We start from the raw sequence: 69,151 nt of genomic DNA, 5'->3' as shown, positions 1-69,151 counted from the left end.
GACAAATTGAAACAAGTCCTGAAACCTTTGATGGATGAATTAGAAGATTTAAAAATTAATTGAATTGAATTTGAAGGTGAAGTATTGCCAGTCTGTTTAATGTTTCTTATAGGAGATAGTCTTGGGCAACACCAAGTTGGTGGTTTTGTGCAAACTTTCAATACTGAATATAGTTATAGACTTTGCCCTAAACAAGAACAGAGTTTCGAGCAACTCCTTGGAAAGTCAAACCACATAGAACTCCAGAACAGTACGATCACTATTGTGAGACTGTGAAGAAAACATGGGTTGTTAAACGGAATGCACTTCTGAAGAAGATGAGAAAGGTAGTCAAAAGACTTGATACAACAAGTAATGAAGTTTCTTTGGCAAGGTGCTCTGCTCCTGGCATGCGAGCTATTCTTAAGAAGAATGTCCCTAAAACTGAATACAAGAAGCTCCGTGCTCTCCACTTCAAAGGGGTTAAATATCGTCCCTCCCCCTTCAATTCAGAGAAACTGAAGTTCCATGTATGTGACCCAGCCATGCCCTTCTGCCTTGCCCATGACTTTTTTGAAGGCATTGTGAAACTTGTACTTGCCAAAATATTAGCTTACTTCATAGATAAGAAGAAATGGTTCTCTCTCAAGACTCTTAACCGGCGTATCATATCTTTCAAGTGCAAAGGGTCCGATGCCAAGGATGCCCCCACAAGACTCAAATCGACAAAGAAGTTAAGTGGCAATGCATGTGAAAACTGGAATTTCCTGAGACTTTTGCCTTTAATAATAGGTGATTTGATCCAAGATACAGAAGACCCAATGTGGCAGTTGTTCCTGTCTTTAAAAGAAGTTTGTGAATACGTTTGTGCTCCGAGTATTGCTGTGGAACAAACAGCATATCTGAAGGTTTTATATCAGGCATTCTTAGTTCAGTTGCAGAAGTTGTTGCCAGAGTGCCTCATCCCAAAAGCACATTTTGGAGCGCATTATGCAGACCTCATCTTGCGCTTTGGGCCTTTAATCCGCCTTTTCACGCTACGCTTTGAATCAAAACATGTTTTCTTTAAGAGAGTAGCTGATGCCTGCAATAACTTCATAAATATTACAAAAACTCTTGCCCACAAGTATATGTATCGTTTTGCATATGACAATACCTCTGAAATTCTGCCAGACGATCTGGAGTATGATACATCTAAGTCTCTCAACTTGAATTTGGAAACATTGCCAGAAGAAATGATTGCAAGTCTGCCAGAAGACTTAAACTATGAAGACTTTGAAACAATTCCCAAAGTCATTTTCCATAGTGTTGCATATCAAATTGGTGACATCATGATTTTAGACAAGGCTGACAATGCACTTGATCTTAAAATTGGAAAGATTGCAGTAATTTGCGTTGATCAGAGTAGAGTACACTTCATTCTGCAAGAGATAATAGCTGTAAACAGTCTCAATGGTTTCTATACTCTTGACCAAAAGGTCTCTGGTTACTCCATCAAAGAACTGGAAATGTTGCCAGATTACTACCCTCTTCCAGTTTACATTCATGAGAATCGTGAATGCATAGTGTTAAAGCACTCAAACCCAACTATGAATTAGTTCGGGACACAACTAGATATTAAGTATGCTGATATCAAACTTGTAAGTATTCTCTTTTTTAAAACAGTTAAAGAAAGACAAACATCCAGTGCATCTGCCTCTTCTCTAATTTTAATGTGTGTTTGTATTTTGTTGCAGTTAGTGCCAGTTGACTCATGATCATCCAGTTTACGTTCATGAAAATCGTGGATGCATAGTGTTAAAGCACTCAAACTCATCTACAATTTAGTTCGGAACACGACAAAATATTAAGTATGCTCATCAGCTGGTATTAATCTTTAATATCAAACTTGTAAGTATTCTCTTGTTTAAAACAGTAAAAGAAAAACCAACATCCAGTGCATCCGACTTTTCTCTACTTTTAATATGTGTTTGTATTTTGTTGCAGTTAGTGCCAGTTGACTCATGATCATCCAGTTTACATTCATGAGAATCGTGAATGCGCAGTGTTGAAGCACTCAAACCCAGCTATGATTTAGTTCGGTATACAACAAGATATCAAGTATGCTAATCAGCTGGTATTAATTTCTAATATTAATTTTGTAAGTATTCTCTTTTTTAAAACAGTGAAAGAAAAACCAACATCCAGGGCATCTGACTTTTCTCTACTTTTAATATGTGTTTGTATTTTGTTGCAGGTAGTGCAAGTTGACTCATGATCATCGACGCTCTCTTCAGTTGATCCATGCTAAAATCATATCACACTTCAGTTCCTAATTGATTTCTCTCCCTTGTAACATGAAGCTATTTCTCAAAAGTGATACAGCTTTCAAAAAGATTCTCAAACATAGCCCAGAAAATATTTGTAAGTGTGTTGTCAATATATTTGGATTTCAGCAGCTGAAACAACCACTAAAAAAAGGTAACATCTTTTTGAATGCAATGTTTGCTGGCCCATTATTGAAATCTACTTTTGTTTGATTGCCTTTGTTTTATTTGTACTTCAAGGTCTCAAAGTCAGTCTATAAGGACCCACATTAGCAAGGGATAAATTGAAGCGAGTTTACTTTCCTCTGCGGATGATTGCTGCCTTCGGAAAGAGATGGAGTCATATCTGTGGTTTTCATAAGCTGAGACAACTAGACACATATAGGTAATACTTTTTTTAATGCTAAGTGTGCTTGCTCATTTTGAAGAGTACTTTTGTTTCATTGTCATTGTTTCATCATGTGTTATGTTATAGATGTTTGTTTAATGTTATGATATGAAACAATGGAGAACATAACCTAGGCACGGCTTACTTGCAGTCATTCCCTTGTTTTTTAACCACTGCCCTAGTGATCCTGGCCAGGACCTCCAACCCTTTCTTCCTTTTGTTCTTCCCCTTAATACCCTGGCCGCTGAATACCATTGGCCATGCACCCCCACTCTCCACTACTGTTCTTCCTTGTGTTCTTCTGCATCTGTAATATAAGAGCGCGTCGCCAGACGTCCGCTACCATTCTGTACACGGTCACCTACTGATAATACAGAGCCTTCCGTCTCGACGAGACCCCTGACTTCCCTTTTCCCTCCAAGTCCCTTACACTGCTACACTATAACACTGGTGACAGCGGTTAATCGGGCTTTGAGGTTAAGGTCGGTCTATGCCTTCCCTGTTAGGGGGGAGGAGAGTGACTGAATAGCGCGAGAGTTTGAACTTAGCAGTTTTTGAGTCTGTGAGTGTTAGTGTGTGAACTTGAAACTAGTAGAGGCCCACCATAACCAATACTAGTGTGTGAATTGTGATCGAAAAAGCTGCTAACTCAGACTAACGAAAGTGGATACTTGCGAGTGTAATTGAAATCGGACTTGGCTTTTGAGGTTAGGTCCCAACCTGACTTTTGAGGTTAGGTTCCGAGTGTGACTCTGAGAGAGAAAGAGTGTTGGAAACTCGCCGCGAGGTTTGAGTGTGTCCAACAGGAGTTCAAGGGAGTGATTGAAATAGATTAAGGCACCTGCTACCTGAGTGGATAGTCATCGCCTGCATTAATTTGCTGAGCGAAATTACTCACTTACGGAACGGAAACAACCTGTAAATACACAAGTAGTGTGAGGTTCGCCTGCATTAAATTGCTGAGCGAAATTGCCTACGCGAGTACTACAGCTAGAATTAAGTTGATTGTTACGTGACCAAGTGACGTCCACCTGCACTCATTTGCTGCGTGAAATTGCCTGCTCACCTATCAACATACTCAGCCCACACGATCCCTCAGTGAGGTTCGCCTGCATTCATTTGCTGAGCGAAATTGTTGAGAGAACGTGCTTGACTGATAGGAACAAGCAGCCTACTGCCCCTAACGCATGATCGCCTGCATTCATTTGCTGAGCGAATTGCCGCATGATCAGTAAAGCTGCAAGTTCGGTTCTCTCCGCGCATCGATGATCGCCTGCACACGCCTGCTGAGCGAATTCGTGCTGTGGTGAGGCTAGTTAGAGGCCTACTCTGCCACTGTGTCAAGGTGACCAGCTGGCATCGAGCTGTGCTAGTTTTAAGGAGTGAGTGAGCTAGTCTTAATTTAGAAATTAGAGGCTTGAAATCAAGTCAAAACTTTATTAAAACCAAGTGCACTGTGTCCCATTCCCATTTGACATCTGAACACCACGCGAAATTCCACACGAAGCAAAGCGCGACGGGAACCTGCAACACAACAAACAGCGATTATTAGCTAACTGTCCTCCACGACAAACGAACGCGAGTGTATATCTAACTACAAAGAAACACAAAGCAACTGTCGCAAAGGGCCTGCCACGCCGCCGCTTCAAGCTACACAGTTTTTGCCACACCACATAACAACATGATACTACGGGGCGGTCGGGGACCCCCATGAACCTGTCCCGACAAGACCAGCCCAACGAAACCGGACTACGTCTAAACGATAGAATTTCGTTAGTTGCACTTAGTTTTGGTTAGTTTTAAGTTTCGCTGCACTCTACAAAAAAATGTCCTTTCAACGCCGTTAATTTATTACCAATGTTTGCTGTTATGCAATTCACGGCGTTTGCTGTGAACTAGTTCACGGCGTTCACTGTGATCTCGGTTACAGTGTTCACTGTGATCTGGCCACAGTACAGTCAGACCAGCCTAAGGTCCCACTTTTTGTGGCCGTTAATACTGCCCCCTCCACAGGGCCGGGGGGAGCGCGGGGGCTGGTGCGGGAGGACTTTGGCGGTGGAGGGGGCAGTTTTAACGGTCACAAAAAGTGGGACCTTAGGCTGGTCTGACTGTAAACGCCGTGAATTGGAGCCTGATTTGCAGTACTTCGGTGCTCAGCGGCGTCAAACTCACAGTGTTTACTGGGGACCAGATCACAGTGAACACCGTGAACAAGATCACAGTGAATCCCGTGAGCAGATCACAGTAAACGCTGTGAATTGACCTACAGTGAAAACTGGTAATAAATTAACAGCATTTACAGGACATTTTTGGTAGAGTGTGAAAGTGTTCACCGAATTCTAGCGCGCGTGTGCAAGTGAGAAGAAGATAGCCGGACTCAAACTCGGTTCTTCCTCAGAAGACCCTGTAGACATGTAACCCTTCACAATTTTGTGAGTTTCGAATAGTTTTATCATCAAAATAACATTTCGACAAAACAGAACCTTAATTTTTTTTTAAAATGATGCAACTGTTCGTACAAATTTTCAGACTGCCCCACGCAGCGCAGCCTGTGCTCTTAACGCCGTATCGAGGTGAAAAATGTGTTAGTTGAGAATTGTTTTGCATTGAAACACTCTTTTCCAGCAATAATAGTTTAGTTCTATTTTAAAACTTAATTTCAGGTCTGTACAGATTCTGACGATTCGCCAGGCAGAGCAAACGGCTACCTCGGGCGCATCTTGGTTTTAAACCACGTTAGTTCTGAATAGTTTTGATATAATAAACGCAATTTTTACGAAGTCTGGGTTTATATATTAATGGACTTTCCTTTATGCCCGTACACTTTCTGACATTTATCCGGGCAGTGCCAGCGGCTGTCTTCAGTCCATTTTCAGATAAAGACTTGTTGGTTTTGAATTGTTTTGATGCGCAAAAGGTTATTTAAACAAAAGCTGGGTTCGTATATCATCGGAAATTCCTTTATGTCCGGACACATTCTGACCTTCCTCCAGGCACTGCAAACTGCTGCCTTTATGCTATTTTGCGATTTAAAAAACGTTAGTTTTAGATAGTTTTGGTAAAGAGAACGCAATTTAATCGAAGGCTGAGATAGTTAATTCATTGACCTCCCTTTATGTCAGTACAGTTTCTGACTTTTACCAAGGCAGGGCAAACGGCTGCCCTAATGTTACTTTGCGATGAAAAAAACGTTAGTTTTAGATAGTTTTGGTAAAGAGAACGAAGTTTAATCAAAGATTGGGTTAGTTTATTTATTAACCCTTCCTTTATGTCCGTACAGTTTCTGACTTTTCTTAAGGCAGGGCAAACGGCTGCCCTAATGTAACTTTGCGATGAAAAAACGTTAGTTTTAGAAAGCTTTCATAAAGAGAACGAAGTTTAATCAAAGATTGGGTTAGTTTATTTATTAACCCTTCCTTTATGTCCGTACAGTTTCTGACTTTTCCTAAGGCAGGGCAAACGGCTGCTTTAGTGTCATTTAGTGATAAAATGACGTAAGTTTTAGAAAGTTTTTGTAAAGAGAACGAAATTTAATCAAATATTGGGGTGGTTTATTTATTAACCACCCATTCTGTCCATACAGATTCTGACTTTTGTTCAGGCAGGGCTAACGGTTACCTTAACGGTCATTTTATCACTAAATGACACTAAAGCAGCCGTTTGCCCTGCCTGTGGAAAAGTCCCCGTACGAAAATGTTGGAGTCCGAAAAGCAGCCAAAAACAACCGTTTACGGACCGTCCGAAACGGCTCCAAAAGTCGGACCGGGACAGTTCCTAAATCCGCCCTCGGACAGTTCCCAAAAACATTGAAAAAGACCAAAGTCAGAAAGATTCCGGACTTGTCCTGAGTACCAACGCTAGTCGAAAAACGGACAGTCCGAACAAATGCACCAGCCTGCTGCCCCTCGCCCCTCTCTTTCCCCCTTCCCCTTTCCCTTCGGACGCAGGTTGCTTCGGCCGGCCGGCCGGGGATTTTCCGCGGGAGCGCGCCCTAGCGCCGGTTGGGCTCACCCTACCTGGCTCGGCTGGGCGGCCACCACTGCCGTGGCGGCTCGGCTCGACTCGGCTCGGGGCACGGTGGCCGGTCAGACACGGCAAGGGACGTGATTTACAGCCTCCAGTGGAATATTACACACAAATTTAGATCATGCACTAACTGTAGCATACCTGCAAGTACATGCCTGCACAAGCGAACTCGTTGAAGCTGTTTGCAAATGATGGGAGCACTTGGGGACGAGGGTGAAAGAGGAGAGGCGAAAAAAATAATACACTCCCACCCTCTCACCGCCCGTCCTTCAAGTTTGAGAGACACACACACTTGCGGTAGCCAGCAGCCAGCGGATAGTTGTTTGTTTGGGACACTTAGTACAGCAACGCACTCAAATTCGATCAATGTTTAGGAAAACGCCGTACACGACACCTCACCAAAAATTACTTCTAGAACAGTCGCGAATCGCCTGAACATCGCTCCGAGAAAGTAACGAGTGGAAAGTAGATGTGACTTGTGCGCGTTCCTCTATGTTCACTGATCACAGATGCGCTGCTGTGCGATGTGACTCGCTCAACAGCGCGCCGAAAACTGGCGAAAACTGCATCTCTGGCCGCGTCCGCCAGGGCGCCAGGTAACCTCGGCGACCCTTCGGGCCTTCGGCTTGCTTCGGCACGCCGGCGAGCGGCGTTTTCCGCGTACCCAGTTGCCGGGACGTCCGGGCGCCCCGGCTCGGCCCGGGCCCGGGCCCGGGCCAGCTGCACCTAGGCAGGACTCTTTCGGACAGTCCTTTACTTTGAGTGGTTCAGAAACCAAGAAACGGAACTGTCCGGTCCGGACTCCGATTCGGCCCGGACTCTATTCGGGCCTAACCAGAGGGAAAGCGGAACTGTCCGGGGCTGGTGGACAAGTTTGGAATAGTCCTTGGCTAGGTTTCGGAACTCTTCGCTATTGTAAGGGTCAGAAACTGTACGGACATAAAGGAAGGGTTAATAAATAAACAAACCCAACCTTTGATTCGACACGCGAGCGGAAGAACCGCCCATCTTCAGCGCGACGAAACAAACCCGCGTACCGTGCGGCCGCCGTTTCAAACCCGCTTACCTCCCGCCGGCCGATTCAAAACCGCTTACCTCCGCCGGCCCGTTTCAAACCCGCGTACGCGCCGCCTCGGCCTGGGAGAGGTAAGCGGGGTTTTGGGAAAGGGCCGGCGGAGGTAAGCGGTTTGAATCGGCCGGCGGGAGGTAAGCGGGTTTGAAACGGCGGCCGCGCGGTACGCGGGTTTGTTTCGTCGCGCTGAAGATGGGCGGTTCTTCCGCTCGCGTGTCGGATTAAACTTCGTTCTCTTTTTGAAAGCTTTCTAAAACTAACGTTTTTTCATCGCAAAGTAACATTAGGGCAGCCGTTTGCCCTGCCTTGAGAAAAGTCAGAAACTGTACGGACATAAAGGAAGGGTTAATAAATAAACTAACCCAATCTTTGATTAAACTTCGTTCTCTTTTTGAAAGCTTTCTAAAACTAACGTTTTTTCATCGCAAAGTAACATTAGGGCAGCCGTTTGCCCTGCCTTGAGAAAAGTCAGAAACTGTACGGACATAAAGGAAGGGTTAATAAATAAACTAACCCAATCTTTGATTAAACTTCGTTCTCTTTACCAAAACTATCTAAAACTAACGTTTTTTTAATCGCAAAATAGCATAAAGGCAGCCGTTTGCAGTGCCTGGAGGAAGGTCAGAATGTGCCCGGACATAAAGGAATTTCCGATGATTTACGAACCCAGCTTTTGTTTAAATAACCTTTTGCGCATCAAAACAATTCAAAACCAACAAGTCTTTATCTGAAAATGGACTGAAGACAGCCGCTGGCACTGCCCGGATAAATGTCAGAAAGTGTACGGGCATAAAGGAAAGTCCATTAATATACAAACCCAGCCTTCGTAAAAATTGCGTTTATCATTTCAAAACTATTGAAAACTAACGTCTCCTTAAACAAAAATGGCCGTGAGGTAACCGTTAGCCCTGCCTGAACAAAAGTCAGAATCTGTATGGACAGAATGGGTGGTTAATAAATAAACCACCCCAATATTTGATTAAATTTCGTTCTCTTTACAAAAACTTTCTAAAACTTACGTCATTTTATCACTAAATGACACTAAAGCAGCCGTTTGCCCTGCCTTAGGAAAAGTCAGAAACTGTACGGACATAAAGGAAGGGTTAATAAACTAGGGGTACGCGCCGTTTTGTGTGGGCGCGTAGTGTGGCTGAGCGATGCGAATTTGTGCACTTCGGACTGCAGCTTGTGGGCTCATATTGAGTGAAATGTAGGTCTGGGGTATAAATGGGAGTGATTTTTGTTATCAGCACACAAAAAACTGTTGGGATCAACGTCAAACTCGATTCCAAAATTTTGGTCCAAAATTGGTCCAAATTCGGTAATGCGTGAGTCTGGGAAAAATTTGGAAGTCATTTTTGAGTTCAGCGCACCAAAAATTACAGGAAACAATAAAAAACTTTATTTGAAAATTTTGGTCCAAAATGACCTAATTTGGGATGAAAATATAAGTCTGGAGTCGAAATGGAGGTGATTTTCGTTATCAGCACACAAAAAACTGTTGGGATCAACATCAAACTCAATTCAAAAATTTTGGTCCAAATTTGGTCAAAATTAGGTAAAGCGTGAGTCTGGGAAAAATTTGGAAGTTATTTTTGAGTTCAGCTCATCAAACACTGCAGGAAACAATATAAAACTCGACCTGAAAATTTCGGTCCGAAATGACCTAATTTGAGATGAAAATATAAGTCTGGAGTAGAAATGGAAGGGGTTTTCATAATCAGCACTCGAAAAACTCCAAGAATCAATATGAGATTCGATTGAAAAATATCGATATCAAATTGATCAATAATCGGTAAAGAATGGGTCTTGGTTGGTCTTCATGGATCACCCTTTGTCGTCACCAATACCCTAATGCCACACCAATGCGATTCCTTCAGTCGAGTAACATTCCATTGCCAGCATTGAATCGCTTAATTGGCTACTCGCCTGCTTGACTCACTATTCGATACATCTTTTTCTTCAAACTAATGAATTCACAAATTTATTAGTTATATTTGAGAAGCCTTTTGTCATTCTTTCATTTAAAACCAGTGAAATAAACAATACAGAATGGAATATGTAATCATAGTTTTCATTAAGTGACTCAGTTTAGGCAGGCTGATCTGAAGCATTTGACGGAGAACAAGTTGTGTCAAATTCAGTGAATCGTCTCATGAAGTCAAATGCAGAGGCCACTTGTTGCTCAATACGCCAACTTAATTTACCTTATTCATGCCTCGTGATATTTTATCTTTAGAGTAAAAGAATACAGTGTAGCATTAACATTGGGCTTACATTAAGAAAGCCAGCTTTTAAATCATTACCAATACTTGGTTCCAGCTGTTGGACACAAGCTTTGGTGAAGTTAAAGGAATCGTCCCATTAAAAGCAATTACCAAGTCACCCACCGCTCAAAACCTGAATCGTCTCATTGAACCCAATATCAGTTCAAAATCTGTTAGCACTAAATATATGGATTATTTATTGCACAAAATACATCTATTTATGGATTCTTTTAATCAATAGATGTAAGTACTAGAATATTTATGTTAGCTTGCAGCATTGCAATAGAGTGTCATTTCCCCGAGACAAACCAAGACAATTAACATGTCTTCTAATTTCAACAGAAGTTATTCATGCATTTACCTGATTTTATTTACTATGAAATTTAAAAATTAGGATAGTATCAGAGAGAATAAAATCAGTAGATGCACACAAGGCAAAGAAAACATTCTATTTACAATCCACAACTACACTGCACTGACCTGTTCTCCTGTGACGGGGGAGGGGGAAGAGGGGAACGAAACACGTAAACCATTCTCACATTTAGTTTCTATATTTTCCTCTGTTGACACCCCGGAAGGGTTTCAATCATTCTAGAATGTTAAAAAACTATCTCAGTACCTATTTGAGAACCCCTTTGCTCTTTAGTTTGTTTATTTGCATAAGTGCCGTCCCGTCTTGCAGACGGCTTGCAAGCGCGGCAGCCGGTATGAGAAATTGGTCTGCCACACGCTGCTACCAACCTAAACACGCCAATTACCTAGTTCAAAATGATGTTTTGAATATTTCAAACGATGATAATTGTTAATCTAAGATAAACTCCCCCTGTAGGATGTTTAGGAGACATCAGGTGTGAAATTTGGATACTATTCGTTCAGTAGTTGCTGAGAAACGTGAGTGATTACATACAGACAGACAGACGGACAGACAGACGCACGACCAGTCACTTTTCGGAGCGCCCAAACACGGCAAGGGCTTCGCTATCGCTCAGCCAATAAACTAACCCAATCTTTGATTAAACTTCGTTCTCTTTATGAAAGCTTTCTAAAACTAACGTTTTTTCATCGCAAAGTTACATTAGGGCAGCCGTTTGCCCTGCCTTGAGAAAAGTCAGAAACTGTACGGACATAAAGAAAGGGTTACCCAGTCAACAAAACATAGTCCCGGTCCGGGACGGACCATGTTCGGACTATCCCTGTAGTGGTCCCTGCATGGTCCCCTGGGGATGTCCCTCATGTACCTCCCAGGGACGTCCGCTCGGACCACCCGGCCGGTGCAACCGACGGGTCCAGCCGACAGCAGACGTCCTCCATAGGTCCGGCGGACGTCCCATCGGGACCCGTGAAAGGTTGCGAAGGGCTAGATCCGGCCGACGTCCCTGGGTCGTCCCAAGGACGTCCTTGTGGGACATGGCCCCGCGTTGCTTGGGCAAAACGCCGATGTACCAGTGGTCCGAGGCCTGTCCCGCCGGGCTAATCCCGGCGGATATCCTTTGCGGACGTCCCAGGGACGTCCTATTGGGACATGGCCCCTGGCGCATAGGCAACACGCCCGACTGCCAGTGGTCCCAAGCTGGTCCTAGCGGGCTTGTCCCGGAGGATGTTCCTTGAGGACGTCCCAGGTACATACTGTTCGGACATGGCCCTTCGATGAGATGACAACACTTTGAAGGAAAGGTCCAAAGTCATGTCTCAATGTGTGAAACGAGACCTATGCATATGGTCCCGGGCATGGTCCGCGCGGGACCTCCCTGGGACCTCCCCAGGACGTCCGACGGGGACATCGCTACGGTGGACGCGACGTATTGTGAGGGTGCGGGTTTGGGGAGGTTTACCGAAGAGAGAGTAGGAGGTATAGCTTAGTAAACTCAAGGTTTATTCAGGTACAGACAACACAGACTGGTACAATCACAAGTACGGAGCGTCGGTCGGAACGACGCGACGCGGGACGAGAGAGCAGAGAGGACAACCTGTCGCTGCTACCGCTGGACTCAGAGTGACCGGACCGCTCGGAGTCACGGAGGTCTCGGGGTCGCGGGCCGAGGGCCCGGCGGAGGACTTCGGGCCCGCTTCGGGTTCAGCTTCGGGGTCAGCCCGGCGGACCGCTTCGGCTCCCGATCGGTCTCGATCGCACACGATCGGGTCGCGCGATCGCCCGCGGCGCGCTACAGTGGAGGCGCGGCGCGCTGCTGGCGCGGGGTATCGCTGCCGCGCGTCTGGGCTGGCGGCTGGATCTACACGCGGGGTATCGCCACGGTGGATAATTGGAGCTCCTGACTTAGTGCACAGAAAGGGTGGTGGAAGGCTCAAAAGCCGTATCACCACATTACCCCTTCCTTCTCCGGGAAAACAGGCGGGTGGGCCTGGGCCTTCCAGCTGTCCTTCGGACACGCTGGAGCCATCTGGCTGTCTGCTAGACGCGCCAAGATGTAACGCCTCAGTCGAGACCTGTCAGTGCTGACACGGTTTCAACGAGTGTTGTGAGCCTAGCGTTTGCAGTTGATTGCAGAACGCAGTCGTGCTGAGCTTGTAGCAAGTAAGCTAGCAGACAGGTGCAGAGATCAAGCACCGCTCCCCATTCGGGCTAGCCTTAGCTAGGTCGAGAGAAAACCACCCAAAACTCTCAGACGAGCCTCGGAGGCACTAATCAGATGGGAAGTTGACTGGTCGAAGTTCACAGGATGCAGCTGGTAGGATGACAGTTGGTCGTTGCGTAGAGCTTGAAGTGGCAGCTGGCTGCATGGTGAGCGGGCGAGGGAAGGCTTGAGTAACCGCAGAACTTCTGGCGTAGAGTCTCGGAGAGCCAGGGACCATGGTCGGATTGAAGCAGCTGACCTAGAACAGTTCGTACTGGTGAAAGGCTTTTGTCGTTACAAGATGGTTCACTTTGGGTGGGAACGACTGGAATTTAGACGGTAAAGCTTTTGTTTTAGCAGTTTGAACTGGTGAATCGGAATTGAGCAAGTCTTTACAAGACTGGTTACTGGAGGCTTTCCAAATTAGTGGGAGTGTTAAACGTTAGAGAAGTTTAGGTTAAAATTGAAAGACTGAGTGATTTACTGACACAAGTTTGGGTCTAATTTAAAAAGGGGACAGTCGGGTATGTTGACAGGCTGGGCTGGTGATTAACCAGGCTGTAATTAGGAGGTTAGTGGAAGGCAAGGCAACACTGAATTAAAATTTAAATTCAAAATTGAGTTTCACTGCAAGGCAGCAAAAGATTAGACAGAAAACTTAGCTTTTGTTTGGAATCTGATGTCCGCGTTGTGGGTTTGAGGAGTCAGGCAACGGTGTCCATTCTCGCAGAGTTCGACGTGCAGTCCGTGGAGCCTCGGCCTTCTTGGTGGCGTCGCGGGTCGTCCGGGGGCGTGGGATCGAATCTGGAGTGAAGCGCGTTGATTTCCTGATGCATCCGTCATCCACGGGGCTGGAGCTGCTGGGGCGCCGTCCGGAGGCGCAGGTTCGAGACCGCGGCGAGACTCAGTCGGCTGCTGTCTCAAAGACTCGCAATACCGGCTTGTCGTCTGGCGCTGGTTCGAATCCTGGCAAGGCGCGCTGGTCCAGTGATGAAATCGCTGTCCAAAGACTCGCGATGTAGTTTCTCCTTTCGCTTTCGGCTCGTCGTCTGCTTGTTTGTTGACAGCACGGCCGTTCTGCGGATAGGGAGGCCGCTTCGAATCGTGCGCTTTGCGCGGCGGGGTTGGCAGTCTTGGAGACCTGGCCTGTCATTGGCTGACGCGGCTCGGGTGCGGATAGCGCTCCTGGAGGGCCGATAGTCATAGGCCGTCTGCAGGACGTTGGGTTCGGAGGTTAGGGTTTTCTTTGTGTTTTGTTTTGAATTAGAGTGTCGCGTGACCTGGCCGTGCGCCGCGGTGCAAGCGTTCATCTCGTAATTTTCAAAAACATTTCTGAGCAGTGTGTGCACTGCTATCTTCTCCTCCCTTCGTCTGGCAAAAATACCAGGCCTGGGGTGGCCTGTGGGCTCACTTGTTGAGTTGAGTTTCAAAATAAAATTTGTTCTTGTAGTTCTTGTTTAGCAATTTGGAGCGAGCTGTGTGGCAAGTGGTTCTTGAAAAGTAAGGACTGTTCTGTGTCAGTGTGACGCCAGGTTCAGTTTGTTTGAATTCCGTGTCATGTCAGCTTGACTCCGGAAAAGTTTTTAACTGTGTTGACTCCACCATGGTGTGTCATAATCAGTCATCAGCTTCAATGGAAGTTTATGATGAACAAGAACCAGGAACTGAAATTCTTGCCAAAGCTCAAATGATAAAGTGCCGATCAATCAAAGTGTTAGAGTTGTTTGGATTAGAATCGTTCAAGCCAAGCAACAAACTATTAAGTGTAGGTGCAGGCACAATCAAAATCAATGCAGTTCCATTCAAGCAGCTATCTAAGCTGTGCAAGTGAGGTTCAGAAGCTGTCAGGTTTTCAAAGCAACAACCATCGAGCAAGGATTACACGAGCGAAAAGCAAGGTAAGATTAATACATGTATTGACATGGAAAAAAAAATTTTACACAAATGTGCATGACTATGTACAACAACATAAAAAAATAAAACGATTGAACAGGTTTGGCACCAAAATAGAATAAAATGTACAGATTTGGCAGTAAAAAATAAAACACAGGTTTGGCCCGCCCTGAGGCGGAGCCCGATCTAGTATTTGGCCCGCCCTGAGGCGAAGCCCGATCAAGTACTTGGCCCGCCCTGAGGCAAAGGCCCGACAGTTCCGAAAGTCCTAGCGTTGGGACAGAGGCACAGGTGCGCACACAATGCGCATCGGACCCTGGGCCTGCCGTGCGCTTGTGGGGATGATGCGGGTTTGTATTTAAACCCAACGTTCACCTGGTGCAGCACTGGAGTTTTGCTGTGCCTGCGTTGCTTTTGTGCTGTGGAAGGGGGGGCGCCCCCGGGTGCTGCCCCTTGGTTTTTGGTTTTGGGCAGGCAGGGGGCCCCTGGACCCGCGGGGGGGGGTGGTGCGGCGCGGTGGTCGCTTTTTTGGTTTCCCCGGCACACCAGGGGCAGGGGCCCCTTCGCAGTGGCATCTGGGTCGGGGATCCCACTGCTACAGTAATGTGGGGGGATTACCTTCGTTTCTGGGGGGGGGGGTGGCATGGGGCCCACTGCCCCAAGGCGGTCCTGCTCGTCCAGTGTGGGGGCCGCGGGCATCTCGGGCTCCGCGGTCGGCAGGTCGGAGCCGGTTGGGCGGGGCTGGCGCTGGAGTTGGGGTGGGATGGGGCCCATTGCCCCAAGGTAGGCGGCGTCGGCCCAGTCGACCACCTCAATCTCATAGAGAGACTCACTGTCGGTGTCGGATTCTTCCAGTGCCATGGCCAACTGCAGGTCGGCGTCTTGACTGCTTGAGGGCGTCGTCGCTGGCAGCGCGGGCAGTGTTGACGCCGCGGGCAACGTGGGCGCCGCGGGGTCGGTGTTTGTTTCCGCAGCTTGCGGCATGGTCGAGGTGTGGAGTGCCCAGGCCCCGTGTACGTCCATGAACGGTAATTCCGGACGGTGGCGGAGTTGTGGGCCTCGCCCGCTTTTCTTCACCTGTCGTTGAGATGACATTGCACGGGGTTTAGCTGGGCGCGTGTGGTCTGTCCGCAGTCCGCAACGGTAATGGCGTCTCTCGTGGGCGCTTGAGGGCGGAAGCGGTGGCTTGGCGTAGCTGGTTGTAACGCGGGCTGTGATTGGCTGCCGCGTGCGAAATCCAGGCGGCCGTGACTCGCTTCTCGCAATGGCCGTTAGGGGCGTCAGTGGAGCGGGGAGGCGTCGAGACGTAAACAATCCCCAAAGTCGTCTGCTAGGCAGTTGTTTATGTCCCGCAGCACACTATCTGCTGACGGCGGGGTTTCGGTTACAGCGTCCTGGACGGCCGCTTGCCCGTCTGTTTCAAAGACGTCGAGGAGTATGCCGTCTACTCCCTCCCAGCCGGGACACTGGCTCGTCTGGTGGCCGCGCTTTCGGCACAAATTGCAGCGAGTTTTGCCCGTCTGTCGCCGCTTTTTGCGCTGCGTGCCCGTGCTCGTCGCTGTTGCTGGCTTGGCGGTTAGCCTGTGCCGGAGGTCGTTGGGCTTGAGGCCAGGCTGGTCCACGTCCAGGTTGACGTGCACCTGGACGGCGGCTTGGCATGGCGGCTCGGTTGGGCAGGCGGGGCTTGGGCTGGGAGAGGCGGGGCATGGGGGCTCCGTCGGTGTGGGGCTTGGCGATGTGCTGTCCGCCCGGGCTGGCGTAGCCACGCCCGTGTCCCCGCGGACTGTCTCCGCCGAGTCTCGGCTGCGTGGCGGAGTTCTAGACCTGCTGCGGCTTGCTGCCTGGTCTCTCGTTGTTCTCCTGTAGCACGCGTAGCAGAGAAGCGTCGTCTGCTTGTTGCTGTAGCCGGCTACCTGGCCGCAGCGCCGGCACATTACAGCTGGCGGTGTATCGGCGGGCTGAATTTTAGCAGTGTGGCGGTCATCGCTGCGCTGTCCGTTGGACTCGCGCTGCTGCTGTGGTCGGAGGCCGCGTGCAGGGCCTTGGGGGCGTTCGCGAGGGCGCTGGCGGTAGCCACGCGCGCGTCGGTCACGCTGAACCTGGGGCCTTGTGTTTTCATTGCGGGGGCCGCGGAGAGGGGAGCGGCTGCGCCGCCTGGAGTGCGGGGGGCCGGGGGCTCTCTGGACGGGTGCGTGGCGTTGGGGCCCGCGAGCGGAGGGGTGGGGTCGTGCACCGCGGGCGTGCACTGTGCGTGCATCGCGTCCTGGACGGCGTGTGTGGCGGGGTGGAGAGGGGGCCCTTCTGCTGGGGCTGGGGCTTCGCCGCTGGTTGCTGCCTCGCGGGGGCGAATTTCTGGTGTGCCTGTCTCGCTGCTGGCTTGTGCCTCGCAGCGGGACGCGCGGTGCCGAGACTATCACGCTGCTCAGGGTTTTGGTGCGGGTCATGTTAAGGCTTGCAGAGGCGTGTTGTTGTCACTGGAGACGGCACAACAACACTGGCGGCGGGCGGCAGTGCACGTGCGGTAGGCCGGCGGCGGCCGGGCGGCGCGGCGCGGCGGCGAGGAGGTGGGGTAGAGGGGAGGCGGCCCGGCGGCGCGGTGCTTGGCGCGCTCGGCCGCTCGATGGAGTGCCGTGCCGTGCCCCGCGGCTTGCCGCGCGTGGCGTGGCGTGGCGGCTACCTTTGCCGCGCCGTGTCGCTGCGGTCTAAGGTGGGAGGCACGATTGGTTGCCTAGTCGCCGGGCGCGTCCTGACTCTCGCCCTTCCGGGACCGCGAAGTAAAGTGACAGGAGTGGCGCGCAGTCTGGATCAGGGCGTGCTGTGTCGGCCGCAATACGGTCAATGTGCACAATGCGCGTCTTGTCGTCCCGGTTTCTCCTTATCCGCACGACCACGTCATTGATGACGGTCATGATGGTCCAGCCGCGTTCCCAGGGGTACTGGAGTGCGGGCGTGACTCCGACTCGCCTTCTGGGGTTGTACAGCCAGACTTTCTGGTTCGGCCGGAAGCTAGTGAGCTTGGTGTTCAGGTCGTAGCGCTGCTTCATGGCCTTGGACACGTCGTTGCGGTGCTGGGCTGCCTCGCGGTGGATTTCCCGCAGTGTGTTTCTCAGTTTCAAAGGGTAGCCGGCGAGTTTGTCGCTCTTGCGCGCCAGTGGAGGGCACGTCCGTAAGTCGGCTGGTAGGCAGAGGTCCCTGCCATACAGGACTTGGGCGGGGCTGTACCCGGTGGCTGGCGACTCTGTGGCCCGCAGGGAGAGCAGCACGGGATCCAGGGCTCTGGACCAGTGTGTCTGCTCCTGTTCGACGACCTTGGCCAGGGCGCGCTTGACTGTCTGAATGGCTCTCTCCGCGCGGCCGTTTCCGGACGGGTGCATTGCTGTGACGGGGAGGTGCTTGACCTGGAATGTGTGCAGCACTCGCTTCAACAGCTTGGAGACGAACGCCTTTTGTTGGTCAGTTCGGAGGACCGCGCTTGCGCCGTAACGGCACCACACACTGACCAGGGCGCGCGCGATCTCGTCCGCCTTGACGGTCTTGAGGGGGATGGCCTCTGGGAATCCGGATAGGTTCTCAATCACGACGAGGCAGTAGCGGAAGCCGTCGACACTGGCAGGGAGGGGGCCAAAAATGTCGGCGCTGAGCCGCCCGAACAGCGAGGCGTCGTTCCAGAGGCGCAGTGGCGCCTTGGCGTGGCGCGCAGGGCCGTGCTTGGCGCGGCAGGTGGGGCACTCCGTGACGTAGTCCTTGACGTCCTGGGAGTACCCGGGCCAGTAGAACCGCTGCCTGATCTTGCCCAGCGTCTTGCTGACGGCGAAGTGGGAACCGCTGCCCGGGTCGCCGTGGTAGTGCTCGATGACTTCCTCGACTTTGGAGCGGGGAAGCACCACCTGGAGCTGGCACTTGGACTCCTTGCCCGAGTTGTGCTCGAAGCGGCGGCAGAGGGTGCCGTCGGCGAAGACAAGCGAGTCGTACTGCAGGAATAATTTTCTGGTCTCAGTACTGAATGCTGCCGCGGCTTCAAGGGTGGGCTTCTGGTTCGCCGCGACGGCCTCGAAGATGGGGCGGATGTCTGGGTCTGCTTGCTGCAAGCGCGCCATTTCGTCCGGTTCAAAACCTGGGTCTGGGCCGATGGCGGTCACCCGCGCCACTGTAGGGTCAGCCTTGGCGTCGTTGAGTTCAATGCGGATGCATTTGGTGCAGTCCGGGGGGCACAGCCTGCTGAGTGCGTCGGCGTGGGCCAGCTGGGACGGCCGTGTGTACTCGATGCGGTACTGGTAGGCCTCTAGTTTCTCAATCCAGCGGGCAAGCCTGCCCTGCGGATTTTTGAGAGTTTTGAGCCAGCTGAGGGGCTTGTGGTCGCACTTGATGATAAATGCCGCGCCGGCCAGGTAGTGATGCCAATTGCGCAGGCACGCAATGATTGCGTACAGCTCTCTGTGCGTAATGCACCAATTTTTCTGCGCCGACGCGAGGACCTTGGAGTAGTAGGCCAGCGTGACTTCGCGGCCTTTCTGGTTCTGGGCGAGCACGCCGCCGATGGCGATGTTGGACGCATCGGTGTACAGCACGATCATGCCGGCGTTGACGTCGAATAGGGCCAGGATGGGGCTGTCGGTGAGTAGGCGCTTCAGTGTGTTGAAGGCGAGCTCGGCTTCGGGTCCCCACGCAAACAGGATGCACTTCCTGGTTAGGTTGTGGAGGGGCGCCGCGATTCTCGCGTAGTCGGGAATGTACTTGGCGTAGAAGCCGGTGAGCCCAAGGAACTTCTTGATGTGCGCCGCGTCTCGCGGCGTGGGCCACTCCACGACCGCCTGGACCTTGGCGGGGTCGGTGGTGATGCCGCCAGGGACCCACACGTGTCCCAGGATGTTCAGGCGCTGCGTCACCAAGTGCGATTTTTCTGGCTTGATTTTGACGTTGGCTTGTCGGAATCGCATCAGAATGTGTCGCAGTGTAGTGATTAGCTCGGCGAAGTCAGCTCCGCCGTACGACACGTCGTCAAGGTACGGGGTGATCTTGACGGGCTGCAGGATTAGCTGGAGTAGGGCCTGGAAGGCGCCGGGGGCACCGCTGAGTCCGAACGGCAGGTACTTGAACTCGTAATGAGTCCCGCCTATGGTGTGCGCTGTCTTGGCGCAGTCACTCGGGTTCAACTTCATGCAATGGAAGCCCCAAATTAGGTCAAGTAGGCCGACAAAGTTCTTCCCTTGGAGAGCTTCAATTATTGTTTCTGTCCTTGGGAATGGGGAAAAATGGCACGGTCGTGACTTTATTGAGTTCACGGAAGTCGTGGCACACTCTAATTTCTCCAGTTTTCTTGGTCGTGATCACAATGGGGGTGTTCCAGGAACTGTTTGAGGGAACGACTATGCCTCGCTGCAAGTAGCCGCGGTAAAGTTCCTCAACTTTTTGCCGCAGGTGAATGGGGATCGGCCTGACGGGGCGTCGAATCGGGGCTGTGTCGCCTGTTTGGATCTCAAACGGCGCCCAGTCGCACGCTCCGAGAGAGCCGTCGACAGAGAAAGTGTCAGAAAATTCTCTGACGAGACGCTCTAGCTGGGCTTTCTGCTGCGTAGTTATGCCCTCACACCTGTCGAGCATTTGTTGCATGTTCTCTGGGAGCGGGACGACGTCAGGGAGAGGCGGGCTGCGCGGTGGGCACTCGACCAGGTGAATTGTGTACCCGTAGCTCTTTGTCTTATCTCTGCACATCTGTGGGTCAATTTCTGGCAGTGTAGGGAAGCTGAAGCCGGTGTCCGCTGTCGAGTGTGACTCGCGGGCCGGGCTGGCTGTCGCCTCGTCGTCAATGGCAGCTTGCAGTGCAGTGGGCGGCGCGGCGGGGCGTGGCGGCGTGTGGCGCCGTGCCCGAGGGGTTGCCTGCGCGCCAGGGGCTGTCAAGAGGGTTGCCTGCCTGGCGGGCGCGTAGCGGCACGTGTCGTAGTAGGCGGGCAGCACGGCTTCCGCGATTATCACTCGCGGCTGGATAATTCGCCGGTGGTGCGCTGTGTTCCAAAGGGACACGGCCAACTCGTCCGAGAGTTGTGCGTCTGCACGGACAAGTACTTCCTCGTGGAGGGTGGACTGCAGGGGCGGTCCCAGGTGTAACTCGGGGATTATCTCAGGGTCCTGGAGCAGTCCGTTAAAGCGAGCTCTTTGCCACGCTAAAAGCGGAAGCCAGGCTCCACGCCTTGCAGTGCGTGTTCGTGGTGGCGGCGCCGCGTCAGGGGCGGGCCTAGGGTTGTAGCGGGGGGTGGCCGTGCACAGGCGGAGTCTGCTTAATGACTCACACAGGCCGTCGACAGCCTCAGTGAAATTGTCACCGGGCGCGGCAGGCCGTGTCGAACCGGGTGCCTCAGTGGGGCTTACAGCGGTTGCTCTCTGTTCATCGCACGCCGCTGGGGGTCTTATAGCGGGGCGTTGGCTCGTGTGCACGGCCGGGGAATGACCAGCCGAATCGTTACCCTGGCCAAGGTTCGATTCGCCGTCGTGCTTGCGTGCCGGGGCTTGCGGCGGGGCGGCTTCGTTGGACGTTTCTTGTTCATTCCGCGTTGCCAGTTGCTTCGGCCCTGCGCGTTCTGATGCTGAGCCGAGGCCGGCTGGCGGCGTCTCCGGGGCCCTCGGAGTGGCGCCCTCCGTCACCGCGGGGGTGGCGGGGCGGTCGCAATGGACGTCCTGAACGCTGGCCCGCGGCATGGCCGCCGGGCACACGGTGGAGAGGAAGGGTTGGAAGGCTGCTTTGGGTAATTGCAGCGGAGGGTAGCGCAGTTCAGAGCCAGACAGGAAAAGGGTTTCTCCTGGTTTGAGCTCGAGGCGGTTTGTTGTTCTGAGCGGCAGGTAAATGTGGTATGCGCTCATACCGCGCGCTTCGGTCAAGTCGTAGGGCAACACGACCGGCTGGGCGAGCTGGCGGCCCGCCGAGTCGCGGTGAATTGACACTCTGTTGAGCCCTGGACTTGTTCTCAGGTCATGTGGCACAATAAAGTTTTGGCCAAGTAGGATTTGCTCATCAATGTCCGCTTGGAACGCGTACACTGTGAATTCTTGCGTCTTGATTCGGAATGTGACTCTTTCGGGGCCTAGCATGGGCGAGGAGTCCTTGGTGGCGGAGCGGAGGCGAAGCGGCGAGAGGCGCCATTCCTCGCCTGGAAGCATTCCTCGGCGGAAAATGGTTATTTGCGCTCCGCTGTCTACCAGTGCTGACAGCTCCACGCCATGGACTACCATGCTGATAAGCGGTGACCCTTCCGCGATAGTCAATGCGCTAAACGCTGCGAGATCGCTCGCGGTTAGTTCGCATTGCTGGGAAGGGTTGTTGCGGGCCGCACATCCGCTTCCGCTGTCTGATCGACGCGCGGAATTCACTGGGACTGCGGCCCCGAGCCGTTTCCCGAGTCGTCGTCGTCTTGGGGCTCACGCTTTTGCCTCTTGTTGTTCCCGGAGGATTGACCGCCGTTACTTTCGTCTCGGGTCCTCTTCCGGCAGGCTGTTAGCGTGTGGCCTCTCTTTTTGCAGTATTGGCACCTCTGCACCGGTGCGTCGTTTGGCGATGTCGAGCGCTCTCGGTCTTGGGCCGCCTCGTCTCTCAGGCGTTTCCTGCACTCACTGGCGGTGTGATTCCGTTTCTTGCAGTACTCGCAGGTCTTGCCACTGCGGCAGTCGGCTGCAAAATGGCCCATTTTGTGGCACTTGTAGCACTCGTCGTCAGGGCCTGCCTTGCGAGGCTGCTGGCGATCGTCGCGCTTGGAGCCGCGGCTGGAGTCGCGGCTGGAGCTGGAGTGAGAGTCCTTGCCCTTCTTGTCGTTTTGGCTCCCTTTGTTTTTACCGCCGCCGTGGCCCTTGTTGTGCGGGCCATGTGCTGGGGCTGCCCATTGGACGGGTACCTGTGGGGGCGCCAGCAGCTGCACCGTTGGGGCCTGTGCCGGTGCCTGCACCGTAACTACTTGGGGCTTCCTGGTCAACTGTTCGTTGAACGCGTTGACCAGGGCGTCGATCTTGGCGTCTCGCTGCTTCTCACGCTCGCGAGAGTCATCCACTTCCACTGCGCGGACTTTCTTGGTGTGGGCTGGCTGGTTGTTTCGGTACCGCTTGGCGGCGTCAAGGGCCTGATCCAGGGTAGGGAAGGACCCATACCCCACCAAGCTGGCCGCCATGCCGTCTAGCAGGCCGTCGACAAAGGCCTCGACCTTGTAATGCTCTTGCTGCGCTGCATCAAGGAGCGGGTGCCCGCGTCGGACCAAGTTGTCGACGCGGAGGGCGAAGGAGTGCAGGGATTCGTCGTGTTGTTGACGGCACTCGCGAAGCAAGCGGCGGTATTCGCTGGGTTCCAGCGGGGCCTCTGCGAAGTGACGCATGAGTGCAGCATCAAGCGTGTCGAAATCACAGCGCAGGTGGGCCGGAATGTTTTCCAAGACCTTGATGGCGTCATCGCCGAGGTGGCCATTCAACATGGTACCCCTTGTGGCATAGTCCCATCCCTTCGCGTTGGCAATGCTTTCAAACTGGAGGCGGTACAGGCGGTAGTCGCCCCTGCCGACGTAGCGCTCTGGGTTTGGCATGCGTGGGGGCTGCCGTTCCCGTGGCAAGGCTGCCATGGCAAATGCTCTGGCGACTGCAGCTGCAATTTCTGCTGTGGATGAGGCGTCATGGCGCGCGCCAGGGCGTGAGTGAGAGCGTGAGCGCGAGCGTGATGCCCTGCGCTCGTTTCTGCCCCGCGTCTGGCTTTGGCCGCGACGCTGGCGTGGCTGTGAGCGTGAACGGGAGCGTGAAGCTCTGCGTTCGGTCCTGCCCGCTTTGGGCCCTTGGCCGCGACGCTGGCGTGGCTGGGAGTGTGAACGTGAGCGTGAGCGTGAACCTCGGGCTTGCCCTGCGCCTTGCGTCTGGCCTTGGCCTCGGCGCTGGCGTGAGCGAGAGCGTGAACGTGAAGCGAAACGCCCTGCATGATCTCGTGCTTGATGACGGCCTCGAGGCCCTGGAGTGAGCGAGCGTGGCCGGCCTGCACGCCGTTGGCCGCCTCGTGCTTGGCTGGAGCTGCGGGCTCGCGCCCTGCGTTGCACAAACGGGATGGGGTGAGGTTCAGCCAGGTCAGAGTCATGTTGTTCAGCTCGCGGACGCGCCGCGTTGACGTGGACCTGGGCCCGGACGCGCCGTGGGGGCGACGGGGACCTCTCAGGGGTGCTCTGGGCCCTGGCCCGTCCACGGCGCTGGCCGTGGGCCTCGCGCCGTGCGGGGCTAGGCGACGCAGAGCTAGAGGAAGTTGAGGACAGCGAGATGGTGTCCGAAGTGTCTGAGGACGACGGGGAGCTGCCTCCGTCATCGCCGTGCTCGCGGCGGCGCTGCGCGGCGCGCGAGCTTCCCTGTGCGCGGCTCCTAGAAGCACGCCCTGGAGACAGTGTTGTCTCAGATAATGCAACTTGCACGCCAGAGGGTCCAAATTCAACTCGGCGGTGGCTTTGGGGTGCCGATTCTAGGGACTGGGTCGGTGAATAGGGCGCGTCCCTGCCGCGCACCTGGCTGGGGTGCCGCCCTTTCTGGCCTCTGGGAGCGTTATCACAGAACGTACGGCCTGGGGCCGCACTGGCTGGGCGTGGACGGCAGCTTGCCGAGCCTAGCAGGGTAATTGATGTAGTAGGTGCCGCACTTGCAGTGCGCGGGCGCTGGGACTGAGCTGGCACTGGGCCGCGCTCAGCCCGCGAGCCGTCGGCTCGGATGCCTTCGCGCCGGAACACGTCCGCGCTTGTCTCCCTCCTGGCCATGAAGTCAAAGGGCACAGAGGTTGTGGTGGCGTGCTCTCGGGACAGCGGCGGAGGCCGTGTGCTTCCCGTCGGCGGGTACCGCCCTACGGCCTTCTGCGCCTGCCGGAGCGTCTCGGACTCTGGGGCAGGGGTCGGCATGGTTGTTTGGATCATTTCCATGACGGCTTGGTCAATGGCGTCGGCTGCGTGAGAGGTGCAGGGAGCGCTCTCTCCTCTCAGTCTGGCGCTGCGGAGGCGCTCCGCGGTCTCGGCCAGGTTCACGAGGTCGTCGAAGGCCTCGGGGGACATTTCCTCCTTGTTAGATTCGTCGCTGGGCGAAAACCGGACGGGCTGGCGCCGGAGCCGTTCGGAAGTGCGCGGCGGAATGGCCGACGCTGGCAAAGTTGGGAGTTCTTTGGGCACGGCGTCGGGGGTGGCGTCCGAATCGCCTGCCTCTGGGCCGGCGGGCCCGGCTGTCACAGGTTGACGCGCCGGGGCACGCCGCTTGGAAGGTGCCATCTCGGAAGAGCAAGCCGTGAGCTGGAATTATCCGCGCTCAGCGACGGGCCCTGCGAGCGCTGGGTGTGTTTTGGCGGGAACGCGACAATGGGCGTAGCGACAGGCTGGCTTGGCCGCGCCTGCCGCGTAGCGTAACGGTCGGGAAGGGGGGGGGGGCCCCGCGGAGCTGGACGTAGCCACGCTCAACGGCGGTGCCTCGCTTCGCGAAGAAACCCTAATACGCACTAGTACGCGGTTCTAACACTTTCACTACACTTGCTTCAAACACTTACCCTTAGACACAACAAGCTGGGGGGACGCGACGGGGAGACGCGAGGGACGCTACCGCTGTAGCTGGCACGCTGGCTTACGCCTCGCGTTACCGGTCAAAAGTAACGGTTTTTCTCGTCAGGGTGGGACTGCTGGCCTGAGCCGCGCAGTTCCCGGGGTGGCTGGCGACGCTGGCTTACGCCGCGCGTTGCCGGGTGGTTGGGTTACGCTGGCCTGAGCCGCGCGTTACCCTGTCTGTACTGAGGGGGCCTAAGTCCTCGCTGACCTAAGTCGCGCGTGAACGTTAGGAAGCACCGTGCCACTGTCGTAAAGACCCGCGGCTAGTGCTTGAAAGACGCGGTGGACTGGCTCTTGCCACGCCCTGCGCCCTTCCTTCTCCTCTCTCTCCCTCTTAACCGCTGCCACCAATGTGAGGGTGCGGGTTTGGGGAGGTGAACCGAAGAGAGAGTAGGAGGTATGGCTTAGTAAACTCAAGGTTTATTCAGGTACAGACAATCAGTAATCATACAGAGCAAGTACAAGTACAGTACGCGGGGCGAAGGTCCAAAAAGCACGACGCGGGACGAGTGCGCAGGAGGCGACTAGTCGCTGCTACCGCTGGACTCAGAGTGACCGGACCGCTCGGGGTCGCGGAGGTCTCGGGGGGCGCGGGCCGAGGGCCCCGGGGGAGGACTTCGGGCCCGCTTCGGGTTCAGCTTCGGGGTCAGCCCGGCGGACCGCTTCGGCTCCCGATCGGTCTCGATCGCACACGATCGGGTCGCGCGATCGCCCGCGGCGCGCTACAGTGGAGGCGCGGCGCGCTGCTGGCGCGGGGTATCGCTGCCGCGCGTCTGGGGTGGCGGCTGGATCTACGCGGGGGTATCGCCGCGGTGGATAATTGGAGCCCTGACTTAGTGCACAGAAAGGGTGGTGGAAGGCTCAAAAGCCGTATCACCACCCCAAACCGATAAAAAAATGACTGGCCCAAAAGGAGCTCACAAATCATTTCAAAGCTTCAAACTTCCTTGGACCGAGGCTCTTAAAAATAAAATCCTATTGGTGGTCATAATGAAGACAGGTCATACCAAAATAACCTCAGCCTGCTGAAATCAGAGCATTCAGCCTGACAGGAAGTAATTGTGTTATTGGTGGCCTTGCGACTAAAAGCTCTCACCAAAACCACAGTCGGCCCTGCGCATAGAGCTCACGACTGAAAAGATTTCAACTTCACACCAGCAAACATAAAAGGTAAAGTATCAGAAGCACTACAGTATAAACAAGTGCAAGTTATAGGAAATGTTAGTGACCATAAAAACAGCACACATTAATAAGAGTGTCACAGGCTGTCCCACGGACCAACTAACTGACTTGAGTGAGCTGCTTCAACTTCTTCACAAGTGTGGCCGTAGCAAATGAAGCTCACACCAAAAATTACTGGCGGCCCGAAAGAGCACACATTGCATTTAAGAAAGCCAAATGAGAACAGAGCACTCAGCTAATAACAAAAAACGCCAGTTCTTGGTGGTCTCATCATTGAAAGTCCTCACTGCGAACCACAGTCGGCCCTGAGTAGAGAGCACACGACTGACATGAAGATCGAATTTAAACCTGTGCCAGTTTTCTTCAATCAGGAGTCAAGCTATGAAACCATGCAATTACGTGAATGATGTTTTCTTATTGTTTTAATTTATTTTTTTGTGGAGGAAGCAAGGTGTTCATATTCCAAATTTAAATTGCAATGTTGTCCTGAAGTTATCCATCAATAGATAGAGAAAGGCCCCTGGCAACTTTGCAGATAATCACCATATCAATCATGTTCACAGAAACCATAAGGTAGAATCCTATCAAAATTAACGGTAACTTGAATTCTTGACAACTCAATACAAGTTGCCTTAAAATAAATGTGCCATAAATTTGAGTCAGTAAGCCCTGAAGTATAAATGTATGATGCAGCTCGGCCGGCCCAATTCAGAGCTCCCAGCCTCCCTAGTTACTGGGGTCAGTAACCTAAGTCTAGAGCACTCAGCTTGACCAAAACAAATCCAGTTCTTTGTGGCCGTATCAGTTGCAAGCTCACACCAAGAACGTAGTCGGCCCTCGACAAAGAGCACACAACTAAATTGATTCGATCTAAACGTCGACAAACAGATGTCACAGTATCAAAGACCCTTCTGTAGGAAGAAAATTGTTTTTGATGGCCGTAAAGAAAAACAGCTCGCATCAGAGTGATGTGGTCTACAGTCTTACCAAGTGACTCCACTAAGCTGGCCCAGCTTGTTGCATTTTCAACTTGCTTTTTGTAAAATCCAGGTTAGAAGATAATGTGTTTTCGGTGGCTGCCACAAATAATGGTCACACCCAAAGAAACCTCAGTCGGCCCAAAATGAAGCTCACAACTTATAGAGGAAAGCCAACCAAGACCACAGCACCAGTTCTCAGTGGCCTTGTCACTAAAAGCCCACACCAAGAATCATTCTCCTCTAAATATACAGAAATCCTCAAATTTCATCTTTACAAAATCAAACTTGGGACTGGACAACTGAATGTCATTACAAGAGCAACCCTCAGAACATCACTCAATACTAAGCTCTCAGTGAAGCTGGCCGTAATCACAGCACACAGCTTTGCCAGATCATGGTGACAAAATAGGAAGATTACTTGTAACGAAACAGCCTCCACCAAACGTGAATTGTTTGGTTTTAAAAAGGTCGGCCCAAAAGAGCTCCCAACTCATCACAGTGAGCCGGCCCAGTGTAGAGCTCTCAGCTCGACAGAGAGAAATCCAGTTCTTGGTGGGCATATCAGATGAAAGCAGACATCCAGAACTGTAGTCGGCCCTTGTATACTTTGAGCACACAACTGAAAGGACTTTAATAACCATATCATTCGATACAATACTGAAAGGCGAAATGTTTTGCATAAGATACCTATCAGCATGGATTATGCCCCTCTAAGCTGCTGTTGTCCAGCTCGCACCACCAAGGTGAATCACCGTGATTAAGTTGTCAGGAAAACTGAGCCTGACAAACTTATCACAGGGAATAACCAGTACATTCATCAACCACACACAGTGGGAGCAAATTGAAAATGCCTGTTCTGTTCGAAATGCAAAGTGATGCGATGATCTTTCACATTCATTCAATCATCGTGGAGTCAAGATAGATTCCACTACAGCTAACCAGCCAACAAGACCTTCAATGCTGACAATTGTGTACATATGTAGCACCACGTACATTCAGTCACAGACTCAACAAGGAACAGACTCACCAAAAGTTGACAAACACACTCAGCAGCCCTCCCAACTCCAAAGTCTGAAACCATTCTCGTAATCCATCACATCAGCATCTGCAAAAAAAAATAAAGAGAAAGATGAAAAGAGATTTAAATCCTGCACCATATTCAGTCACATGGAAGAACTTCTAAGAAGGAAAACGTACAGACAGGTATTCAGAAGGGATATGGTGCATTGCACTGGGAAATATTTTCTTACATTACTGCTGAAGTAGTGCTGGTCTCATGTGAAAAGTTCTTGCTGACTTCAGGAATCAATGGCCAGGCACTCTTCAGGGCCTTGCTGCACTTGCTCAAAGAAATCCTTCAGGATGACTTGAATTTGAAGACAAAGTAATGGCACCACTGTTTCATTCTCCCCTGATCTGAAAATAGTGTTACATACAAAAATTAGGCGAGCCCAGTGCGAGAGATAATAAAGCTGCCCTCAGAAAGACAATAGGGGCACAACAATAACTTACCTACATAAGGAGCTGCACCGGTCTCCTTCGGACTCCTTCACATCCAGTCAGCATGTGGCCGTCCCACTACCATAAAAAGCTGGGAGGGATTCTTCAACACACAAAAGCACTGCCTTGTCGTCCAACTTTGCTTTTCTTCAGAACCGGAGAAGCTGAAGTGAAATACAGGAAGATTCAGAGAGATGTAGGAACAGCGAAAAGGCTGAGTTGAGTTGAGACACGTATTGTGCAATCAATGCGCCACCGCTGTCTCCATCTGAAAAATAGGGAAACATTTAAATATTAAACAAGTAGGTCCAATAAATAATGGAGCTTCCCTCTGCCTCACGCTCAAAAATCTCACCATAACAGCTGTTTCCCTTTGCAAAAGCAAACCATTCTGGCAACAGAAATTTACCAGTTTGACAACAGGACACAAAAGCGTATTCTTTCATGAAGATTCATGAAGACTCTAATATATCCAAGCCTGAAACATAACAGTTTTCACTGCAACATAACAAATTTCTACTTCATAACTGAGTGAACTGAAAGAAAGAAAAGTGACACTCGAATAAGTTGTTGCCAGAATAAATATTATACCTTTAATTAGACAAGAAGATTACGAATGCATTCAGCAAGCTGCATAAGCTAAGCTTCACATTGTGATGAATCAAAAAGAGATTGTGCAGCAGAAGAGTTAAGACAGCCACAGCAGTGTTGAATTAGCTGCCTACTGAGGAATGGTTCTCAAGCTAAAACAAAGAGAGGCAACATATGAGGAACCAGCGATGCAAAGGCTGGGACAAAAAGTTACGAAAGAGATTCAACTGCAACAGGCAGGCAGCCAGGCTAGGCAGACAATATTTTCTTACTTACTGCTGGAGTAGCGCGGTGTTGTGTGTTAGTTTCTTGATGACATCTTGAATCGATAGTCAGGCTCTCTTCAAGGCTTTGCTGCACATACTCAAAGGAATTCCCCAGGCTGACTTGAATTCAGAGACAAAATTGTAGCACCACTGTTTCCTTCTTCTCTGATCTGAAAAAAATGTTACAAACTGAAATTATGAAGAGATTTAGCAGCAAAAATCTAGTCCCACTAGAGAGCTAAGACAAGCCTTCCATGTGGAGCTTGCCACTGTGGGAAATGTGACAAGATAAGGATGCAATACTCTTGGCACTTGAGCATTGAGAGGACAAGTTAGGTGGAATCATTATCACAAAGGAAGAATAAACATTAATAGAAAATAAAAACACATTGAAAAACTGGGATATAAATTGTGAACATTATTTCACCCTGACCAAACACCAGAGTCTGACCTATGATCTACTCAAATCAACTCACCTCGGCCTTGTGAAGAACCAGAGATTGCGCAGGACAAGCAAACAGAGAAGCCAGGGGTTTCAGATAGAAGTGTGATTGATCCATTCGAGTGAAAGCTTTCAAGCTGTCAAACTGGGCAACAGTCCTAAAAAAGAGAAACACAAACTTTACATGCCAGCAAAAATATCATTTCAACTATCTGATTCACTCAGAGTGAGGAATCCCAACATGAAGAAAAAAAATGTTGGTCTCAGCCTTTCCCCCAAAATTAAAACACGACAAGTTTCACCCCCAAGTGTGGAATATTTCCTCCCCAGCAAACTTTTACACACAGTTCAAAAAAGTACCAACAGAACAGCATAAGTTAAAGTACAAAACAACCACACTCCAGATAGTATTTGTTGTCAGCCTAATTTAGGTAGAGGCAAGTGCTGCTGAGAAAGAGGAAATGACATGCCTAAGCTGCGCAGCTAATTTGGCCCAGCTTATTAATTCAGCTGTGTCGCAAGGGAATCACATTTCATTCAGAAAGCGAATGTTTTTAGCTGGAGCTCATGCAGCCAATTATTTCTATCTGTGCAGTTTGCCAGGTGTCCTTTTAATGCATTCAGGCAGCATTTAAACAGCAGCAAAGCATCAAAAGGCCTGCATGAAGTTACACGGGCAACCCTCAAAACATCACTCAATGGACTGAGCTATCAGTGAAGCTGGCCGTAATCACAGCACACAGCTTTGCCAGATCATGGTGACAAAATAGGAAGATTACTTGTAACGAAACAGCCTCCACCAAACGTGAATTGTTTGGTTTTAAAAAGGTCGGCCCAAAAGAGCTCCCAACTCATCACAGTGAGCCGGCCCAGTGTAGAGCTCTCAGCTCGACAGAGAGAAATCCAGTTCTTGGTGGGCATATCAGATGAAAGCAGACATCCAGAACTGTAGTCGGCCCTTGTATACTTTGAGCACACAACTGAAAGGACTTTAATAACCATATCATTCGATACAATACTGAAAGGCGAAATGTTTTGCATAAGATACCTATCAGCATGGATTATGCCCCTCTAAGCTGCTGTTGTCCAGCTCGCACCACCAAGGTGAATCACCGTGATTAAGTTGTCAGGAAAACTGAGCCTGACAAACTTATCACAGGGAATAACCAGTACATTCATCAACCACACACAGTGGGAGCAAATTGAAAATGCCTGTTCTGTTGGAAATGCAAAGTGATGCGATGATCCTTCACATTCATTCAATCATCGTGGAGTCAAGATAGATTCCACTACAGCTAACCAGCCAACAAGACCTTCAATGCTGACAATTGTGTACATATGTAGCACCACGTACATTCAGTCACAGACTCAACAAGGAACAGACTCACCAAAAGTTGACAAACACACTCAGCAGCCCTCCCAACTCCAAAGTCTGAAACCATTCTCGTAATCCATCACATCAGCATCTGCAAAAAAAAAATAAAGAGAAAGATGAAAAGAGATTTAAATCCTGCACCATATTCAGTCACATGGAAGAACTTCTAAGAAGGAAAACGTACAGACAGGTATTCAGAAGGGATATGGTGCATTGCACTGGGAAATATTTTCTTACATTACTGCTGAAGTAGTGCTGGTCTCATGTGAAAAGTTCTTCAGGAATCAATGGCCAGGCACTCTTCAGGGCCTTGCTGCACTTGCTCAAAGAAATCCTTCAGGATGACTTGAATTTGAAGACAAAGTAATGGCACCACTGTTTCATTCTCCCCTGATCTGAAAATAGTGTTACATACAAAAATTAGGCGAGCCCAGTGCGAGAGATAATAAAGCTGCCCTCAGAAAGACAATAGGGGCACAACAATAACTTACCTACATAAGGAGCTGCACCGGTCTCCTTCGGACTCCTTCACATCCAGTCAGCATGTGGCCGTCCCACTACCATAAAAAGCTGGGAGGGATTCTTCAACACACAAAAGCACTGCCTTGTCGTCCAACTTTGCTTTTCTTCAGAACCGGAGAAGCTGAAGTGAAATACAGGAAGATTCAGAGAGATGTAGGAACAGCGAAAAGGCTGAGTTGAGTTGAGACACGTATTGTGCAATCAATGCGCCACCGCTGTCTCCATCTGAAAAATAGGGAAACATTTAAATATTAAACAAGTAGGTCCAATAAATAATGGAGCTTCCCTCTGCCTCACGCTCAAAAATCTCACCATAACAGCTGTTTCCCTTTGCAAAAGCAAACCATTCTGGCAACAGAAATTTACCAGTTTGACAACAGGACACAAAAGCGTATTCTTTCATGAAGATTCATGAAGACTCTAATATATCCAAGCCTGAAACATAACAGTTTTCACTGCAACATAACAAATTTCTACTTCATAACTGAGTGAACTGAAAGAAAGAAAAGTGACACTCGAATAAGTTGTTGCCAGAATAAATATTATACCTTTAATTAGACAAGAAGATTACGAATGCATTCAGCAAGCTGCATAAGCTAAGCTTCACATTGTGATGAATCAAAAAGAGATTGTGCAGCAGAAGAGTTAAGACAGCCACAGCAGTGTTGAATTAGCTGCCTACTGAGGAATGGTTCTCAAGCTAAAACAAAGAGAGGCAACATATGAGGAACCAGCGATGCAAAGGCTGGGACAAAAAGTTACGAAAGAGATTCAACTGCAACAGGCAGGCAGCCAGGCTAGGCAGACAGACAGGCTAGGCAGACAATATTTTCTTACTTACTGCTGGAGTAGCGCGGTGTTGTGTGTTAGTTTCTTGATGACATCTTGAATCGATAGTCAGGCTCTCTTCAAGGCTTTGCTGCACATACTCAAAGGAATCCCCCAGGCTGACTTGAATTCAGAGACAAAATTGTAGCACCACTGTTTCCTTCTTCTCTGATCTGAAAAAAATGTTACAAACTGAAATTATGAAGAGATTTAGCAGCAAAAATCTAGTCCCACTAGAGAGCTAAGACAAGCCTTCCATGTGGAGCTTGCCACTGTGGGAAATGTGACAAGATAAGGATGCAATACTCTTGGCACTTGAGCATTGAGAGGACAAGTTAGGTGGAATCATTGTCACAAAGGAAGAATAAACATTAATAGAAAATAAAAACACATTGAAAAACTGGGATATAAATTGTGAACATTATTTCACCCTGACCAAACACCAGAGTCTGACCTATGATCTACTCAAATCAACTCACCTCGGCCTTGTGAAGAACCAGAGATTGCGCAGGACAAGCAAACAGAGAAGCCAGGGGTTTCAGATAGAAGTGTGATTGATCCATTCGAGTGAAAGCTTTCAAGCTGTCAAACTGGGCAACAGTCCTAAAAAAGAGAAACACAAACTTTACATGCCAGCAAAAATATCATTTCAACTATCTGATTCACTCAGAGTGAGGAATCCCAACATGAAGAAAAAAAATGTTGGTATCAGCCTTTCCCCCAAAATTAAAACACGACAAGTTTCACCCCCAAGTGTGGAATATTTCCTCCCCAGCAAACTTTTACACACAGTTCAAAAAAGTACCAACAGAACAGCATAAGTTAAAGTACAAAACAACCACACTCCAGATAGTATTTGTTGTCAGCCTAATTTAGGTAGAGGCAAGTGCTGCTGAGAAAGAGGAAATGACATGCCTAAGCTGCGCAGCTAATTTGGCCCAGCTTATTTATTCAGCTGTGTCGCAAGGGAATCACATTTCATTCAGAAAGCGAATGTTTTTAGCTGGAGCTCATGCAGCCAATTATTCTATCTGTGCAGTTTGCCAGTGTCCTTTTAAAGCATTCAGGCAGCATTTAAACAGCAGCAAAGCATCAAAAGGCCTGCATGAAGTTACACGGGCAACCCTCAAACATCACTCAATGGACTGAGCTATCAGTGAAGCTGGCCGTAATCACAGCACACAGCTTTGCCAGATCATGGTGACAAAATAGGAAGATTACTTGTAACGAAACAGCCTCCACCAAACGTGAATTGTTTGGTTTTAAAAAGGTCGGCCCAAAAGAGCTCCCAACTCATCACAGTGAGCCGGCCCAGTGTAGAGCTCTCAGCTCGACAGAGAGAAATCCAGTTCTTGGTGGGCATATCAGATGAAAGCAGACATCCAGAACTGTAGTCGGCCCTTGTATACTTTGAGCACACAACTGAAAGGACTTTAATAACCATATCATTCGATACAATACTGAAAGGCGAAATGTTTTGCATAAGATACCTATCAGCATGGATTATGCCCCTCTAAGCTGCTGTTGTCCAGCTCGCACCACCAAGGTGAATCACCGTGATTAAGTTGTCAGGAAAACTGAGCCTGACAAACTTATCACAGGGAATAACCAGTACATTCATCAACCACACACAGTGGGAGCAAATTGAAAATGCCTGTTCTGTTGGAAATGCAAAGTGATGCGATGATCCTTCACATTCATTCAATCATCGTGGAGTCAAGATAGATTCCACTACAGCTAACCAGCCAACAAGACCTTCAATGCTGACAATTGTGTACATTTGTAGCACCACGTACATTCAGTCACAGACTCAACAGGAACAGACTCACCAAAAGTTGACAAACACACTCAGCAGCCCTCCCAACTCCAAAGTCTGAAACCATTCTCGTAATCCATCACATCAGCATCTGCAAAAAAAAAATAAAGAGAAAGATGAAAAGAGATTTAAATCCTGCACCATATTCAGTCACATGGAAGAACTTCTAAGAAGGAAAGGGTGATTCCGCGCGTAGAGGGCGTTTTCGTGTCCACACCCTCCCAGAGCGAACTTATTCGAGTGCAGTCCATTTATACACTTAAGAATCTTGTTTGGCACTAGAATAGCTTGTTCCCTTTGGATACGGACTTTCAAAGCTAACATGTGACGCGGGAGAGGGGCCAAAAGGGTCGATTTTGTAAGTTCCGTCATGTCCATTCGCACCTTACACCAACTTTGCGGCTCTATAACCCTGCGTTCCATTCAAATCTTCGAATTCCACACACACCCATCAAATCTTTAACTAATAGTGACTATCTTGCTTGAATTTGAAGATCGTATATTGATTGGAACTGTACTTTCAGAACGCGTACTAAATGTCCACCGCACTCCGACTTTTACCTTAGCGGTTTCAAAGTAAGCACCAAAAAAACTACTAGGAGTGCTTCCTGCTCAAAACCACCGCCGTATTCAGAATCAGCACGGTCTGTTTACCATATGAACGAATTTCGGTGGTGAAAAAGTGAGGGGGGTGAGTGTGCGAGTGGAAGTTGTGTGTGAAATCGGTGGGTTGTAACAATTGGTGTAATTTCCGTATGCCCCTCTCGCTCCTCGTCTATTGGGTTTTGAAAGACATTCTACACGTGAAAAGATGTGTCTTGACGTCGAACTAGTGTGCCAAACTTATGGCATATTTCTGTGGCGATATGCAGTTGCAGTGAGCCAGAAACACCTGTTTGTAATTTCCGTGAAGCGTAATTTCCGTCATATTTCAGTTAATTTCGTCATATTTTATAGGGGAGAAAAACGAAAGTCAACTTTTAGCTCGCCCACGCTCAGAGTGTCTTCCTGGGGTTCAATTGATGCCATCTAGGCCAAATTCCGGCCGAACAAGCAGGATTGATTACTTGACTTTCTTAGGTGGCTAAAACGGCCCCTACGCACGGAATCACCCGAAAACGTACAGACAGGTATTCAGAAGGGATATGGTGCATTGCACTGGGAAATATTTTCTTACATTACTGCTGAAGTAGTGCTGGTCTCATGTGAAAAGTTCTTGCTGACTTCAGGAATCAATGGCCAGGCACTCTTCAGGGCCTTGCTGCACTTGCTCAAAGAAATCCTTCAGGATGACTTGAATTTGAAGACAAAGTAATGGCACCACTGTTTCATTCTCCCCTGATCTGAAAATAGTGTTACATACAAAAATTAGGCGAGCCCAGTGCGAGAGATAATAAAGCTGCCCTCAGAAAGACAATAGGGGCACAACAATAACTTACCTACATAAGGAGCTGCACCGGTCTCCTTCGGACTCCTTCACATCCAGTCAGCAAGTGGCCGTCCCACTACCATAAAAAGCTGGGAGGGATTCTTCAACACACAAAAGCACTGCCTTGTCGTCCAACTTTGCTTTTCTTTACAACTGGAGAAGCTGATTTCACAAATTCAGCACCTGCACCCTTGCCTCATCCTTCAGTCCAAGGCCTGAAAACGAAAGTGACACACAAAATAAGAAGAAAGACACCAGAGCCAGTCTGTGGCGTAACAGGTGTGTGTTGCCCTTAGAAACCAAAGACCCACTTCAACTCGCTTCAAACTGACCTTTATTTTCTTGAAGAGTTGAATGTGTGTTGGAAATTGACACTGTCTGCATTACCATTTCAAAAGGAATGGAGACAACTTCATCCTCTGACACAGAACAGGTTTGAATTCGGTGAACTGGAATAGAGGAAGAATATAGAGAGTTTCAATCGTTTAAATCTTGTCGAAATCAGAAACCTGTCTGAAAACCTGATCAAAGTTAGCGCACCTCTGAAAGCTGAAAACTTATTCTGATGCTCTGTAGAACTTAGGCCATCAATATCAGAATACGTTTTCAGAGGTGCATGAATTTTGATCAGGATTTCAGGCATTTCACTGACATTCTGACAAAATTTTCAACGACTGTGCAGAAACTGAAGAAGGCAGAATGTGACTTACCAATTAACCTTCTGTTGCGCTGCCTGGTGGGTTTCACCGCATGAAACAGGGCTTCTTGGCTGACCCAAATGGAGGCAGTCTCCGGAACACTCTGAATCCATTTCTAGTGGTCATGGATGGAAAAAGCTGCTTGAAAGGGCACATCAAAACCTGTCAAAATATTATTGGTATTACTTCCAAAAACTTTGCAGTGCAGCAAGCACTGTAAAGATGGCCGTGTTTTGAATGCATAAGGTACACGTAGACCGAAACAAATAGGAGATGCAGAGAAGCCGAAGAGGTTAAGAGGTTAGGACGGATGCGAGGATTACGCCCAGAGGTAAGCACACTGAAGTCATACCTCGGAAATTACTCCCGCACTGTTAAAATAGATATGAAATCGTCTGGTTAAGATTCCTCACTGACAGACGGTGGCAATATTTAACATGATTTCACAAGTACTCGATCAACAACGAGTCTGTTGCCAATCAATCTGCACAGTTTCGGAACGGGACGGGACATGAAGAGAAACGCAGAGAAGCACCGAACCTTAACGCCCCGGCTCAGAAGTAATCACTTGCTCACAGACACATTATTATTCCGTAAAAAGACATTGCCCGATATCGAGTGGCCACTTCGTCCGTTGACGGTTTGAACTGCACGGAGACAGACAACAACAGACTCGGAGTGGGCGGAGAGAGGGGGGTGAGGCTACATTCGCGGTCGAAATCGGCCAACGTATCGGCGTCAAACTTACTCCTACGCCTTTCTATACCATTTATCAAAATAATTACATGTAAAGAACACGCTGCAGCGGCAGCTCTATTAAAAACACATAATCCGACAAGCATCTTGCGCAGCTGCTATCCGCACCACGCACCTGCAAATAAAGTGGAGCGAACTGCAAACTGCCTTCTCCCCCACCCTTCCCTTCTCCACCCGCTCCGACCGAGCTCGTGCCCAAAGGCACGAAGACGCGTCGCACGTCGGTCGCACGTCTGCGGCTCGTGTGGTTCCGCACGAAGACGGTCGCTCGTCAGGTCGCTCGTTTCGCTTCGCGTCCAGACTCGGGCTGGTTCGGGCGAGTATTTACATCTTACATCAAGTTTCACGAACTATTTTATGGACGTGACAGCAGGTTCGAGGGAGTGAAAATACTATGTTCCGATAAATTGAAATGGAAACTTTTTATCCGAAAGCTGCTCCCAGATCCACTAAGCAGTCTCAGAACTAGAGGTCATTGGCTATTTTAAGTTGAGGGAATTCACACTTCACAATACACAGATAGGTCCAGGGCTGAGGCTGGGAGTCTTCACAACTCACAATTCGCCGCCACACCCCTCGCCCTATCTGTGACTGGTGAAGTTTGAATTTCCTCAGCTTGATAGCCGTACAGCAAATTGGGACATTTATACTGAAAGCTTTCCAGCGGAGAAGCCTGGAAACCCTAGCTTTATAACTCTTAACATGGCCTATTGTTGCACACATTTGAAGCATTTTACGTTATAAAGGATCAGCATAGAATGAAACATTTTGACAGGTAGAAAAAATTAGAGGCATTCAAAAATCAGTCGTACATGAAACTTAAGTGCAGGATTCGTTTAAACAAATCAAAGAAATCGTTTTCTATTAAGAATTTTCAGCTGCTTTTTCAAGCACTTCTAAACTTCAATGATTTTTCTCCCAGAGGGGCAAATGATACTTGGTGTCACTTTTCTTTTCACTTCTTTTGGTTGCTACCACTCATAGAAGTCAAGTATTACAATATGTCTAAGTGTAAGTTCTTTCGCACCGAATATAATGGGTGTCAAAACAACCTGGACAGCGCACAATAGTATTTTCCAGGACATTGCGGCAAACGTCACACAGGCCAATGTGACGACATGGTGTGATGGTGTACAATGGTGGTTTTAGCATGCAAACTTTACAGGAGACCATCACCCCCGTCTCCGGTGATGGAGGTGGTTGAGGGGGTGGTGGATCATCATTGGGCACTGGTTGCTGGGGATGTTGCTCAGGAAGTGGGTCATCTGCCTCCTCTTCAGTGGATACATCCAATCGAAGTTCTTCTTCATAATCCCACGGGGCATGCTGTACCTGCCAATTATATTACTCCATTAGCAGGGAGATTTACATGCAAAACCGACCTCCTATAAAAACAGGAACTGAGATAATAATTTAATAATAATAAAAAGGAACTGTAAATTTTATTGTTTTGTGCTGAATTTTTAGGTATTGTTACAGAATTCTTACATCCCCGCAAAAAATTTAGCACGGAGGCAAGGAAAATAGCTGTTAAATAAAGCCGAAGAAGGGGATAGCTCAATTTTCATTATTTTTAAGGAGAAACATAAAACTGTTTGCAGGGGAAGGTAAACATAAATTAATGATAATGATGGATTGAAGTCAAAAAAGCATTTGTAGAACATGAAAAAAATTTCGAATGTGGAACATCACTTGGTAGACGAGGTTTGTGATTTGAATCTGTACGTTAGAATGGACTACGGAACCATGTTCACCTGCACTCTCATTCCAAGTATATGACATTACGTTGAAACTAACGTGACAAAATGTCACGTTTGTTTGATCATTGTGTCACATTCGTTTGAATGTGAACAAGCAATTTTTTGGCTGATTCACATCAAATGACTGAAACACAATGCTCAAACGAACGTGACACTTTGTCACATTCGTTTCGACGTGGTCGTCACATTCCTGAAATGAGAGTGTGGTTCTCCCAAGAAGTGGAATTTGAAGACAATTCACTGGGAGCTAAGGTCTGCGTTGAGTCTACAATCACTGCCCTTGCACATTTTATAGAGTTACCTCTATTTCTCAACTAGTGTTCTAAAAGAAAGGAGCAGTAAATTTAGTTGGTTCTTTTTACTTAAGATTAATGAGAATTCAAGCTGAGTTCTCTCCTTTTGCCATTCTGTGCAACGGAGTGCTGTGGACTTTAGTTGAGTTTTCTCCATTTTCTGAGGAACTTTAGACACAAAAAAGGACAGTTTCATCCATGTTTTTGAGTGTATTTTCTCCTGAATTGCTTGAGTCAAATAATTTGGTGTATTGATGTTATCCATTCTAATGCACAATAATGAAATGAAAACTTTACTTGGAAAGTCAAGCATTCCCTTTTTCTGATCAGCTCTATTACTTCGTGTGTGACATGAAAGACCAACACAGGATTAATTGGAAGCTGAAAGATTTGGTCCTACTTATACGATAGTAAATTAATAAGATTAAGAAAAGAATTGGTAAGATGCTAAGCCTCTCATTTCATTATGTTCCGTAGAACGGGGTAATATGAGACAAATTTCGAGGTTTTTTGTGAATTTTCCCCTTTTAGTTTCAATTTGACGTACTGAGGTGTTTATCACTTGTTCATTGACCCTTTGGCTACACTCCCACCAAATTTCAGATTTTTAGGTGCAGTAGGGACCTTTCAATAACCCTCGGAATGCCGTCCCATATTTCCCTGCAATGTGGGGTAATATGAGACAAAAGAAAGAAACGTTAAAGAAGCATAGAGAAATAACTCATTTAGGCGGGTTTGGAGCTTTCAAAGTTCTTTTCACACATTTTAAAGATGATTGGAAACTATAATGGAGACGATATAAAATCTGGAGGGGAGAAAAATGGGTGTCATTAAAGAGAGCTGAAAAATGTATAAAAAGGCATGAGTTGTGCCTGTCACATGAAAATACTAAACGAAGAGCATAGATGCCGGTCAGATAGTAAAACAAATCCGTGTTAAAACCATTGTTTCTTGAAATTATTAACAGTGGAGTATGTTTGGCCTCATGCTTCAAGCGAAAAGAGGTGTCTCTATTTTCCCTGCAAGGTAACAAAATTGTATTCCATCTGGAACAGGCAGCCCGGGAGTAGACACAACGGAACCAAATTTTGTCCTGATTATGTTGACATAATTGCCTACAGATTTAAACCTCGTTCGGACGAGAACCCGAGTTCTAACCGTGGTTTCTGGGGAGGTTTTTACTAACTTTATAAAACTTGTTAGAATTTAGAGGTTTTTCCTTTGGTTCTAAATAACCCTGGCGAGTCTCTGATAGCCCTCGTGCGCTTCCCGTGAGTTGCCATGGCCTCCTAGATCACGAAAAAAAATTCACGGTGGACTTCTGAACAACCGCTATACAGCAACACGACAAAAACCGAAAAAAGTGCGCTTTGTCTCGATTTTCCTTCATGTCTCATATTACCCCGTTCTACGGTTTACCAGGCACCAATCATAAAATATAGAATTTCATATGGTTTTGGTTATTGAAAGCCTACTACACATTTTTATACGTACACCTGCATCGCTGCTGACGTGCGAGGGAGCCGGGCTGCATGGCGGTGTGGGGTCTAAAACGAAGCCATCAATCTGAAACAATGAAAAGTGTTGCCAATGATGATAACTAAATCATGCTTGTGGGCATACAGATACAGATGTATTAACATTTAAAATTCATCGTTCACGGCTACCCCTGACGCAATTTACAACAGAGAAAAATGTGCACGCGCTTAAGAAGAAAAATGGCGCACACGACGAGAGACGACAATGTCCCAAACCAGTTAACAAGTTAAACCCCCGAAAGCCACTTACAACTATAGGGGCATGTTCCTCCGGTGCTGCGTCAGGCTGCGGCTGAGGCTCCGGTGCTGCGTCAGGCTGCGGCTGAGGCTCCGGTGCTGCCTCTGGTTGCTGATGCTGCACCGGAGCAGGTACTTCTTCATTGGGGTCCTCTTGTTCGGGGTGAGGCTCAGGTGGTGCTTCTTCCAGAAGTTCCTGAATCGGCTGAGGGGGGGGCAATAAGTAGGGTTGGGTAGGGTGGAGAAATGGACCTTGGAAGTTTGGTGGGAGCTGATAGGGATAATGCGGAACCGGAGGATGAGGTAGATATGGGGCAGGGATTGGGAGGGGGTATGGGTGCTGATAGGGGTCATAGGGAAGCTGGAGTGGGATTGGAGGTTGTGGGTAAGGTTGGTAGGGGTACGGAGGCGGATACGGCTGATAGGGTGGGGGTGGATAAGGGGGCAGGTATGGTGGATGACGGGGTGCACGTGGGCGGTACCTCGGCATCTGAAAAATTGAGATCGACAAAGTACACGGTGAAAACGGATCCTGGTTTACCCAGGAACTCCCTGGAAAAACCCTGTGCCCCTACCATAGGCTTCCTAAAAAAGACAAAACAGGTAACGTTTTTACCGTGTAAATCATATGCCAAAAGTTACAAAACTGAAGTGACAATCGGGTGGCCCAGAAACCGAAACAAAAGGAAAGGTATGCAACCCGCGTGCAGCAGACAGCGTCCCGTCAATGTCTCCGTCGCACCCCTGCGCATCGTCATGAATGCAACAGAGACAGAGCATCGGAAGCAATGTTCGGAATCGCTCTGCTTGCGAGTGCCGGTGGAGCCCCTGCGAACACGAGGTAGGCAGCCACGCAGCACTGCAGTGCGCGCTCTGCCGTTGTGGCCTACGCTGCAGGCGCTATACCCACGACACGCACAGCGGAGCGATGGCCACCGAACGGACCACGGCCCCCCCTCCTTCCCCTCTCCTCCCTGCCGCTGCTCGACGCGAACGAAGGAGCATCGTTGCCCAACCGGCGTAGTTCTGGGCAGTTCACGGAAAACCCTTGACCTGAGCCCCCAGTCACGCCGCCCCAACTCGGCCAACTCGAAGCATGCCGTCGAATCGACGACCCCGGCAGCCTCCGGCGCGTCCCCGTGATCATCCCCAACGCCGTGCAGCACGACGCGCTGCTGCGACCCGTTCGCGTCCTACGCACTCACCGAGGTGCTGCACCAGTGCCCTGGCGGTCAGCCCGGGTCAGCCCCGTACGAGTAGGCCGGTTCACCCGCTCCACGCACTCCCCGGCCGGCTTCCCCTAGGCCGAGAACATGGTGGCGTCCACCGCGTGCAGCTCCAGCGGTGAGCGCGGCGGCCTCCCGGCCCCCGCTCTAGCCGCACCGGAGGCATAAGCCCCGTGCAGCGCGAATGCACAACCTGGGTCCACGTGTGCCTGCCCTGCAAGCGCACCAACGTGACTTGACACCTGCACCCCGCTCGCCGATTTCAGCGCCCCGTAGGCTTGTTTCCAAACCAGCAGGTCCTCGTGGATATCAACGGGTCGCTTCGCACTTCGAAGATGTTCACGTCGAACCCATCGGCCTACTATTACCGGTATCTATGGACGATCGCTTCTGCCTTGACTTCGCTCGCGATTATCCTCCGGCCTTGCCGAGCGCCTGCACCGTCCGCTGCCGCCCCCACTGATAGGCCACGCTACACTGTTATTCAGCGAATGTGACATCACACTCGTTAGAATGTGAATTTTGTCACGTTCGTTTGAGTGCGATGTCACATTCGTTTGAACGTTACACGGCCATCGTGCGGCTGTCTGATGCGGGTGTCACATTCGTTTAAGCGTGGATTCAAAGGAATGTGACATCACATTCATACGAATGTGACATCACATTCATACGAATGTGACATCACATCTATACGAATGTGACATCACATCTATACGAATGTGACAAAATTCACATTCTAAGGAATGTGACGTGACATTCGTTGAATAAAAGCCGTCTGATTCCGAGCACTGCTTCCGTCGCTCTGCCTCTCTCGCACTTATGGTGCGGTCCGTAGGGGTTCGAGAGAGACAGAGTGACGAAGCAGTGTTCGGAATCTGACGGCAGTGCTGATGAGCAGTGGACTGAGGCCGACTGAGGTCCTTCCGACCGTCCTCGATCTCCGCGCCGCCTCCTAGAAGGAAGACATCCCCTAGCGCCGCTGAGCTCGTCTACGGGGAGCCGCTGCGCCAAGGGCGGATTCAGAGACGGGTTCAGGGGGGGCGACGTCGTGAAAGTTGCCTACCTACAGGGGTTATGTGCGACTTTCTGCCTACCTTTCAGGTGGCTTGGCCGCCTTCAAGTGGGGGGGGGGGACGCCCCCATCGCACCCCCCCTCTGGATCCGCGCCTGGACCACGCTGCTGGAGCGCCTCCGTCTCCATGCAGCCCGTGTCGCGGCCGGCGCCCGCGTCGCGGCACTGCCAGCCTAGCACCTTCGTGTTCAAGGACCTCGCCACGGCACCCTTTGTCTTCCTGCGGACTGACTTGGTGCGCCGCTGTCTCCAGCCGCCGTAGACTGGCGCCTACGAATTGCTGGCCCGCAACGACAAGACGCACGTTGCGGGTGCGCGGCAAGGGAGTCCGTATGTCCATTGACTGAGTGAAGCCGGCCTAGGCCGACGAAGAACGGCCCGCCGCCGGTTCGGGCCCCGCACTCTTAAAAGCCTACGACGCATTAGCTTCATAACTACAAAGAAAATGAAGGCATTATAGAATTGCTTTGTATTACGAAGGATTTTGCTTCATAATACTGTTGGGCCCTGGCTTCCTGACGGCCCCCGGCACCCTACCCCGACGAGCCGAGCCGAGCACCTGGGCAACCAAGCACGGCCAAGGCCGAGCATCGGAAAAACCGATAAATTGTGACACCCCGGCGCGCCCCGGGCCCAGAGCACTGCCGACCGCGACACGAGGAGTACTCGCGCTCATCACCGTTTGACCAATAAACCACCTGCGTTCCCAGTCGCCTTTCCCTCGATCCCTGACTCGCCCCCTCTAACCCTCACCCACCACCCAGCGACACAATAGTATTTTTTTTTGCGCGCGCACGAGTGTTTGCGTCAGTGGAAGTTTCGGAAACATGGCCAACCAAAAGAAGCAAAAACACTCAAAAAAGACATCTAAGGAGGCCAGAAGGCTTCGCCGAAAGAAAGCTGCTGCAAGACATGACAATGCAGGAAATGAAGATCCTCGCGAGCGATCCCCAAGGTAAGTCAATGCATTTGGTTGACCACACATGGACGCGATCTCAGCCTGCACGCGTTGTGCAGAAATCCTCGTGTCAAGCTTTGCGTCACGCGCACCATGGTGCCGGGTCAAATACGCCGGCCGCGCTCGCGCTGACCGAGGTGCTGGAGGGGTGCCTCGCGGACTGCTGCGCGGGCGCCCTCCCGGCGTGCTTCACAACATGATTGACAGCATGCTCGCAATGCCGCGAAGCAGGCCGCGCGCCACAAGTACGACGCCGTGGACGTGAGCGTCTTTGCGGCGCCCTCGCGGAGCGCTCGCGGCGCAGCTGCGGCGTACTTGACAGCGTACTAGCAGTGCCGCGACGCAGGCCGCTCAACGCAAGCACGGCACCGCGCCCGCCAGCTCCCCCGCAGCGCCCTCGTGGTGCCTGCCTCCACGGCGTGCTCGCAGTGCCGCCACGCCGGCCGTGAGTTCTGCACCGCGGGCTCCGACGCCAACACGGCGTGCTCGACGGCGTGCTTCCGCGGGTCATTCCGCTGCAGCAGTGCGACCAGGACATGTCGCCCACACCGCCCAAGAGGCTATTCGGCCTAAATGACTACGAAGCGATTCTTCGTAGAGCTTTTACTGTGCGCCGCCGCCCTCCCCGGTTCGACCCCGGCCGCCGCCGTCCCCGTTTCGAGCCCCGCCGCTGCAATCCCCGGTTAGGGCCCACGCCACCGCCACCGCTCCCAAGGATCCCACGGAGTAGCCCTGTTACTCTGGCGTTTCACAATTACTGGGTGGAGCGGCAGAGCCACGGGAGCGGAGCGGTCTGGGTGATTCGCTTGGACCAAAAGGGTTGCGTCTTACGGTCAGGGGAGACAACAATTACTTGCTGAAGTACTTAAGTGAAAAAGTACACTCTTGGTGACCCAAGCCAAGGACGCTCGTACGCAATCTGTGTCTGTGACCCAGTCCTTATTCAGATTATAAGTGCATTTGGTAATCTATAGTGGAAATTTGTGGTTTGATCCCCACCAGTGCGGTACCAGTCATTGAGCGTTCCGTAGAGAAGAGATAAATAAGAAGTTAAGCGAAATCAGTGCCCTGTCTTCACTGATAAATATTTTATGATTGCTTTGCAACAAATTGATGCTAATTCTTTTTTTTAGTATGAGTAATTGTTACGGACTCCAGATAGCTTGTTGGACCTTTGACATATAGCAACAAAAGAATATTTCCAGAACAAAAAAAAACTTATAATTCCAACAAACAAGTTGCTAACTGAAACAAATGTTGTTAGTCAGCGACAAACCTGACTTCACAATACCTGGATTGTCAGTCAATGTAAAAGGTAATGTCTAAGACACATACAACTGCTTGAATGCTTTTGTCACTGACTTAATTTTTGATTGTCCCACTTCCGACAGTATTACTCTCATTATGACTAATAAAAAGCTCAAATGATTGTCGTTTTAACATTATTAAAAGTTTCTTTGAATTAAACAGATAATGATGAAAGAATTAGTCATACACTAAACGCAGCATTTATAATTTTGTTCTTCTACGACAAATGGTCGCTTTCTGGATGAAACAATATTCATTAAGCTTTCGTTCATGATGACACTCCACGTTTCAGAACAAAAAAGTTTTCACCCATTAATTCGTTTCAGTGAAACAAATTTTTAACAGTAAACGTACACGCAGATACTAAACATGCCATTAGCACATCTTGTACACACCCTCTACCTCAATGGTGAAAAGAATGATGTGCGCGTTTAACCATGGCAGGAGGCATGCAAGTTGCAGTGCGAACACATTCATTTTACTGTTGGGTGTTAATAACACGATTGAATTTTAAGTTCCGCACAAATTTGAGTTAATGGTTCATGAAATTTAGTTGCCTACTTTGAGAGGTTAGGTCAGCTGTGGAGGGTGATTGCTCGGCGACTGACATTTCAAACTGTCAAAGTGAGTGCTAAGAAAAACGAAAGCTTAATTTTAATACCAGGATATCACGTACCTTGAATGATTCTGGGGCCTGCTGGGGAAATGTTCCCAATTGATTGTAGATTGATGTCGCTAGTGAAAGAGAGTGGAGTCGCCGCCTTCTTTTGATGCTTTCTCCCTTGCAGGCTTGCTAACCTGTCCCGCAGCAAACCAGTGCCTTTTTACGGACTGTGACAGCGGTCAACACGCTTCAAAACCAGTTGAAGAAGTTAAAACCACGGTACATTGTTTTCAAAATATCAATATTGAACAGAATCAGTCTACTTTAAAGAAATGTCGGACAGTCTGGTCCACGCACGGCAATTTTGAAACGTTGGTATGAAAATTCTCCTCAGTCGTCTGCTAGACACTGTGACCAGTCTGCAGTCGAAAAATTGCTTCTAAACGAATTAATGTTTATGTTTCATAAGTAAGCAATGTGATGATAGCGTGTAGAATAAAGAGAAAAATAGAACACCACCAATACCCGGTTTGAAAACTGAATCTTCTTAGACAGTGATGCTATAGCCTACCTATACGTATGCAATAGTCGAACTGTATTTACTTTCTGGCTTTGCTTTCCATGTCAGAACATAGGTTGCTGTTCTTTAGGCTTCATGTTTTATCATGTACTGGCTGGATGTAAGTATTCTGTTTATTGATGTTACCTCCAGACTGGAGTGCAAGTGACTATGAGCAATAAGTTCGATTCATAAAATAACTTTTGCGAGGTGTAATTTGAATGTAACAGCAGTAAGTGCCACAAGCTGTGCTTGACGCTATCATTGTCATTCCTTCTAATAAATTGTAGTAAAAGATTTATGAATACTTCATGCCTTGTGTTCCCTTTTTTGAATTATTGAAGTGCATTTGTCCTAGATTGGCGAATAAATTAATCACTACTTTATGCCTTGTGTTCCCTTTTTTTGAAGTTACTGAAGTGCATTTGCCTTAGATTGGCGAATAAATTAATCACAACATACAGTGTCTCAAGGGTAAACAACGAACATTTATTGAATCAAACAGGATCCATGATCCATTCAAAATAAACAATTAAAAGATAAAGCAAACTAAACCAATGCAAATGCATAGTCCAAAATTAAAAGACCGAACATAGAAAATTAGAGCATTAAGAGATTAAGAACATAGAAAAACACCATCAGCATTAATCATTACTCATAAAGCATAATCATAATCCAAAATTAAAAGACCGAACATAGAAAATTAGAGCATTAAGAGATGAAGAACATAGAAAAACACCACCAGCGTTAATCATAACTCATAAAGCATAATCATAAATTACGGATCAATAAGCTCTGCAACAGAAGGAAAGCAGTTTGTAAATTATTTAGTTCAAATAGGGTTGCACAAACATCATGCCAAATACATACCTTTTGGCTTGTATTTTCGGGGACGCCCCCTCTTCTTAGGCTTTTGTTCAAGAGTTTCCTGTAACAAAACAATGAAACCAAAGTGTCAGAAACGATAAGAATCCACTGTCTCGATATTAACATAGCCTATCCAGGCCAAGGTAAGCATTTGCTATCATGAAGCAAGTTAATGTTGTGCTCCAATGGTGTGAGCTGTCACAAACATAAGGCACTCGTAAAGACAAGTCTTGACTGGAAGCACACATTTAAACTGTGAGCAAGTGAAATGTTTGTCACAGAGAACAACCAGAGCCCAAAGGCCAAATCAAAGATAAGGGTTCCGCGTCTCTTTTAAATGAAAAAAGAAAACATGAAGTATTTCTTTTGGACATGTCATAAATTAATTGGTATGAACTTAATCAGTTGTGCATCCTGGGATCTTTCGTTAAAAAAAGACAAAAGCAAAAAATTTACATGTCAACTTTTTACATTAAAGTAGTACGCACTTGGAAATTTTAAAAAAAGGACCAAACTTAAATAGTTTAGAAATCGGCATGTTACTCCCAATTAAAAACATCAATGTTCACCCAGGAAGACTTTGTGCTTCCTACAAAATTTCATAGTGGGTCCTATTTTGATGGAAAGCTCTTTGAACAGCAATTTGGAATTAACTCACCACCATGGCTTGGAATTCGGCATTTGCCTTTGATTCCTCTTCCTTGCTTTTCTTTGTTTCTTGTTTTCCTTTTTGGGGCGGCGGAACAGATTTCTAAACAGAGCAGAAAACAGAAAATTAGTGATTGTCAAATAAAATATTATACATGGTGCTCTTAGAAAAGAAATTAAGTACTTACTTCAGATGATTCACTGGCACTACTGCTACTAGAGGAGCTGCTGCTAGTACTTGATCCACTGCTGCTCGAACTGGACGAACTTGAAGAAAGTTTTCTGCTTCTTTTCTTTGCTTTCTTTGTCTTCTTCTTTTTCTTCTTTTTCTTCTCAATTTTCTCAGTGGTGTCAGTGGTCTGAGGTGCAGGTACAGTTGGTTGGGTTGTCACAGGGGCAGCATTTTCCTTTGGTGCCCTCACTGAGGTGGGGGTGACAAGAGCAGCGGCAGCTGTAGATGCGTTTGAACTGCTTGCAAGTGTGGATGATGCCTGTGCGGTAACATTCTGAACTGCAGTAGCAGCAGAAGCAGCAATCTTCTGTGTTTCAGGCACACGGACCGGGGGAGGGATTGGAGCTGCAGGAGGGGCGTAGTAATTTTGGTATGGGAAGTAGGTGGGCTGTGGATATGGGGCGGGTGGGTGATATTGGGCATGAATTGGAACTGTCGGGTACTGGGGGAAATGGGCTACATGATGGGCGGGAAATGAAGCATGAGGGTAAGGATAGTGGGTGGGGCGCGGGGGGTATGCTGATTGGTGTGGTGGTAAATTAAATTGGCCATGCGGGCCTTGCCAGTTCTGCCTTGGCTGATCTTTCCTTTTCCTCGGCATCCCTGAAAAAAGAAGACAGAACAGTTTCAAAAATTCATCTAACTAGTACCTTGCAAGCACAAGGAACTAAAACCCTAAAATATTGTCACAGTTTCATGCTCTTTAAAATGTTTCCCTAAAACTGGCAAACTGAAAGTTTATAACATGTTTTTTTGTTTTTTTCCTTTTTTTTAAATATAAAAAGAGTATAGTCACAGTCGAAGGAAGCTTCCTTGCTTCTTAAAAATATTAGAGGTTTGGAAGTTTGCTCGAAGAGATTAGTCTTGTACTTCTAACGCAAGAGTTCCAATTTTTAAGCTCGAGCAATTATTCCGTTTGGAATTAGTGGGTGTTGTATAGGGCCTTGTTATAGTTTAGTGACACCATGCAGCCTGCACATTTAGAAACGAATTCTTGCAATAGGAATAATACCAATTTTAACAATGTACAATCTGAACTGAAGACAAAAGAATATATTTTGGTGACAAGAAGACAAAGGATTTATAAACCAAGGCATAAATATACCTTTAGTTGGAAATTTACATTTAACTTCATTCATTCATTCATTATGATAACTTCCCACAACAGGAATGTGCAACTAATTGTGCGCCATTGCAAGTAGATGTGGACAGACTGAAATGTTTTTGGCGCTGAGCAAGAAACCTAACCTATCGTACATGGTCGCAACTCTGCCAGGCGACGAAGCTTCGACTCAGAACTTACTGAACTAGGTAATCTAAAGTGATGTAGCTCTAAACAATGGTTGAGGAACTGTCAATTAGCATGGGTAGATAATCAGTAATGAAGATGATAAGTCGAGAAAGGCAAGGACACGGTAAAATGCACCACCGACACACCGAGCTGTAAGCTGGCCTTACAATGAGTGTCCGGCCATGTCCGTCCTCCGATTATTAGCACTATTTGAACCAATTATAACAGGAATTCGAAGTAAATTACTATTCTTTACCATTTCAAACCATCACATGCGAAATTTTCTCAAGGAAAACGCCAAATTAGGACGTCGGACGGGCGGACACGCATTGCAAGGCCACCTTACGCTAGCCTACACATGTGGAAAGATAATCGAAATTTCTATAAAACCATCTAGGAAGCAAATTGAATCCATAATGTTTATCAATTATGCAATAGTAACTTAATTTTTTTCGATTTTAAGCAATTTTAAGGTGAAATTACTTACTGGAGAAGTGCTTTGGTCTGAGCCGTTGCAGCGCGCGCTAAGCAAGATGGAGGCTGTGTTGCCAGCTCAGCCTCAGAGAGAGAGAGAGAGAGAGAGGAGAGAGAGAGAGAGGGCGAGAGGGAGCGCCGCACGCGCGCGCTCAGGGGACCAGCTGTCGCCTTAAGCTTCTTGCCACTCCGGGCCTTTCCCGAAATTCTTAAAAAACCGCCGAACGGGGTCGACCCATACATATTTTGAAAGATAAAACTTCGAGGATGATCGTCATGACCTTTCTATATCATTCACACTCTTGTAAATTGCAATAAAGACCACGAAACTAGTTCGTTCTGCAAATAGCGCTGGCGGCCTTCGAACCCCTATAGACGGCTGTGATATGTGGGAGGGGGGGGTGCAGAATCGGAGATGCGGGCTTTCCCTGGATTTCCCATACGAAGCCCTCCAAAGTAGTGTTCCGGAACGAGTAAGTGGTTCAAACCCGATGGGCTCCACCGGCACTCGCAAATCGCTGCCATTGCTCTGTCTCTGTTGCACTCATGACGATGCGTAGGGGTGCGAGGGAGACAGATTGCACGAGACGCTCCATGGCAACAGTCTGGAGGCCTGCGCGTATTTGGCCGGCAGCGACGCTGGTGCCATGCATGTCGGGGGCCTCGCGCCTGCAGCGAATGGACGACTTGAGTAGGCGAAAGGAGAGGAAGAAAAGACCTTCCCGAAAGTGGCTGGTCCTAGCAGCCGACGGCGGCCGTCCGCCATGTTCGGGAAGGTATTTTCTTCCTCTTCTTTCACCTCGCTCAAGTTGTCTATTCCCGACGGTTCCCGAACCTCGTCTGCAGCCCGCTGTCCAGCTCGTTGAAGTTCGACAGCTGCGCCGCCGTCAGAGCATGCCCAGTACGTGGCTCGCTGGCTCACGCAGCCCCACTGCCAGGGACTCGGCCCACTCGGACACGGGGCGGCTCGCGGCCGGGACCAGGAACTACGCCCAGTAGAGGCTGTAGTCCATCTTCCTGCCGGGGTCGTCGATTCGACGGCATGGTTTGAGTTGGCCGAGTCGGGGCGGCGTGACTGGGGGCTCGGGTCACCTTGGTGCGCTTGCAGGGCAGGCACACGTGGACCCAGGTTGTGCATTCGCGCTGCACGGGGCTTATGCCTCCGGTGCGGCTAGAGCGGGGGCCGGGAGGCCGCCGCGCTCACCGCTGGAGCTGCACGCGGTGGACGCCACCATGTTCTCGGCCTAGGGGAAGCCGGCCGGGGAGTGCGTGGAGCGGGTGAACCGGCCTACTCGTACGGGGCTGACCCGGGCTGACCGCCAGGGCACTGGTGCAGCACCTCGGTGAGTGCGTAGGACGCGAACGGGTCGCAGCAGCGCGTCGTGCTGCACGGCGTTGGGGATGATCACGGGGACGCGCCGGAGGCTGCCGGGGTCGTCGATTCGACGGCATGCTTCGAGTTGGCCGAGTTGGGGCGGCGTGACTGGGGGCTCAGGTCAAGGGTTTTCCGTGAACTGCCCAGAACTACGCCGGTTGGGCAACGATGCTCCTTCGTTCGCGTCGAGCAGCGGCAGGGAGGAGAGGGGAAGGAGGGGGGGCCGTGGTCCGTTCGGTGGCCATCGCTCCGCTGTGCGTGTCGTGGGTATAGCGCCTGCAGCGTAGGCCACAACGGCAGAGCGCGCACTGCAGTGCTGCGTGGCTGCCTACCTCGTGTTCGCAGGGGCTCCACCGGCACTCGCAAGCAGAGCGATTCCGAACATTGCTTCCGTTGCTCTGTCTGCGGGGATCCTTGCCCACTGGCCGTCGACGTGGACGGCTGAGGCTCTTGTGGGGCCGCGGCGGGTTGCACGGCGGCCGTCACCTCCGCAAAGTGAGCGATCAGCGGGCTGGCCGGCACTTTCCGGTGACGTCGCGGCAGCAGCTCCTACCTCTACTTGGCGGCCTGCAGCCTAGGCCACAAGTGACAGAGCGCGCACCGCGGCGCTGCGTGGTTGCAAGGGTTGGCAGCCAAAAACAAAATTCATTTTTATAGTTTCTGTAATATCTCCCGAACGCGCTTTTAAATCCACGTCTTGTTTTAGGCATAGATGCCAGTTCTTGTTAGGAAATCATTAGTAGGCTTTCCCACAAATTTCTTCTTCTTTACTAATCTCTTTCTTGCAATTGAATGATCTAATCTCACTAACGTGTAAAAAAACAAATTTAAAAAACGGCGAAGGAGTACGGAAGGAGGTAGTTATAAACAAATTTCTGGAAAGGGCTGTGCTATTTTTTTTTATCTTTTTACAGGACCCTGTCGTTTTACGCGTTCTGGAGATAAAGAGGAAACTGATTTTTCCCGGCTGTCAATTTTTGACATAACGTACTTAAAAGTTTTTTGTTTTTTTTAAGGGCGCCAGCATGCAGGCAGGGGCAGGGATACGGCCAGGCACCAGGTTCTGGCGTGGTCCAGACAAGTACGACTACCATGTGCACTCGCAAATGAAGGGTGGAAGAATTAGTATGCGATGTACTGAGTACTACATGCAGAAGTGCCCTGGCCGCGCATCGACCTGCCGTGACGGAAGCGGCTTTCGGCGAACGCAAAGGCATGTCCACGATCCTGACCGCTACAAATTGGAAGCAAGGGCCTTTCGTCACGCTCTGATGGAGCGCTGTCGACGGGGCGACCACACTCCGTTTCGCGTCATGTATAGCGAGGAGAGGAGACGCTTGCGGTAAGTTGATTCATTAGCACGAATTTGTCCGAGCCTCCACCTGGCTGCTGCATCATGATTAGTCGCGCATTGTCGCGGTTGAACTGAGTCCTTGTCTCAAACGTCCGGTTTTAGGGTTCGAATCGCTGAGACTTGCTCAAGGATCCTAAAGATAGGTTTCTCACTCTGTTTCCCTCCCACTTTCACGAAGTTTCCATGTGAGAGCGACAGAGACAGCGACGAAACGACTTCCCTGAATCCTGAATCGTTTGGGAATCCCAGCGTGGGGGCCGGCCGAAAGGAGGCCTGCAGCCTCTCAAGTCAAGACTATCAAGCTGGGGTGCGACGGGGCAACCAGTCGCGAAATCCTGAGTACCAGGTGATCCACCGACCCCAGGACAAATCGTTGATATGAACCCGCATGGAGCCGTGCGTGCGGGCGTGCCTACCCGTCAGTCGGCGGGCGGAGATGCGATCTAAGGTGGCCACTCGTCCAGCTGAGTGCCACGGATGGTTCAGGGCGTGAACAGTGACTCGCGGGAAGCCGTTGAGGGTTGCCGACTCTCAGGCGTTTCGGGAAGGTGAGGGGCAATCACCCCTTTGTGTCCTCCCTCCGTTCCGCTGCGGTGCGTTCTTGCTTATTTCCCCACTCTTTACGCGGCTCACCCATACTCTCCCCTCTAACCATGCCATCGTGACACGACGCGCTTTGACTGACCGACGGCGACGACACTGACAGCACGCCGCTGCCGCACACTGCCCACTTGACCTCTCACCGCCCATTGGACGCATCGTTTGCGGCGCCGCCGGTGACGTTTGGATGCCGCATACGCACGGCTCGATGCGGGTTGCATAGCAACGATTTGTCCTGGGGTCGGTGGATCACCTGGTACACTTGATTGGCCGAAATCTAACGAGAAATCGATAGAAATTTCGTGAAATCCTTTCAAAATCTTGTGAAATCTAGCGAAATCCAATCTGCGAAATCCCATCAAAATCTCGCGAAATGTGGCGTACGTTTGACGCGAAATCCTGCGTATTCTTGCGAAATGTCGGCGAAATCCCTACCTTTGAGGACCCATGTGAAGTAGGCACGCCCCACGCAAGAACGCACGAAAATATAACAACCAGTCTATTGTAGACGGTTAGTAGACGATTGTAGACATAGTAGTATAACGTAAAATAAAATAGAAAAAACAAGAGAGAAGAAAGAAGTTTGGAGCTGTAGCTTCCCTGTGAAGTTGGCGCGCCCCACTTTCATTAGAAGGTCACAACAACATTACTCTAAAAGCCATTTTGTAAGTAGAGAATTGTAGACTACAAATTAGGCGGGCCTCTGCCGTTGAAAAAACTCCAGGGTCTTGGATGACGACTGGGGCACGCCACCTTCCTATTCCCACAAAAAAGAAGTTCATCAAGGTCACTTCCACCCAAAAAAAACTCGTCATCGATGGAAGATGATTGTAGACCAAAAATAGAGGCTTTTAAATTTGCCACCTCACCTGCCCTTGGACTTAGGTTACAATTGGGGCTTGCCAACTTCCAATTTCTAAAAAAAACAAGTTAAAACAGGTAACTTTCATCTCACAATTCTTGCCTTAGTTAGTAGATGATTGTAGAGTATAAAAAAGCTGTTAAATCTGTCACCTAACAGTCCCTTATAGTTAGGTTACAACTGGGGCTTGCCAACTTCCAACTTCCAGTAAAGAAACAGCAATCAAGGTAACTTTCACCTTTCAACAGTTGTTGTGATTAGTAGATGACTGTAGAGTATAAATAATGCTGTTAAATCTGTCACCTAACAGTCCCTTATAGTTAGGTTACAACTGGGGCTTGCCAACTTCCTACTTCCAGTAAACAAGCAGATATCAAGGTAACTTTCACCTTTAAACACTTGTTGTGATTAGTAGATGATTGTAGAGTATAATTATAGTTGAGAAGTTTATCACCACCCAGTCTCTGGGACTTGGGTTACAACTGGGGCTTGCCAACTTCCAACGTCCAGTAAAGAAACAGGAATCAAAGTAACTTCCACCTTCCAACACTTGTTTTGATAAGTAGACGATAGTAGAATATAATAATAGTCAAGAAATTTATGACCACCCAGTCTCTGGGACTTGGGTTTCAATTGGGGCTTGCCAACTTCCAACTTCTATATGAAACAAGTAAAACAGGTAACTTTCATCTCACAATTCTTGCCTTAGTTAGTAGATGATTGTAGAGTATACATAAAGTTGTTAAATCTGTCACCTAACAGTCCCTTATAGTTAGGTTACAACTGGGGCTTGCCAACTTCCAACTTCCAGTAAAGAGGCAAGAATCAAGGTAACTTTCGCCTTTAAACACTTGTTGTGATTAGTAGGTGATTGTAGAGTATAATTATAGTTGAGAAGTTTATCACCACCCAGTCCCTGGGACTTGGGTTACAACTGGGGCTTGACAACTTCCAACTTCCAGTAAAGAAACAGAAATCAAAGTAACTTTCACCTTCCAACACTTGTTTTGATAAGTAGACGATAGTAGAATATAATAATAGTCAAGAAATTTATGACCACCCAGTCTCTGGGACTTGGGTTTCAACTGGGGCTTGCCAACTTCCAACTTCTATATGAAACAAGTAAAAACAGGTAACTTCCATCTCACAATTCTTGCCTTAGTTAGTAGATGATTGTAGAGTATACATAAAGTTGTTAAATCTGTCACCTAACAGTCCCTTATAGTTAGATTACAACTGGGGCTTGCTAACTTCCAACTTCCAGTAAAGAGGCAAGAATCAAGGTAACTTTCGCCTTTAAACACTTGTTGTGATTAGTAGGTGATTGTAGAGTATAATTATAGTTGAGAAGTTTATCACCACCCAGTCCCTGGGACTTGGGTTACAACTGGGGCTTGCCAACTTCCAACTTCCAGTAAAGAAACAGGAATCAAAGAAACCTTCACCTTCCAACACTTGTTTTGATAAGTAGACGATAGTAGAATATAATAATAGTCAAGAAATTATGACCACCCAGTTCTGGGACTTGGGTTTCAACTGGGGCTTGCCAACTTCCAACTTCTATATGAAACAAGTAAAAACAGGTAACTTTCATCTCACAATTCTTGCCTTAGTTAGTAGATGATTGTAGAGTTGTTAAATCTGTCACCTAACAGTCCCTTATAGTTAGGTTACAATGGGGCTTGCCAACTTCCAGTAAAGAGGCAAGAATCAAGGTAACTTTCACCTTTAAACACTTGTTGTGATTAGTAGATGATTGTAGAGTATAATTATAGTTGAGAAGTTTATCACCACCCAGTCTCTGGGACTTGGGTTACAACTGGGGCTTGGTAACTTCCAACTTCCAGTAAAGAAACAGAAACAGGGTGGTGATAAACTTCTCAACTATAATTATACTCTACAATCATCTACTAATCACAACAAGTGTTTAAAGGTAAAAATTACCTTGATTCTTGCCTCTTTACTGGAAGTTGGAAGTTGGCAAGCCCCAGTTGTAACCTAACTATAAGGGACTGTCAGGTGACAGATTTAACAGCTTTATTTATACTCTACAATCATCTACTAACTAAGGCAAGAATTACGAGATGAAAGTTACCTGTTTTTACTTGTTTCATATAGAAGTTGGAAGTTGGCAAGCCCCAGTTGAAACCCTAGTCCCAGAGACTGGGTGGTGAAAAATTTCTTGACTATTATTATATTCTACTATCGTCTACTTATCAAAACAAGTGTTGGAAGGTGAACGTTACTTTGATTCCTGTTTCTTTGCTGGAAGTTGGAAGTTACCAAGCCCCAGTTGTAACCCAAGTCCCAGAGACTGGGTGGTGATAAACTTCTCAACTATAATTATACTCTACAATCATCTACTAATCACAACAAGTGTTTAAAGGTGAAAGTTACCTTGATTCTTGCCTCTTTACTGGAAGTTGGAAGTTGGCAAGCCCCAGTTGTAACCTAACTATAAGGGACTGTTAGGTGACAGATTTAACAACTTTATGTATACTCTACAATCATCTACTAACTAAGGCAAGAATTGTGAGATGAAAGTTACCTGTTTTTACTTGTTTCATATAGAAGTTGGAAGTTGGCAAGCCCCAGTTGTAACCTAACTACAAGGTAGGTTTACGCCAGACCGCGTCTTGTCGTAACAGGCTTCGCGATGTCTCGCTGCCTGTCCCTCCAATCCACGCCTGGCGTACCTACCTTGGCCTGCGGCGCTAGCCTGCCTGCGGCAGGCAATGGCTTGTCCGTTGTCGGTTATTTTTTAACTTGTTGAATGCTGGGGGGCTCCGCCCCCCAGACCCCCCTACATTCTAAATAGAGTCGTTTTATCTACAGATAACACGATCTTGACCCTTGTGACTTTTTAACTTGTCGAGGCTGGGGGGCTCCGCCCCCCAGACCCCCCTTTCCCCAAGACAGAAGTGGTCTATCTGCAGAAATCTCTATTTTTCGCCGTTTTTTAGGTGTTTTTCGCCTATAAAAACTGAACCAGTTGAGCTAGGATGGTGAAATTTCGCGTGTGCCGAGCCAAGGACATACCCAAGAAGTGTGCAAAATCTCAGCCAGATCGGCCGAGCCGTTCAGGAGTAGTAGTGCTGACAGACAGACACACACACACACAGACAGACAGACAAAACTTTTCAACCCCACCTGAGTAACGGGCTTCGCTATCGCTCAGCCAATAAGGGACTGTCAGGTGACAGATTTAACAGCTTTATTTATACTCTACAATCATCTACTAACTAAGGCAAGAATTACGAGATGAAAGTTACCTGTTTTTACTTGTTTCATATAGAAGTTGGAAGTTGGCAAGCCCCAGTTGAAACCCTAGTCCAGAGACTGGGTGGTCATAAATTTCTTGACTATTATTATATTCTACTATCGTCTACTTATCAAAACAAGTGTTGGAAGGTGAAAGTTACTTTGATTTCTGTTTCTTTACTGGAAGTTGGAAGTTGTCAAGCCCCAGTTGTAACCCAAGTCCCAGGGACTGGGTGGTGATAAACTTCTCAACTATAATTATACTCTACAATCAACTACTAATCACAACAAGTGTTTAAGGTAAAAATTACCTTGATTCTTGCCTCTTTACTGGAAGTTGGAAGTTGGCAAGCCCCAGTTGTAACCTAACTATAAGGGACTGTTAGGTGACAGATTTAACAACTTTATGTATACTCTACAATCATCTACTAACTAAGGCAAGAATTGTGAGATGAAAGTTACCTGTTTTTACTTGTTTCATATAGAAGTTGGAAGTTGGCAAGCCCCAGTTGAAACCCAAGTCCCAGAGACTGGGTGGTCATAAATTTCTTGACTATTATTATATTCTACTATCGTCTACTTATCAAAACAAGTGTTGGAAGGTGGAAGTTACTTTGATTCCTGTTTCTTTACTGGAAGTTGGAAGTTTGCAAGCCCCAGTTGTAACCCAAGTCCCAGAGACTGGGTGGTGATAAACTTCTCAACTATAATTATACTCTACAATCATCTACTAATCACAACAAGTGTTTAAAGGTGAAAGTTACCTTGATACCTGCTTGTTTACTGGAAGTAGGAAGTTGGCAAGCCCCAGTTGTAACCTAACCATAAGGGACTGTTAGGTGACAGATTTAACAGCATTATTTGTACTCTACAGTCATCTACTAATCACAACAACTGTTGAAAGGTGAAAGTTACCTTGATTCCTGTTTCTTTACTGGAAGTTGGAAGTTGGCAAGCCCCAGTTGTAACCTAACTATAAGGGACTGTTAGGTGATAGATTTGACAGCTTTTTTATACTCTACAATCATCTACTAACTAAGGCAAGAATTGTGAGATGAAAGTTACCTGTTTTAACTTGTTTTTTTTAGAAATTGGAAGTTGGCAACCCCCAAATTTGTAACCTAAGTCCAGGGAAGGTGAGGTGGCAAATTTAAAAGCCTCTATTTTTGGTCTACAATCATCTTCCATCGATGACGAGCTTTTTTGGGTGGAAGTGACCTTGATGAACTTCTTTTTTGTGGGAATAGGAAGGTGGCGTGCCCCAGTCGTCATCCAAGACCCTGGAGTTTTTTCAACGGCAGAGGCCCGCCTAATTTGTAGTCTACAATTCTCTACTTACAAAATGGCTTTTAGAGTAATGTTTTTGTGACCTTCTAATGAAAGTGGGGCGCGCCAACTTCACAGGGAAGCTACAGCTCCAAACTTCTTTCTTCTCTCTTGTTTTTTCTTTTTATTTTACGTTATACTACTATGTCTACAATCGTCTACTAACCGTCTACAATAGACTGGTTGTTTAATTTTTGTGCGTTCTTGCGTGGGGGCGTGCCTACTTCACATGGGGGCCTTTGAGGAATCTTGAGTGCAAATTAATTTCAAGTGGTTGCTTCCTCGCTGGGGTGACAAAGCACATAAACTCGCGGCGCGTACACTCCCATTCCAGGAACGTGACGCTGAAACGAATGCTGGACGTCACGTTCCTTTGCGGAGCATTGTGCCACATTCATTTCAACGTGAATAAGTTAATTTATGTCTGGCACACGTCCAAACGAATTTGACACAATGCTCAAAGGAACGTGACATATGTCACGTTTCGTTTCAACGTGATGTCACGTTCCTGGAATGAGAGTGTACGCGGCAAAACCAACGTCCGGGTTTCCCAGGCGCACCAGGCGCACCCTGGAAAAAGGCTCTGTTTTTTTCAGGGTGCACCTGGGAAACCCGGACGTTGGTTTTGCCGTGACTTAGCGAGGTGCTAGCAGCCGTCGCCCGCTCTCCACTTGTGAGCACTGCTGATCTTGTTTCCTACAGTGATAAAATTTCTCATTCCACAGTGTTTCAAGACAAGCTGCGGCACGTTTTTCTCAGGTGAAACTGAAATCGTCTATGAAGCGTGCACGACTGCAAAATCGCCCTAGAATTCCACACAGCCTGAAGGATTTTGACAAGATTTTGCGCCAAAGGCGCTACAGATTACTGTCACGTACCATGGATGGGAAGGATTCAGTGTACGCTGGACGGGCGGGAAGTGCTTCGGCAAGAACAATTTCACTTGTTTTCATGACCAAGAGAATGGCAAAGTACACAAAAAAAGTGAAAAAAATTTTTGTTGACGGTACTTTTAGCCCCGTTCCCCGTGGAGTAAAAGCGTCTCAAGTATGGACAATCAGTACAGTGCGACGACACCATGTAAGTTCTATATTTACCCTGCAGCAATACCGGGTGTAAAATGTAACACGCAACGGGCGAGCGGGTTGCCTATGCTCGACTCGGTGGGCGCGCCGGAATGGAGCGGTGCTGTTAGGGGCGGTCATTGCGCCCCTGCGTCGCGGTTCACGCGTTTTTTCGCGGCATAGCGCCTTCGCGTCACCGCCACGTCTTGACTCAACGGTGCGCGAGGCCGCGAGGCCGCGAAACCGCGAAACCGCGGCGCCAGGACTTCAGGACATCGCGACTTCGCGTCACCGCGGACGCTCAGGACTCCAGGACTTCGCGTTGTCGCGGGCCCATGATTCTGAAAGTCCTGGAGTCCTGAGCGTCCGCGGTGACGCGAAGTCGCGATGTCCTGAAGTCCTGGCGCCGCGGTTTCGCGGTTTCGCGGCCTCGCGGCCTCGCGCACCGTTGAGTCAAGACGTGGCGGTGACGCGAAGGCGCTATGCCGCGAAAAAACGCGTGAACCGCGACGCAGGGGCGCAATGACCGCCCCTAACAGCACCGCTCCATTCCGGCGCGCCCACCGAGTCGAGCATAGGCAACCCGCTCGCCCGTTGCGTGTTACATTTTACACCCGGTAGTGTCGCAACCCACCGTGATTGCATCATTTGTTACTGAAGCTGCCATTTTCGAACACGTCGGACGATTTGCGTGTATTGCACTCTCCATTGGTGATAGCACCAAAGGTGCATACTTTCACTTTAAATTACAGATGTGATGTAAGTGGCGTCCTTAAATATTGCACAGTGCAATTGCACACAAATTGGCCGACGCGTTTGAAATTGCCTCACGGTAATAACGGTATCTGGTTTTCCCAGGAACCACCTGGAAATCACCTGCCTTCCCCTTTGGCTTCCTGGGAAAACCGGGTACTACCGTTATTACCGTGTATCGTACGGAAGTAACAATAGTGGCGCAACAACTCATGACTGTTTTTGTTGTCATTTCTAGCCGTGATTGAATCCAAAATAAGTCCACATAAAATCCTTTCCCTCTCTTTTCCTTGGTTTAGGTCATTCCCCTTGTGAGAGTTCTCATGCGAAAACGAACCACTGCATCGTACAGAGCTGCATTGGAGAAAATAAAAGAAGTAGCCCCTCGCCTGCGGCCTAAAGAAATCATGTCTGATTTTGAAGGAGCTCAGCAGAGAGCTCTGCGGGAGGCCTTCCCCGATGCTGAATCTCGTGGCTGCTTATTTCACTATGCAAAGGCAGGCTCTTTTCCTGGAAATTGGATGTATTCTGATGCATGTGACTGGTAAAGTAACTGTAGTTTGTTGATTATAGGACGTTGGTGGTAAAGCAAGAAAATTGCGTATGGCTAAAGTAATGAAGAAGAGCAAGCCTGTTCGAACCCTGGTTCGGTGGATGGGTGCTCTTCCATTGCTTCCTCGCAGACGGATTTGGGAGGGATTTAAAGTCATTGGAAAAGAAGCAAGGAAGAAAAATGTTATGTCAAGTATGCTGAAACTCTTTCAATATTGGTGTAGGACGTGGAAGCCCAAGATCCCAGTCCTCTCAGTGTGCGGTTCAGAAGACAGAACCAATAATGCACAGGAATCTGAGAACAAAATGTTTCAAGACGCCGTGGCTCAGCGTCGCCCCAATGTGTGGGATTTTACCGGTAAGTTTATTTTCTTCACCTATCTTAAGCAACTACACTCTCATTCCAGGAACGAGACATCACGTTGATGTGTCACGTTCGTTTGAATGTGAACAAGCTGATTTTTTGACCAATTAACACCCAAACGAATGTGAATGTGAATTGGCCAAAAAATCAGCTTGTTCACATCCAAACGAACGTGACACAATGCTCAAACGAACGTGATATTTTGTCACGTTCGTTTCAACGTGATGTCTCGTTCCTACACTCCCGAAAAAAATAGCGAAAAAAGTGTCATTTCCAGAGGAAACCACCCCTCACTTCACCCCCTTCCGCCGACTCACTGAGTGGGGGTAGGAGTCCCGACCAACGTTACTTTGCTGGGGCTGGACCTTGTTTCAAAGGCCTCCAAGTTTCAGGCCGATGCGACGAAGCACGCGCCCGTGGGAGCAACGGAATGAATTGCCTGCACTCGGCGACAATGGACGCGCCGGCCGGATGGCACGGTGCGCCGTGCTGGTAGGCAAGCCAACTTACTCAGCCGCGACAGGGCCTAGGTGCATAAAAAGCGATTCTGAAGCGTGATTTAGGCCGAATAGCCTCTCGGGCGGTGTGGGCGACATGTCCTGGTCGCACTGCTGCAGCGGAATGACCCGCGGAAGCACGCCGTCGAGCACACCGTGTTGGCGTCGGAGCCCGCGGTGCAGAACTCACGGCCGGCGTGGCGGCACTGCGAGCACGCCGTGGAGGCAGGCACCACGAGGGCCAGGCTGGGTCAGGACGCAGGGGTGCACGTCGAACGCGGACCTGCGGGCTCGCGCGGAGGTCCTGGGAGGTCCCTCCAACTAGGCCGCGTCGACGAGCAGGGTGTTGGTGGCCGCGTCGTCGCCGGGCAGGGCGTCGGTGGCCTCATCGGAAGGACACCTCGCGCACACTCCGTCCAACCTCAGGCGTCACAGTCTCGGAAAACGTGGCCAACCTCCTTGCAGTGGCGGCAAATGTCGCGCGACCACAGCGTCGTGCGGGACTTTGCCTCCGCCAGGTGGTCAGGTTGCGCGTTCGCCGACGGGTGGTGCTGATGCGTCGCGGGCGTAGGGGTGGTGCCGGCCTGCCGGACGGCGCAGACGGCGGCCGCCAGCTCGGACAGGACAGAGGCGAGAGCCTGGACGACAGTGTTGTTGTCCCGGAGCGGCACGGTTGCGGCTCCGAGTCCACTTGGCGGACGCGCTTCACCTGGGGCGCGTCTTTCAGCTCACTCGCAATCGTGAGGGCGGACCGCAGGTCGGTGGGGCGGGACATGAGGAGCAGGCGCCGCGTCGCTGATGCCCGCCAGGAAGTTGTCCAGGACGATCTTCTCCATGGCGGCGGGGTTCCGTCCGAGTACCGGATCGTCCCGGTAAGCCTCGCGGCGAAGCTGGCTGACGTGGGCACCGAACTCGCACAGGGTCTGGTCCGGCTGCTGTCGGGCCGCCTTGAGGCTTAGCACGGCCTGATTGCGGGGGCGCGGCTGGCCAAACCGCATCTGGAGGGCCGCGTCGAGTGCATCGAAGTTGCTCAACTGCGCAGCCGTCAAGCTCGCTAGCACACGCGAAGCTGGCTCGCGCAGGGCCGTCACCAGGGCCTCGGCCCACTCCGACACGGGGCGCTGCGCCGCCAGGGCAAGGAACTGGGCACTGAAGTACGCGTAGTCCGTCTTGCCGTTGTACGTCGGGAGGTTGGCCTGCCTTATGGTCGACCAGGTTGAGCCCGGGGGTGGCGGTTGGTGCAGGAGGCCGGGGGCAACGGCGATGACGTCCGTCTGGCTTCCGGTTGACGTTCCGGTTGACGGGGGTTTCCTCGGACACGGCCGGGGACGAGGGCGGGGGCGTGCAAGCCGCCACGCTCGCCACTGGGTGCGAGCAGGACGCCACCGGTTCAGGAAAACGCTCTGAGGAACGCGCCGTGCTTGGGGCGGCGAAGCGGCGCGCCGACGTGCGTGGTGGTTGTTGTCGCTGGGGCCCGGGCTGCGGCACCTCGATGGGGGCCTCGCTTGCGGCGGCAGTCCGCGCGTACCGGACTTCAGCAGGGTGGGCCGCGGCGCGCAGTGCGCGGCTGCGGGTAACGGCTACTCGAGGCGCCGGTCGGTGTTGGTGTGCAGCGGCAGCTCCGGCAGTCCGACGTTCAGGTGACCGACGGCGACGGTGTGACGGCATGGTCGTGTGTCAACGAGTCGGGGTGGCGACAGGGGGCTCAGGGCAGGGGTCGCCGTGAAACCACCCGGAACCACGCCGGTGCCGCGAAGGCAGTGGCCTCCGCGGCCCGCCCGCGGCCTGACTCGAGGCACGCCGTCAAGCACGCCGTGAGGGTGCCACGAAGGCAGGATTACGGTGTGAGCGTGCTTGGTTTCTCATTAGTTATTCTAAAATGTTGCATTTGTTACAGATGGAGTTCTAGACATTGAGGATCGAACTGAGCAGGACATCAAAACACTGGACCATTGTCGATCTAATGCAAGCAGAATCAGGGCCACTGCTGCTGTTTGCAACGATGAGGTGATCAAAGGGCTGACGGCTGATCTGAAGGAAGGAAGCACATCAGTACGCAACTTCCTAAAGCAGGTTTCCTATTGCATTTCACGTGCTGTTCAGAGGGGTCTAGATGGCCGTAAGAATAAGAAGAAACTGTGAAACTTGTTTGTTCCTGCCTCATTAGTTTTATATCATTGCAACAGAGGTGTGGTTACTGTGCTGCATGATGTCACCAGTTCAATGCAGAATTTGTTCACTCCACCCATTGACCAAAGAATTGAGATTTTTTTTTGGTGAAAGTTACAACTCATTTATTTAGGGATATGTTTGTGAAATGTCATGTCTGGGGAGTTTATGCCCATAGGTGTTGTATTGCAATAAATTAATAGGATTTCAATGGTACATGAAGTATTTATTACATGAAGCATTTATTACGGTACTAGCTGCCTTTTAAACATTCTGTTGCACAGGGCATTGTGCTTGCACTCAAAAATAAAATACAGCACAAATTTGCTAATATAGGTCGCAACAGATGAAGAGCTTCAGAGCACAATCCTGAGCCGAGGCGACATGCACAAAAAATCCATTGCTCCTAAAACAAAGACAAGAAACTGATTACTAGACAAAGGTACTGAAACTGCAGCTTGCCTGACCTCTCGCTCTTGCAATTCGTTAAAATCAAAATCAGTGGATATCAACCAAAACTCTTGGTCAATCAGAACCTAATCCAACCATAACTTCTGCATCAATTTCAAGTGCAAAGAGAAGTTACAATGAGCCACTTCAAAATGTTTCCTAGATAAACCTTTTTTTTGTTTAGAGAGTCTTTTTGTCACGAACCTTTGACCAAAAATATGATTACAAAGCCCAGTCTGTGGCTCGTAGAGTATCTTTTTTTTTTGGAAAACATCAATATAATTCGATTTAACAGTGATATAAAAATAATAGAATAAATAAATAAAAATATGGAAAATTCAGGTACTTCATTTTACATTAAAAATTTTCTTGATGTTTGAACTTAATGAACATTATTAAAACGGTTAAAAACTTGAAGTGCTCGGTAAAATGGACGCCACATGATGCTTCTCTGCTCCAGGACAGCGGCGGCGGCGAGGGGCTTATTACCACCGAAGTGGGTTCGGCCCCCCGTGCCCTACGCCAACCTGAAACAGAGAAAAACATCATGTGAGCGTCCAGAATTTAAAAACATTTACAGGCCAATAAATAAAAGTAGCGGTTAAAAAGAATACGGTAAAAGCTGAATACATAAAAGAGCACTATTAAAACACATTGAAATAAAAGGGTAACTAAAAGATACAATACTTAAAAAGGCGGAACACTTAACTCGTCTAGTCCTCCTCTGTGACCCATTTCTTGTCACTCGTCACCTCACACCACGAAGGCAGCCAGCCCGCGCTGCAGCGCCGCCGGGCAGGCGGGGCGCGCCAGGGCCTTGGACTTGGCCTTGACGACGGAGCGCGCGAAGCTGGCGGCGTCCGTCCTCGCCGCGGTGACCACCTGGTGGACGTGGTGACCCGCGACCCACGCCGCCGTCGCGTGCCGGTCGGGGTCGTCCGGCGCGAAGGTGGGCTGCAGCAGCGTCCTGGGCGTGGCCGTGCTGCCCAGCAGCTTGGTCAGAGTGGCCCGGGTCCAGCGCCACGCGTCCCGGATCGCGCTGCACCTGGCCAGGCGGTGCGCGAGCGTGTCCGGCGCGGCGCACCTCGGGCATGTCCTGGTGTCGGAGCGGCCGATGCGCTGGAGGCGATGCCGTGTCGCAGGCAGGTCGTGGACGGCCTTCCACCAGGAGTCCTGGACGTCCTCTGGGATGGCCTCGTGACGGACATTCGCCCAGACGCGCTGCCACTGCACGTCCGGGGCCTTGGCGACCACCCTGGGCACCGGGGCGGGCACCGCGTTGACCAGCTCGGTGTAGATGGCCCGGATGGCGGTGCGCGCGTCCACCTCTGGCTCCGCCGCGGCCGCCGTCGTCCTGCAGGCGTGGAAAGCCGCGAAGTGGCCCGCCGCCGGCCAGACTCGCCGCTGCAGCACTCCGAGCGGGAACGCGCCCAGCAGCACCTGGAGCCACTCGCCCGCGAAGCTGTCCGGCGTGTCGACCAGCACGCCCTGCCACCGGCCTGTGAACAGCGCCAGGCACTTCCTCTGCACGACGGGGATGCCCAAGCCGCCCTGCGCGCGCGGGGTGCACGCGATGGCCATGCTGGTGGTGAAGAGCTGGCCGCGCCACAAGAACCTCGCAGCAGCCCGTACCACGTCGTCGGACACGCCCTTGGACACGGGCAGGACCTGCGCCACGTGCCAGAGCTTGGACAGAGCGAACATGCTGACATACCGCGCCCGCTGCGTAGGCCCCAGTGCCCGCGCCGCGTTGGCGCGAAGCACGCCTCGCACGCCGGCCGGCACCGCCGCCCAGTTGTCCTTGGTGGTGGTCTTGACGTTCTCCTGGAAGGTGACGCCGAGGACCTTCAGCTTGTCGGTGTAGGGGAAGGCGAGGGGCACCGCCTTGGACCAGCCCCCGGCGGCCAGCACGCCGCACTTGTCCGGGTTGGCGAGGAGCCCCGACGTGGCCCCGTAGTCCTGCAGCACCTCCACGACGGCCGCGGCCTCGGCGTGCTCGCGGAGGACAAGGAAGGCGTCGTCCGCGTAGGCCGACACGCGCATGCAGCTGTTGGCCAGGGCGAGGCCCTGCAGGCGCTGCTCCAGCACGATCAGCAGAGGCGCCAGGACGATGGAGAAATAGAGCATGGAGGCGGGAGAGCCCTGCCTCACGGACTTGGCGACCGGGAAGGACGCCGTCAGCACACCGTTGACGCGCACCTGCGACGAGGCCCCCGCGTACATCGACCTCAGAACGTCCACGAACTGCGCGCCCACGCCGCGCCGGCGCAGCACCTCGAACAGAAAGTCATGTCGCACGCTGTCGAAGGCACTGGAAAAGTCGATGGACAGCACGGCGCCGGACAGCCGCAACGCGCCCAACGCGCTGATGACGTCACGCAGGTCGCAGAGCGCCCCCGCCATGGTGCGCTTGCCGCCGGGCCGGACCTGGTTGGCGTGGAGCAGGCGGTCCTGGAAGACGGCCAGCCTCGCCGTCATGAGCCTGTCCAGGATCTTGGCGTCGACGTCCAGCAAGGTGATGGGGCGGAGGTCCTTGGCGGTGACGGGACGCTTCTTCTTGGGGACGAGGGTGATGATGCCGCGCGTCATGGCCGGCGGAACCCGGCGACGCTCCCACACTGCGTTCATGACCTCCGAGAGGGCCTCGCCAACGACGTTCCACGCAGTGGCGTAGAACTCACCCTGGAGGCCGTCCGCGCCGGGGGACTTGCGTCTCGGACACCGCTTGACCGCGGCGAGCACCTCGTCGAGACTGAAAGGCCGGCACAGTACCTCGTTGTCGGCGTCGTCCAGGACCTTGGTGGCGGCGGCGAGGATGGGCGAGTCGAGCCTAAAGAGGAGTCGAGCCGCAGCCCGTCGTCCGCGGCCGGCGCCCTGAACTTGGACTCGTACAGGTCGTGGAACAGCTGCCGCACGTCCGCCGGGACGGCCGTCGGCGTCCTCAATGCGCTGGATGTCCTGCTGGCGAGCGCGCCGGGCGGCACGCCCCACGTGCACCGCGGAGACCGGCGGAGACCGGAGACCGGACAAAAGAGTCAACTACTCAAAATGTGTGCAGAAAAAATTTATTTCTTTTATAAGTATTTCCCTCATTTTATTTTTTTTACAAGTATTTCACTAATTTTATTCAAAGTTAATTTAAATGAGGAAGATACTGCCCCATTACTGAAAATCAAAGGAGAGAAGACATTTTGAGGAATGATATTTAACAAGTAGAAACCGACTTAGTGCAGACAAAGTCAACAGCTGAGCATAGAAGCATCGGACAGAAATCATAATTTATAGTCAACATTGCAAACAAAATAAAAATAGTAATAAATTTTGTTATTGCAGCCTAGTGAATAATCAATCATGAGCAGCGGTGTGCTTCTACATACCTTGCAATAGGGCAGCAGGTTTCAGCAGTAGCCATCAAAGAGAAATGAGAGTATTTGCTCAGTACTTGAGGTGTTTGTGTAACCAGCCTTCAACTTCTTGCATTGTCCTGTGATTCAGTGGAATACCTACAAAATAAAGCTCACAGCTGTGCTCTATCAAAGGGCACTGTAAAGACAGGAATAAAAAGCACTGGATACAGAATATAAAGCAATAAAGATAAGTATTCAAGTACTGCTATCAGTCTCAACTAACCAAGCAGCCCAGCACATTGAAGAGCGGAGTGTCAACTTTCAACCTCCAGGTATGATAAGGAGTTGAAAAGAAGTATTTTCAGGTTCCGTCAAGATGAATCAGCTGTCGCATAGATATTTCTGATGACAAAACAAGGGAATAACGTTACATATAGCCAAGAACATTTTTCAGTGCCGAACTTACATCATTATTCATACCAAGAAATGAGTGTAGCTGGGTAGACTGAAAAAGTTACTAACAGAGTTGTTTTTCTGTTTTTGGAGAACTGGGTCCCTAGCGTTGTGGTAGGAAGTTCCACAATCCTAAACACACTACAGGGAGTTGACTTTTATTTTCAGCGTTCGAAAAGTAATCCTGCAAC

The 69,151-nt window shown here is 49.7% G+C and overlaps 4 protein-coding genes and 3 long non-coding RNA genes across 11 annotated transcripts; 2 read left to right on the top strand and 5 right to left on the bottom strand.

Annotated features, from left to right (window-relative positions):
* The first annotated feature begins 317 nt into the window (after positions 1–317).
* On the top strand, positions 318–1,577 carry LOC117653653. The gene has a single exon (XM_034399458.1). The coding sequence runs from the start codon at positions 318–320 to the stop codon at positions 1,575–1,577; it is 1,260 nt and encodes a 419-aa protein (XP_034255349.1).
* A 26,629-nt stretch (positions 1,578–28,206) lies between these two features.
* LOC117653431 lies at positions 28,207–30,698 on the bottom strand. Of its 3 annotated transcripts, XR_004588226.1 has the most exons (7): positions 30,077–30,698; positions 29,611–29,770; positions 29,335–29,486; positions 29,099–29,221; positions 28,756–29,011; positions 28,494–28,659; positions 28,207–28,348 (listed from the first exon to the last, which is right to left on the bottom strand). It is a non-coding gene; the product is annotated as an uncharacterized LOC117653431 (long non-coding RNA). The 3 variants fall into 3 exon arrangements; XR_004588225.1 differs by having other exon boundaries at positions 29,335–29,770; XR_004588227.1 differs by having other exon boundaries at positions 28,216–28,348; positions 28,441–28,659; positions 29,335–29,770.
* A 668-nt stretch (positions 30,699–31,366) lies between these two features.
* Positions 31,367–33,460, bottom strand: LOC117653433. 2 transcript variants are annotated; one of them, XR_004588229.1, is made up of 7 exons: positions 33,247–33,460; positions 32,781–32,940; positions 32,488–32,639; positions 32,252–32,374; positions 31,909–32,164; positions 31,655–31,812; positions 31,367–31,508 (listed from the first exon to the last, which is right to left on the bottom strand). It is a non-coding gene; the product is annotated as an uncharacterized LOC117653433 (long non-coding RNA). The 2 variants fall into 2 exon arrangements; XR_004588228.1 differs by having other exon boundaries at positions 32,488–32,940.
* A 1,131-nt stretch (positions 33,461–34,591) lies between these two features.
* On the bottom strand, positions 34,592–37,170 carry LOC117653382. Of its 2 annotated transcripts, XR_004588216.1 has the most exons (5): positions 36,723–37,170; positions 36,345–36,461; positions 36,023–36,227; positions 35,761–35,926; positions 34,592–34,674 (listed from the first exon to the last, which is right to left on the bottom strand). It is a non-coding gene; the product is annotated as an uncharacterized LOC117653382 (long non-coding RNA). The 2 variants fall into 2 exon arrangements; XR_004588215.1 differs by having other exon boundaries at positions 35,761–36,227.
* A 1,267-nt stretch (positions 37,171–38,437) lies between these two features.
* On the bottom strand, positions 38,438–41,784 carry LOC117653652 (vegetative cell wall protein gp1-like). Its single transcript, XM_034399457.1, has 4 exons — positions 41,308–41,784; positions 41,014–41,085; positions 38,637–38,798; positions 38,438–38,518 (listed from the first exon to the last, which is right to left on the bottom strand). Exons 1-4 carry the CDS (start codon positions 41,782–41,784, stop codon positions 38,438–38,440), a joined length of 792 nt encoding a protein of 263 aa, XP_034255348.1.
* Positions 41,785–47,611: 5,827 nt separating this feature from the next.
* LOC117653487 (uncharacterized serine-rich protein C215.13-like) lies at positions 47,612–52,344 on the bottom strand. The gene is made up of 5 exons (XM_034399178.1): positions 52,241–52,344; positions 48,725–49,371; positions 48,547–48,639; positions 47,892–47,949; positions 47,612–47,816 (listed from the first exon to the last, which is right to left on the bottom strand). The coding sequence occupies exons 2-5, from the start codon at positions 49,367–49,369 to the stop codon at positions 47,800–47,802; spliced, it is 813 nt and encodes a 270-aa protein (XP_034255069.1). The 5' UTR covers positions 49,370–49,371; positions 52,241–52,344; the 3' UTR covers positions 47,612–47,799.
* Positions 52,345–53,180: 836 nt separating this feature from the next.
* Positions 53,181–64,982, top strand: LOC117653380. The gene is made up of 5 exons (XM_034399018.1): positions 53,181–53,250; positions 60,037–60,391; positions 61,428–61,625; positions 61,702–62,038; positions 64,439–64,982. The coding sequence occupies exons 1-5, from the start codon at positions 53,222–53,224 to the stop codon at positions 64,681–64,683; spliced, it is 1,164 nt and encodes a 387-aa protein (XP_034254909.1). The 5' UTR covers positions 53,181–53,221; the 3' UTR covers positions 64,684–64,982.
* Positions 64,983–69,151: the final 4,169 nt, after the last annotated feature.

Source organism: Thrips palmi, unplaced genomic scaffold (genome assembly GCF_012932325.1).
Source record: "Thrips palmi isolate BJ-2018 unplaced genomic scaffold, TpBJ-2018v1 HiC_scaffold_8, whole genome shotgun sequence".
Lineage (NCBI taxonomy): Eukaryota > Metazoa > Arthropoda > Insecta > Thysanoptera > Thripidae > Thrips > Thrips palmi.
The sequence above is the reverse complement of the archived record's forward strand: the minus strand, read 5'-3'. Positions and strand labels throughout refer to the sequence as shown.

Excerpts from the sequence above, each read along its gene's own strand:
- LOC117653380 (XM_034399018.1), top strand. The coding sequence starts at position 53,222 with ATGTATAGCGAGGAGAGGAGACGCTTGCG. Across the intron at positions 61,626-61,701 it reads GCTTATTTCACTATGCAAAG|GACGTTGGTGGTAAAGCAAG; the intron begins GCAGGCTCTTTT and ends TGTTGATTATAG. Across the intron at positions 62,039-64,438 it reads CAATGTGTGGGATTTTACCG|ATGGAGTTCTAGACATTGAG; the intron begins GTAAGTTTATTT and ends CATTTGTTACAG.
- LOC117653652 (XM_034399457.1), bottom strand. The coding sequence starts at position 41,784 with ATGCCGAGGTACCGCCCACGTGCACCCCGTCATCCACCATACCTGCCC. Across the intron at positions 41,086-41,307 it reads AGGAACATGCCCCTATAGTT|ATTGATGGCTTCGTTTTAGA; the intron begins GTAAGTGGCTTT and ends TCATTGTTTCAG. Across the intron at positions 38,799-41,013 it reads ACGTCAGCAGCGATGCAGGT|GTACAGCATGCCCCGTGGGA; the intron begins GTACGTATAAAA and ends TATAATTGGCAG.
- LOC117653487 (XM_034399178.1), bottom strand. The coding sequence starts at position 49,369 with ATGCCGAGGAAAAGGAAAGATCAGCCAAGGCAGAACTGGCAAGGCCCG. Across the intron at positions 48,640-48,724 it reads GTGCCAGTGAATCATCTGAA|AAATCTGTTCCGCCGCCCCA; the intron begins GTAAGTACTTAA and ends TGCTCTGTTTAG. Across the intron at positions 47,950-48,546 it reads CCGAATTCCAAGCCATGGTG|GAAACTCTTGAACAAAAGCC; the intron begins GTGAGTTAATTC and ends GTTTTGTTACAG.
- LOC117653653 (XM_034399458.1), top strand. The coding sequence starts at position 318 with ATGAGAAAGGTAGTCAAAAGACTTGATACAACAAGTAATGAAGTTTCT.